At 43.8% G+C, this 60,948-nt stretch overlaps 1 protein-coding gene, 1 long non-coding RNA gene and 1 pseudogene across 2 annotated transcripts; 1 reads left to right on the forward strand and 2 right to left on the reverse strand.

Annotated features, from left to right (window-relative positions):
- RD3 (retinal degeneration 3) lies at window positions 4,865–8,186 on the forward strand. Its single transcript, XM_021063864.1, has 2 exons — window positions 4,865–5,237; window positions 7,020–8,186. The coding sequence occupies exons 1-2, from the start codon at window positions 4,942–4,944 to the stop codon at window positions 7,309–7,311; spliced, it is 588 nt and encodes a 195-aa protein (XP_020919523.1). The 5' UTR covers window positions 4,865–4,941; the 3' UTR covers window positions 7,312–8,186.
- On the reverse strand, window positions 21,480–21,910 carry LOC102167553 (annotated as a pseudogene).
- LOC100739139 lies at window positions 30,058–60,175 on the reverse strand. Its single transcript, XR_002336048.1, has 7 exons — window positions 60,059–60,175; window positions 58,181–58,266; window positions 57,910–58,052; window positions 50,977–51,044; window positions 45,938–46,040; window positions 34,927–34,998; window positions 30,058–30,525 (listed from the first exon to the last, which is right to left on the reverse strand). It is a non-coding gene; the product is annotated as an uncharacterized LOC100739139 (long non-coding RNA).

Consider the following 60,948-nt stretch of genomic DNA (forward strand, 5'->3'; position numbering starts at 1 on the left):
AATATATACAATTAAGTCCATGGGATTTCAAAAGAACTGCTGTACTGAAACGCAGTTACTGGAAGTTCTCTTGTGGTGCAGCGGGTTAAGGATCCGGCATTGTCACTGCAGCAGTTCGGGTCCCTGTTGTGGTACATGTTCGATCACTGGCCTGGGAACTTCCACTTGCTTCAGGCTCGGTCAAAAAAAAAAAAATGTAGTTATCAAAATATTTTTTTAAACTAGAAATACAGTAATATATGTGCCTTTGTATCCACAAGCCAAATAATAAAACCTAGTGGCAAGGCTAATAATACCATGATTTCATAATAGTGATGAGCATAAATCAAGAGTAACCACTTTTGGAGTTCCCACTGTGGCTCAGTGGAAATGAATCTATTATCCATGAGGTTCGATCCCTGGTTCCCCTCAGTGGGTTAAGGATCCAGCGTTGCCGTGAGCTGTGGCATAGGTGGCAGATACAGCTCGGATCTGGCGTGGCTGTGGCTGTGGCATAGGCCGGCTGCTGCAGCTCCAATTGGACCCCTAGCCTGGGAACCTCCGTTGGCTACAGGTGCAGCCCATTTAGCTACGGCTGTCCACTGAGCACAGGCTTTAGGCCAGACCCTGTGCCTGGCATTGGGGTCTGGGTAGGATGATTTCCAGGACCTGGGCCCCCGCCCTGTCTGGGAGCGAGGTGGACACACAAGCAGTCGTGGTTTGCTGTGACTGGGTGGAGGCGGGGGAAGATGGAGCAACCGGGGAAGCCTGGTCAGGGAGGATCCAGGAATCTCCTAAAGGAAGCAGAGCATGAGCTGAAAGCTGAGCTAGGACGCATTCAGGAGTTGCAGAGACTGACAGTGTAATTAGGATGTGCAAAAGCCTGAAGCGAGAGAGAGCAGGGTGCATTATGGGAAGGGGGTGGGGAGGCTCTTGGGGCAGGATTGGGGGAGGGAGTTTGTTGAGAGACGAAGCTGAAGACGTAAACAGGAGCCACACGATGAAGGGCTTTGATGCCACTTACGGGGTCTGAGTCTAATCTTGAGGATAAGCGGGAACCATTGAAAGCCTTTCCATGTCCGGGGCTTAAATATAGGATGATGCGAAGCTCCTCATGGGCCCCAGGCCCCGTTACTAGCAACGCCTCGCGCCGCATCGCAGCAGACGTCATCAACCCGATCCACAGTACAATTATTTTTTAGTAAAACAGTTGAAAGTTGGAGTTCCTTTGTGGTACAGCGGGTTAAGAATCCCCACTGCAGCAGCTTGGGTCCCTGCTGTGGCAACGGCTGGATCTCTGGCCTAGGAACCTCCACACGCCATGGCTGCAGCCAAAAAAAAAAAAAAAAAAAGTTGAAAGGAGTTTTTTAACTCTGATTTGGAATTATTATTAAGTTATTCATTTTAGTTTTGCAGATTTCTATTTATATTTTGAAACTAATAACACTTTGGGGAGGAGGGGACAGACAGGCCCTTATGCAGCTCACAGACCCCATGCACTGTGTTATGGTATCTCATGAAAACAAAATAGTGACATGATCAGTTTTATGATTGAGAAAGATCACACTTCAGAAAATAGAGTGGAGGGAGGTCCCATCGTGGTGCATTAGAAACGAATCCGACTAGTAAACATGAGGTTGCTGGTTCGATCCCTGGCCTCACTCAGTGGGTTAAGGACCCAGCATTCCCATGAGCTGTGGTGTAGGTCAACTCAGATTCCGTGTTGCTGTGGCTGAGATGTAGGCTGACGTCAACCCTTAGCCTGGGAACTTCCATATGCCTAGGGTAAGACCCTAAAAACCAAAAAAAAAAAAAAAAAAAAAAAAAAAAAAAAAGAAAGAAAAGAAAGAAAAGAAAAAAAATAGAGTTCAAAATAGAGTGCAAATTGCTGTTTAGTGGCTGTAGGGTTTCAGCTTTGCAAGATGAAAAAGTTCTAGAGTTCTGTTGCACAACAATAAACGTATAATTAACACTATTGTATTGTATGCTTAAAATGGTAAATCTTGTTTTATTTTTTACCACAATAAGAAGAAATTAAAATAGAGATTGGATGGGGAGGCCCAGCCCTAGGTTTCCAGTTAAGAGGCAGCAGCTGTAACACATCCGACAGATGGTTAAGGCTTGAACTAATGGAGGGAGAAAGATGGAACAGATTTGGGAAAACAAATAGGTATCAAATACAGGATGTGACAGGTGAGGCAAAGAGATGAGACATGGCTGATGCCTCACTTTAAGCAACCAAGCTGTGTCCCCACCCGGAAGCAGCAGCAGCCAGTGGAGAGGGGGATAGAGGTTGGGTTGAAGGTGCAAGGGGACCTGACAAGGGGAGGCATCCAGCAGGTGTCTGGGGCTGGGAGGACAACTGGGTTGTGGATGTTCATTTGGGAGCTATCAACACCCCGGTAGTAATTCCAGAAACATGTGAAAGGATGAGGGTTATGAAAATGAAGAGACAGCCTCTGACAAAGCCCAGCGAACAGTGACAATTCAAGGAAGGCCAGGAGAAAGGAACTCGCAGGAGTCCTGAGAAGGTGTCTCCAAGAGCCGACCGGGATCAAGGCAGACCGAGGCGTGTGATCTAATGGGAACAAGGCAGATGGCATCTCCACTGGAAGGAGGGGGTCAGAGGTGAAGATGGTTGGCATATGTGCTAACCAGGTGGTGGGGGTGTGGCAGGAAGTTGAGCTTGTTCAGAGAGTGAGTCTGGAAGGATATTTTAAGAGATCATTCGGAGTTCCCGTGGTGGCTCAGTGGTTAATGAATCCGACTAGGAACCATGAAGTTGTGGGTTCGATCCCTAGCCTTGCTCAGTGGGTTAAGGATCCTGTGATATCGTGAGCTATGGTGTAGGTCGCAGATGCAGCTCAGACCTGGAAATTGCTGTGGCTCTGGCATAGGCCAGCGGCAATAGCTCCGATTCGACCCCGAACCTGGGAACCTCTATATGCCAAGGGTACGGCCCTAGAAAAGACAACAACAACAACAACAACAACAAAAATCGTTCAAGAGCATCACCTCCCTCTGCCTCATGCCTCACTGACCTCTTCCTCGTTCAACCATCTTCCAGGCTGGCAGAGCTCAAGGGTTGGGTGCCCAGCGTTCAGGCGCAGGTGGTAACGGAGGCGGGATGAAGGGGTGGAGGGAAGTCGACCAGAAGAGTCTTCCTGGGGATGAGGCTCAGGCCCATTTGGCAGCACCACAGGGTGAGAGGTGGGAGCCATTCTGGCAGGGGGATCCCACGTGTCCCCTGGCTCTACAACTCTCATCCTCAGGTAAGAATTTCAGAATAGTTATGTTACTCCTCTAAAGAGCACCCTAGGGATAGAACAGAGACTCAATAGTGTTTCCAGTGCACACTCAGACCTCACCCTGTTGACCCCATAGCTATGTCCTAGGGGCTGCCCAAGGTCCCCATCAGGTCTTCACGGTCTCTTGGTGGGAGAGCTAAGTGACCGAGAGAGTATGGAGCCATGGAGGCCAGAAGAGAGACTGTCTTTTCCATGGCTCTGACAGTCAATCAGTCATTCAGCAAACCTGCACTGAGCAGGGTCCTGTGGGAATGTGATGATGAGTTAGGATCCCTGCTGTCACACCTGATCCTTTTACACAGGTCTCACCTTGAACCTTGGCAGGGTCCTCCACCTGGGATGCCACGTGTCTGAAACCTGCTTTCACCGTTCAGCCTTCTTGCACCCACAAAGTCTTCTAGGACCTGTCATCATCTAGAGTCACTCCTTCCTCTCCCCCACTTGTTTTTACTCATAAAGACTTGTATCTGCTGGAGAGTGAGGGCCAGACATGCTTTCACCTTTGTGTTCTTCCACAGATGTAGACACTATGCTTGATTAGTGCTTCTGATGGATGAGTGATGGATAAATGAGTGAATGAGTGATGGGTAAGTTGTATTATTCATAGGGCAGTATCATCCCTGTGCAATCCTAAGCTTCCTTCAGCAACAAGTTGGGGATATCTAGAAACTTTGGGTATTTTCCCGCTGGGCTGACACAGGATGGAGGCATCTGTTCTGAATGTGTGTGTTTCCACTTCAATTAGAGGGAAGATTATGCTCAGCCATAATCGTTTTAAGATTATTTTAACAGTATTGTTAAAAGGTAAACAGGCATATTAAAAACTTTTTTCGTCTTCACTGAAAAGAAGACTGTCTTTTTAAAATACTAATTCCAAGGACAACATAAAAATCTGCTCTGTGATTATTCTGGCTTATGAAGGTATGTTTCTTCTTATTCTGCAGTATTCCCATGACTGTCCTTTGAAGCACATTTTTGGAATTTTATAATAAAATCACTTTTATTTTTTTAAAAAAACTTTTTACATTTATTTGAGCAAAAAAATCTGTTCAAATTGGGCAGCATCCAGTCTAGCAGATAACAAGGAGCTCGGAGGAGCTGTACAGAATGAAAGCCTTTTGTGGCCAGAAGGGAGCGGGCACAAGAACATGACACTAGGCAAAAAAAAAAAATCGGGTTGCTTATTGCAAAGTTACTTTCTTTTAGGGAATGACAGGGATCTGCCAGGCAGGTTACCTAACTGGTGCTGATCAGGTGATTCCTGATTGATTTGTTCAAAATAACATTCCTGGGAGAGCCAAAAGTGTAATGAAGTCTTGGTTTGGGGATTCGGGACTTAGCACAAGTGACTCCATTTTGGGCTCTGCTGTCTTGTTTCTGTTTTTGTTTGGAGTTAGCCAGGATTCAGGAGGCGGCTTCTCTGGCTCAATCATCTGGATGCTTTGGGGACTGTTATAACCACGTGAATATCTTCCTCTCTGTGGTGTTTGAAGCTGCCTAAGTTTATTCACAACTGCTTCTCACGACAGCCCTACCCTGTCTTTCGGATTTAGAAATGTTTGCTCAGAGAGGTTAAGCGACTTCCTCGAGGCCACCCAACTGTGAGGAGGGAGAAAGTCATCTTGCTCGGGTCTCAGGCAGGGCCTGGGGCGCCATGTCCCTCACCCCGTGGCTCCGGTGGCACGCGGCCCCACCTCGGCTGTCATCGCGGAGTCCTGCCGAGATGGTGCTGGAGACGCTCATGGTGGAGCTGGCAGGGCAGATGCGAGAGGCCGAGAGGCAGCAGTGGGAGCGCAGCAAGGCGGTCCGGAAGATCTGCACCGGGGTGGACTACAGCTGGCTGGCCAGCGCGCCCCGGCCCGCCTACGACCTCAGCCCTGGGGAGAGGCTGCAACTGGAGGACGTCTGCGCCAAGATCCACCCATCCTACTGTGGGCCCGCCATCCTCAGGTAACTCCTGGCGCTGGGGCTGGCACTGCCCGATCCAGGGACGGGGGCTCCATGCCAGGGGCCTGGGGCTACAAGCACTGGAGGCCAGGGCCTGCAGGAACCAGCTCTCTGTTAGAAGGAGCAAGGCAGGAGGAAGAATCTGGCAGAGGCCGTGGAATGCCAGGTGGGTGGGCGGGCGGGGCTCGGGGGCAGGAGGGGGCGGGGCAGCCCTGGAGGCAGGTGAGTTTGGGTGGGCGAGAAGCGCAGGCCTCTTCGCCTGCCCAGACTGCTATCTTCCCAGATTGTAACATGGCTGGTTCCCTCTACTTCACCAGTTCATCTCCCATGTTACCTTCTGGGAGAGGTTTTTCCACATTCTCTCTCTAAACTGGGTTTCTCAATGATCCTGTTTCATACTAGCTTGCCTCAGAAGTGTGTGTGTGTGTGTGTGTGTGTGTGTGTGTGTACACGTGAGAAGGGTCCAGAGCCCCGGGCCACAACCATGTTCCTGAACTAAGCTGTGACCCACGTGGTCCAGTCTCGCTTGGATTCCTGTTGAAGTCAAGCAAGCCGAGCCCAATGGCTAAAAGGCATTGCAAAAGTAACTCGTTCTTTATCTGCATTTCTCAGACACTAGTAAAGGAATACGGATCCACAGTAAAACCTCTTCAAGTCCTCCGCAGTCTCCCCAAATCTCCCCCCAGCAGATGCAGCAATTGTATACCTTTTTCTTTGAAATTCCCCTTAAAAATGTCTCCCTTTTCAGTCCTATTCATGCTCCCTTGGGTTTTGTGGTCTCATACCACTCTCCTTCTTCCTCCAGGCTGAGAAGCTCCCCCCCCCCATTTTGCTTATTCTGCACCATGGAAGGCCCCCAAATCTTAGGATTCCAGAGGCATCCTGGGGACAGGGGAGGGGGTGGGGCGAGTCATGGGAGGGGCTGATGAGAGCATCCAATCTGGCGAACCAAACCTCATACATGAGAGGGGGCTGAAGCCGCTCCTGAGATCAGCAGCCAGTCCCATTTCCTGTCTCACTGCTGAAAAGGTTTGAGAAATCCTGACTGCGTGCGGGCGGGGGAGCCCAGGCATTACTCAACTGGCTAGCTGGCGTTCGTTCTGGAGCTTTAAGCCGGAGGCAGTGTTAGGCAGAGGAAACCGCTTGCGAAAACACGGCAAGGATCCGGGAGAACCGGGGGCGCCGGAGGACCACGCGTGATTCTTCCCGGCGGCGGCGCAGACAGGGCAGGGAGCAGGGAGCCTGGAGTGCGTGGCCAAACAGCTCGCCCTCACCCAGGAGGTGGCGGGAGCTATGGAAGGAATGTTCGGGGCAGTGGCATCATCGGGTGTACATTTCAGAGCAATCACGCAGGCCAGGGAGGGCAGGGGGGTGGGAGAGCGTCAGTCAGAAAAGAAGGCCTTGGAGAGGTGGGCTCCCCTCACCCCTGCTCCCTGGATGGATAACGCGAGGTGAGTGGCAGGATCGTTCCCTATGCCAGCGCATTAAACCGCCCAAAAAGGCAGCTATGACCCCAGTGTACAGACGAGCAAGCTGAGTCTCATGGAGGCCAGAAGTGGCAGAGCTGGGATTTGAATCCCGGAGGAGCTGGAGCACTAGGGAGGTGGTGGGCGGGGCGGGGGCCCTGATTCCCCTCAGAAGAGGGGAAGGGGAGGAAATGCGAATTGCCACGGGGCTGTCCCAGGACGCCCCTGGGGTTGGACATGGCCCGTGCCAAGGCCAGGCGACCGGCCGCCGCACCCCCTCACTCTTCACCCCCCCCCGGCCCCCGCGCTCCGCACCCAGGTTCCGGCAGCTGATGGCGGAGCGGGAGCCGGAGGTGCAGGAGGGGTCGCGGCTCTTCCGCTCGGTGCTGCAGGAAGTCCTGGAGAGGATGAAGCAGGAGGAGGCGGCGCACAAGCTGACGCGCCAGTGGAGCCTGCGGCCCCGCGGCGGCCTGGCCCCCTTCAAGGGCCGCGCGCGCATCGCCCCGTTCGCCAGTGACATCCGCACCATCTCCGAGGACGTGGAGCGCGACGCGCCGCCGCCGTCCCGGACCTGGAGCATGCCCGAGTTCCGGGCGCGAAAAGAGGACTGACCCGGCCTTCAGCTGCCCTGGAGCAGAGGCGGCTACGGAGGGGCATGATAGGACCGCCCGGGTCCTGGAACCTCCCTACCCGCCTGCCCCAGACACGCGGGCCAAGGAGACCCCACGGCCCACCCCATATACGCCTGTAGGACGGAGCAACCCTTCCTGCCCACCCTCTCCCACTGGCCACTCGGCCTAAAGTAAGGGCTCACTGCTCCCCCGAACAAGTCCTTCCCCGACCCGCAGAGATGAGGGTCTTGGCAGACAAACCAGTCCCCTCTCCATCTTCTACTTCTGTCTGGAACGGGAAGAGTTGCCCTGCCTTTTGCCAAGTCATGAGTTCTCACCCCAACTTGGGGATGTCCTATTCACCTCCTCTCCCTGGGTAATGACAAGGGACCTGTTGGCTGGCGTCCATTCTCTGCTGGTGACTGGGGGGGCTCACCGCTGCAGGTGTGTCACAGCCTTGTAGATGGGCAGAGCTGGAAGGGGCCCTCCCTATAGGCTTTCCTGTCCTTCCACTCCTAACACGGTTCGATCCTGATGATGGGCATGTGCTTCACCCAGTGTGTGGGTCAGCGACGGCAAATCTGAAAGACGGAAGATCTCCCCACACACTCTGGGCTGAAGTCTGGCCTGGAGGGATGGGTGGGCAAAGCGTCTGCCCCCAACTATCAGAGCATGCTCAGAAAATGCAAGTTGGTCTTAATATTAGTCTAAACAAAATGCCAGGAGTAAATGAGGGGAAATCTATGTGTTTCCTGATCAAACATAGTGGTAAAAAAATTTTTTTGGCCACACACATGGCATGTGGACGTTTGGTGCCAGGGATCAAAACCGAGCCACAGCAGTGACCCAAGCCACAGCAGTGACGATGCTGGATCCTAACCCATTGCACCACCAGGGAACTCCAAAAATTTTCTTTGAATGATCTGGCTTTGAATTATTTTTTATTTTTTATGTTTTTTTTTTGTCTTTTTGCCATTTCTTGGGCTGCTCCCGTGGCGTATGGAGGTTCCCAGGCTAGGGGTCAAATCGGAGCTATAGCCGCTAGCCTACGCCAGAGCCACAGCAACGCAGGATCCAAACTGTGTCTGCAACCTACACCACAGCTCAGGGCAAAGCCGGATCCTTAACCCACTGAGCGAGGCCAGGGATTGAACCCGCAGCCTCAAGGTTCCTAGTCGAATTTGTTAACCACTGAGCCACGATGGGAACTCCAGGCTTTGGATTATTTTCACTCAGATCTGGACATAGAATCATAGGATGTGGAAGACCTCTCATCCAACAGCATCAGGAACAGAGTTAATTGGCTCATTAACATAAGTGGTGAAAGTTGAGAATCACCTAAGTAAAAATACACACCGTAAACATCATACATTTTCTAAGATATAAAAAGATCATGCAACTGCCAAACTTTTAAAGCAGGTCCAAGTAGTGTTCACTTTTTTTGTTACACGTTTGGGTTGTCTGATGGGAGTTCTGCACTTAAGTTTTATTCCCTTGTGTGTGCTTTAATCGTAACAATAAGAACAGGTATAAACAAGTTTTGGAATGAACACAAGGACGCTTGGTCAGCAGACAACTCAGTTTTGGGAGCAAATGTGGTGGGAGAGCTAGATAAAGTTTCCTAGCTGTGAGCTTTCTGGGTGCCCTGGATGTGATCAGCATATTTTCCCAAGGGAAGGAAGTGTCAGGCTCAACCTGCGGGGAGGGGGCTTCCGAAGAGGCCAGTTAAGAAAACACCTGCTGTTTTTCCTCACTCCCACCACCCTGCATGTACCTATTCTCCCCAAAGAAAAGGAAGACATGAGGCTTTCGTCATTCCTTCTATCTATTTACTTACTACTACTATCATTATTATAATTGCTTTTTAGAGTCGCACCTGCGGCATATGGACGTTCCCAGTCTAGAGGTCAAATTGGAGCTGTAGAGGCTGGTCTACAGCACAGCCACAGCAACACAGGATCTGAACCGTGTCTGTGACCCACATCACAGCTCATGGCAACACTAGCTCCCTGACCCACTGAGCAAGGCCACGGATCGAACCCACATCCTCCTGGGTACTAGCTGGGTTCGTTTCCGCTGAGCCACGATGGGAGCTCCTCATCGTGTTCTTTTACATTGAAGTAGCTTGCCTCCCACGAAACCTTTCCTGCCCACCTCATCCAGGACAGACAGACCCCACCAGCACGAGACCCCTGTCTTCCCACTGCAGGAATCCCAGCTGCTGGTATTCAAACTGGGGGAAGTTGCTCCTCTGGACTCAAGCTGTTAAAAGAGAGGAATGAAGTCTGCCTCAATTTCTAGCTTTAAAACTCCAACAACAACAAATGAAAGAACAAAACAGTCTGAGAGCCTGCTTGTGAGTGTGATAGAGGCTGGTGGCAGTTAGAGGCAGGGGTTGAGCGCCCTCCAGACTGAACAGTCTTTTCACACCGGCCACTAGGGGGAGCCAGTGGGTGAATATATTTTATTTTTATTTCACTTTGTGGTTTATTTTTTTCACCTGTTGAGCCTTATGAACAATTTCAGACACACAGAAAAGTATAGGGAAAACTGTAAGGCGCCTCCATATGCCTATTACCAAGGTTTAATCGTTACTAACATGTTGCCATATTTGCTCTTCTATTTTTTGGTGAAGTATTTTTCAAATAAATCTAAGACATCATGACATTTGACCCCTGAATACTTCAGAATGCACTGCAAAAGAATAAGGAAAATGTCCTGTGTAACTACAATTCTATCACTCCCAACAAAATTAACAGTAATTCCTTAGTATCATGTAATACCCAAGCCATTCAAATTTCCCTGCCTATTCCCAACAAATGATCTTTGCAGCTTATTCCTCTGAATAAGGATCTAATCAAATCCTGCATGTTGAAAAGGAAGTTGTAGTTGGTTTTGATCACGTGATGTTTATCTAATTCCACAATCAAGTGTGGGTTAAGAAGAAAATGCTTATGAAACATAAGTGTTAGAAAGCCGTAAATTAATGACTGCACATAAATGATAACAATTATGCAAATTATCCTAAGCATCCTCTTTACTCAGACCTCGTTATTTTCATTTGATTAAAGTTCTTCCATAGCAACCAAGATTCTCTAATACCCTGAAAAGTAACATCAAAAATCGATAGTGAGGGAGTTCCCTTCATAGCTCAGTGGTTAACGAACCGACTAGGATCCATGAGAATGCGGGTCTGATCCCTGGCCTCCCTCAGTGGGTTAAGGATCCAGCATCGCCGTGAGCTGTGGTGTAGGTTGCAGACTCAGCTTGGACCCTGCATTGCTGTGGCTGTGGCATAGGCCAGCAACTGCAGCTCCAACTTTTTTTTTTTTTTTTTTAAGGGCTGGCATATGGAGGCTCCCAGGCTAGGAGCTGAATCAGAGCTGTAGCCGCCAGCCTATGTCAAAGGCATGGCAACCCCATGATCTGAGCTGCATCTGAAACCTACACCACAGCTCATGGCAATGCTGGATCCTTAACCCACTGACCTGGGGCAGGGATCAAATGTGCGTCCTCATGGATACTAGTCAGGTTCGTTTCTGCTGAGCCACGACAGGAACTCCTACAGCTCTGATTTCACCTGTAGCCTGGGAACTTCCATATGCCGTGGGTGTGGCCCTAAAAAAAAAAAAAAAAGGCAAAAAATATCAATAGTGACGCTTTATCTAATTTGGCTTTTCATTTGGTGAAAATACTCTCCACATATATGTGTCTTAGTTTTTGAGACATGCGTGCAAACAGTAACTGAAAACCTTCTCCTCCTTTCCTGCCATTTAGAAACAAAAGACTAAAATTTATCAAAATAACACAAGGGAAATCTCAAGAATTCTAATAGTAGGTAATGAGAAAAATTTGTCTATTTTTGATGACATTCAACACGTAGTGAAATTTCAGTCTATCTTAATATTCATGTAGCTCCCCAACGAAAACACAATATGTTATTTGAAAATTCATTCAACAATAAATCATTATTAGACAGTTATTTTAAATCAATTTAACACCTTGTGTCGTTTGCTTAACAGGGAAATTGGCGTCTGTTTTTTTTTTTTTTTGTCTTTTTGTCTTTTTTTGTTGTTGTTGTTGTTGCTATTCTTGGGCCGTCCGCGGATATGAGTTCCAGGCTAGGGTCAATCGAGCTGTAGCACCGCCTACGCCAGAGCCACAGCAACGGGGATCCGAGCCGCGTCTGCGACCTACACCACAGCTCACGGCAACGCCGGATCGTTAACCACTGAGCAAGGCAGGACCGAACCCGCAACCTCATGGTTCCTAGTCGGAGTCGTTAACCACTGCACCACGACGGGAACTCCCCGGCGTCTGTTTCTTTATGAATATTATTACATACTGGATTAAGTTAGAATTATCATATTTGGTAAGATGCTAATCTAAAAATAAAAAACATGGACTAAAAACCAAGACTTTATCATAATCAAAGCAAAAATAGAAAAATGATTTTTTAAAGTTTCTAAAAATGTCCAAGAGTTTTAGCATTACAGAGAAAGGCATTCACAAGCTAACAGAAGTTGGAGTGTTTCCTAGCACTTTTGACTGTATCGCATTCCAGTTACAATTCCCTTGCTGGAACAAATGCAACATTCCCAAGGCCCTGCAGTCAAACTTGGAAGTTCTCCAGCCGGGTCTCTCCTCCAGCCGGCATTTGGTGTGGGGAGAATTCCACTGCAGGAACAAGCCAGCCCTCTGCTGAGGCTAACAGCTTACTTAGGTCGACTTCTGGCCCCAGCTTGAGGCTGTCTGTGGGCCTCTGCGAGGCTCTCTCTAAGGCTTCAGGGCAGAGCAGATTGAGGTTCGCCTCTCAGTAGAGAAGAAATCAAAGCAGTAGCAAAGAGCTGCTCCAAAGTGCGGCTCCAGAGCCGAGAGAAATGTATCTTTTATCCACGTCAGCCAGTCCGGCAATAGTGCTATGGCAGAGATGGCTTTGTCATCAAGGGAATTCCTTCATTAACGTTGGAATGGTCCTTCAGGGTTTATCCACACGATCTCATTTGACGGGGACCTTGAAGGGGAGTGCACTATGTTTTGTGTCAGGTTACAAGCAAGTGGAAGCAGCGTTCCTTCCACACGCTGTGCAGCTTTTCAGTGTTACAGGTCCTACGTGCCCTCAGAAAGCTCGAAAAATCCTCACCACCGTCCGTAGCACCCGTGATGGAAATGTACGTGGATTTCTGTCCACGCCTCCTCCCGCCAGTCCACGGGCTCCAGCAGTTTGCGAAATCCTTAAGTGCAGAAACCAGGTCTTTCCTCTCTGGGGCTCCACCTTCTGGGTACAGAGTAGGTGCTTTACAAATGGATGGAGTGCATGGATGCCAACTTGAAGCTTATGCGGGACAGGAGCCGGGTGAAACTGTGAATGAGAACTGAGGCATTTATGATGCATCACTATCATTCAATGGATTGTTCTTTGAGGTCAGGGTCCACCTATGACTTGAGTTTGTATCTTCCAAGACATACTAGGCAGACAGTAAGTGGTCAGTATGCTTCATAGGAATTCATTCATTCATTCATTCGTCAACTGTTTACTGCACACCTCCATGTGTAGTTATCATAAAGGTGATGGGACAAGAGTGGGGTGACCTGTGTGTATTCCAAAGGGATTAAGACTGAGCTTTGACTCTTCGCTGAATGACTCTAGAAGGCTTCCTGGGGAGGTGGGATTTCCCAAGGGCACTCCTGGTCAAAATGATCCGAGTGAGTGGTCTTGAAATGAATCCAGAATGACTAAAGATGGCCTTCTGGATCCACGGGCTTCCACATCCAAGGATTCAAACCACTGGGGATTCCAGAAAGTTCCCAAAAGCAAAACTTGAATTTGCCACACACTGACAACTATTTATACAGCATTTACATTGTGTTTAGAACTACTTACATAGCACTTACACTGAAATAATCTGGAGATGATTTAAGTGTGTGGATTGTATGCAAATACTATGCCATTTTGTATAAGAGACTTGAGCATCCACAGATTTCAGCATCTGTGGGGGGTCCTGGAACCAACCCCAGGGGATACTGAGGGACGACTTGATCTCTCATTCTGCCAGTGCCCTTCCTTGCTCGATGTGGGCCTTAAGAGAGACACGTCTACTTAACATTTTGACCTTCCTAGAAAGATTCTTTGCGGAGAGAGAGGTGGACCGACTCTAGAAATACTGTCCTTTCCCTGTGCGCAGGCCCAGATCAACTCTGATCAAGTCAACCAGAGGAAGGCTTACATTCGTTCTTTCTGGGAGTCAGAAGGTGACACGGAAACCAATGACCAGAACATTCCCCTAAGAGAAGCCCCTCAGAGAGGGGGCTGACGTGAGCCCAGTGTAGCACCCCAAGCTCCATTTACCAATCACAGAGAAGGGCCTTGGGCAGGGCCTGGCTAGCTGGCCACCAAATCTGCTTCTTCCCCCTCGGATGACCACTAGATGGCAGTCCAGCTTCCCCTGCCTTGGGAATGGCCACGTGGGTGAGTTTGGCTACTGGAATGTGAGCAGATGGGGAAAGCTCTGCTTCCAGTGTAGACCACAGTAACCTCCCCAGAGCGATTCTCTATCCTCTTTCCCCATCTACTGACTGGACAGAGAGGACTCTGAGGCCCCCGAAGAGAGCAGAGCCACAAGATGAAAGAAGCTGGGGTCCCTGAATGACCACGTGAAAGGCTACATTGGACTTTATGTGAATTACAAATACGTGTCCATTTGTTAAACCTCTGAGACTTGGGGGTTATCTTTGTGGTGTTAGTGTTACCGGATCTGTCACCAACACACACCCTGATGGTGCCTGCTTCAGATGCATGCCACCCTTGGACCCGTTACCAAGTTACCAGTTACCACTGCTTGGACCAGTTAACACTGTTGTGGATCACGAGCCCACCCAAGGGCCTGGGTCACAGATTACAGCCCTCCAAGGACCACATGAAATGAAGATGCTGTTGATTTGGGGAAAACACTAAGATGTGCCTGCAAAAAAAAACCCCATCTTCCCAAGTTTACTCTAGCTTTGAAAGACAGCAACCTAAAATCTCAAAACTCTCAGATTTATCCTTTGAAAACTTCAATAGCTTAATATTAAAACAGTTTTCCCATTACTGACCCCTGTAATATCATTTCAGTTCTTTCAAAGAACTTAATATTACCTTCAATACCAGTAATACTCTCAAGTAATTCAGAGAGTCCCCCCTCCCACTTTATTCTTTTTTTCTTTTTCTTTTTTCTGTCTAGGGCTGCATCCTGGAGGTTCCCAGGCTAGAGGTCGAATGGGAGCTGTAGCTGCCAGCCTAGGCCACAGCCACAGCAATGCCAGATCCGAGCCTCATCTGAGACCTACACCACAGCTCACGGCAATGCCAGATCCTTAACCCACTGAGCAAGGGCAGGGATCGAACCTGCAACCTCATGGTTCCTGGTTGGATTCGTTAATCACTGAGTCATGAAAGGAACTCCCCACTTTATTCTTGATTCGAGGGCCACATATAAGGCTCTAGCTGAAGATCTCACAGCTGAGAAAGCTAGAAAGTTCCTTCAATTAGCTAAACTTGTGTTGCCATTTCAATCTTCTGCACTACAGTATACACAGGAAAAAAATCAAACAATAACCACCACTCTGTCTGAAGCATGAAGACAGCTCCCTTTTATCTGCTTTCCGAGGAACTTTTCACTGTGGTTGTTTTTCTCTCTGCCACTCCTCTCTCACTCTCACTTTTCCTTTTTTGGCCACACCCGAGGCATATGGAGTTCAGGCCAGGGATCAGATGGGAGCTGCAGTTGCGACCTATGCCACAGCTATGGAAAAACCAGATTCTTTAACCCACTGTGCTGGGCTGGGGATCAAACCTGTGTCTTTGTGCTGCAGAGATGCCACTGATCCCTTTTCACCACAACAGGGACTCCAACTTCATCTTCTTTTAAAAGGTTTCCTGTCTTTTACCCATAACTTTTGTTCTGCCTCTTGGTGGCGGGGGTGGGGGGCGGGGAAGGGATTTAACAGCACAAATAAAATTGTTTGGACTTTGGGGCTGCTAGAAATTCTGGATAATGGTTCTCCCAAATGATTCTGCCACTTATGTCTTTGCAAATCACTCAGCTCTCTGAGGCTCCCGTTTCTCATTTAAGCATGGTTACCTTGCTGACCTCCCAGGATTGTGAAGAGGTTAAAATAAGAGCACGTGTTTTGCAAACTATAAAAGAACTTTCGGACTTAAGTCTGAGAGTTGTTCCTGAATCTTGCCTTCAATTATCACAGATAACGGACAGTCGATGAAGAGTGGCTATCACCTGCTTCCTCTGGGATAACCAGACCAGCTCTTTAATCGTGCTCCTGAGCCCCGTTTCCCTTTCAGACCCGTGGTTTTCAAGCTTAGCTGCGCATTAGCTCATTGAGAAAGCTTTTAAATGTTCTGCACTCCAGACCAGCAAGTCAGAAACTCAGCTTGGGACCAGACATCCATCTCTCTAAAGCTCTCTAGGTGATTCTATTAGGCAGCCAAAGACTGAGAGCACTGTTTTATGTTACTCTTTCTGGGGAACACAGAAGATTCTCTGTTGTCACATCTGAATCTGTCTGAATCTACCACATGCCTGAATGATTTCATCTCAGTAGGAGATGGATACACTTTGGAGCAATCGCCATGATTTTGGGTTATCTTGTGTCAGAGACAGATGGTTGCAAGGTTGCTTATCACATAGATGTTTATCCTCTTTGCTTAGCAGCATCAGGAGATGCTTGGAGATAAGATGAGATGCATTTTGTAAAGAGTGCTGCAAATATCATTTTATAGCAACTGGAAAGATGGAGGGGGTGATGGAATCAGAGCTGCTTCTTATAAACCTGAAAGAATACAACTGTGTAGGATGACAATTATCTGGTGTCTGTTGTAGAAAGAATTCACGAGGCTGCATCAGAGGGACAGTCTGGGAATCCAATAGGCGGGAGTGGCTGGCTTGGGAGGGGTGATGCTGACACTTTCTGCCCTTCTTGTGACTAGTGTCAAGACCACGAGGCAGCTGGCAAAGGTGAGAGGGAGGCTGGAGGTGCTGTCATTGGTGTCCCTCTGAGCCACTGGGCAGTCTTCAGACACAAGCCAGTCCTGGGGACTAAGCTCCTCCGGGTCTGCAGAAGGCACCATGAGCGCCCCCTCATGGTCACAGGAGGCTCAGCCAGCGAGTCCATCTGGCTGTTGCGGATTCCCTCGGGTGAGCCGTGCACTGGTCCTCGCTCCTCAGCCCAAGGCAGCCAGGGCCCCCTGGGCAAGTCTGCCCTTGGGACAGGTGGCCTGGCAGCAGCCGCTGAGGCATCACATCCTCTCCCAGCCACACCAGTGGGGCAACTACTGTGTCATCTACAAGCTGCGTGACCTTGGCCAGCTATTTAACCTTGTGGTGTCTCCGCTTCTCACGTGAGGATAGTACTTCCATGACACCCCCGAGGTGGGAGTGAATTGAGAGGATGGCACCTGAAGCAGCTACAACCAGAAGGGCGGTTATGCCCTGTGTGCCTCCCCACACACTCGGATGCTCCCTGCTGCAGCAGGCGGCACATGTATGCTCTTGCCCTGAGCCTGCTCACTTGCCCTCTGGGTCTCCAGTGGCCTGTCCCCCCACGACATGGGCATGGGCTCTGTTCCCCAGGCTCTGTTTTGGGCACCTACCCTTAAAAGCATGTCACATTTCTTTCCATTCATTTTCTCATTCGACCTCCACACTAACCTGGGCAGCAGACCAGGCAGTGGCACCATTTCCAGTGTGCCCAGGAGCTCAGGGACGTAGCCAACTTCAAACAGCAAATCACTGCCAAGAGCAGCAGGAAAACCACTTACCATCTGGGGACAATTATGCCATGTGCCAGGCAGGTGCTGAGTGCAGTGCCCACAGTCCCTCAGTGACCCTCACAAATGACACGGCCAGGCAGGCACTTTGACCACCACTTTATGGGTAAGGAGGCAGGGGTTTAGAGCATTGGTGACTCTTCCAAGGACATACCAGAACTTGAACCCCTTTCTCCTCTGCTGCAGAGGTCACCTCACCTCTCTGGCAGTGACTTGAATCTAGTTCTCTGGATTCCAGGAAAACGGATTCTTTTCCAGCACAATCCTATCCACCAGGAACAACACAGCAAACACAGAACTGCTGGAAGCACAGCCATGGCCATTTCAGCCACGTGTTCTCTTTGCCTGGAGACCTTTCTGCTCAAGATAACTTACTGTAGGGAGTTCCCATCGTGGCTCAACAGCAACGAATCTGACTAGCATCCATGAGGATGCTGGTTTGATCCCTGGCCTCGCTCAGTGGGTTAAGGATATGGTGTTTCCATGAGCTGTGGTGTAGGCTGCAGATGAGGCTCAGATCTGCTGTTGCTATGGCTGTGGTGTAGGCCGGTGGCTACAGCTCCGATTCAACCCCTAGCCTGGGAACCTCCATATGCCATGAGTGCAGCCCTAAAAAGACCAAAAAAAAAAAAAAAAAAAAAGAAGAAGAAGAAGAAAACTTATTGTCTGATGCTGAATAACCCAGAATGTGGACCTCTCATGACTCTGTCCTTCTATGGTCACAGCCAGTTAATGCCCAGAAAGACAGGAACCCAGGCTTGTTCTCACTGCAGTGCTTCGAGGGAGGAGAAACGGAGATTCACTCTTTCCTTGACCCTTCCTGTTCAATCATCCTCAGCCCTGGAAATCTGCATGTTTAACTGTCGGTCAAGTGGTTCTAATGATCAGCCAGGATTTTCAGACTTCAGGTCCTGACCTACTGAGTGGTTCATGGAATCAATGTGTTGGATGGGGACTGGGAATTTTTAGAAGGAAAACAATCACATAGAAAGTATCGGTGTGCGCTACACGTAAGAGTAAGTATTACTTTACGAAACGTTTGCTTTGGTTGTGTATCTGTGTACGTGTGTATGCATACGGGTCCCAAGGTAAAGTGTATTTCTGTGACCATTTGGAAAACCCCAACTATTTGGTGTTTATAATCTGTTTGCCATTAGGGCTGATTATATTAACACTTCTCCTAGGACACTTTCTACTCTTAACATTTATTTTTTATTTTTTTGGTCTTTTTAGGGCCGCACCCACAGCATATGGAAGTTCCCATGCTAATCAGAGCTACAGCTGCTGGCCTACGCCAGAGCCATCGCAACGCCAGATCCTTAACCCACTGAACGAGGCCAGGGATCGAGCCTGCAACCTCATGGTTCCTAGTCAGATTGTTTCCGCTGCGCCACGACGGCAACTCCCAATATACTCTTAAAATTTATTAAAGAGACCAAAGAGCTGTTGTTTATATGGATTATATCTATCAATATTACTGTATTATACAATAAATTGAAAAATATAATATTGACTAACTACGATTTAAGATAACCAACCAGAAGTTCCCTTGTGGCACGGTGGGTTAAGGATCCGGCTTTGTCACTACAGCAGCTCTGATCACTGCCCTTGCAAGGGTTCCATCCCTGGCCCAGGAACTTCCTACATGCCCAGGGTGTGGCCAAAAAAAAGAGATACTAACAACTACAAACCCATTACACATTAGCATGAGTAACTTGCTTTTAATTACTCCTTTTTTAAATAGGGAGAAGAGCAGCATGGTTTCACATTTTCGCACATATTTTAAAAATGTGGAATGGTGGACACACCCTAAGGGACCCCAGTGAGTCAAATGACTGAGGGAGAAACTGTTACTTGCTTCTTTTTTTTTTTTTTTTAAGCTATTTCTTGGGCCACTCCTGTGGCATATGGAGGTTCCCGGGCTAGGGGTTGAATCGGAGCTGTAGCCACCGGCCTACGCCAGAGCCACAGCAACTCAGGATCCAAGGCGCGTCTGCAACCTACACCACAGCTCACGGCAACGCAGATCCTTAACCCACTGAGCAAGGGCAGGGACCGAACCCGCAACCTCATGGTTCCTAGTCGGATTTGTTAACCACTGCGCCACGACGGGAACTCCACTTGCTTCTTTTCTATTGAGGTATAGTTTGTTTTTTTTAATAGTGCTAAACCACTTTTTTTTTCTTAAAAAGGGGGGAGTTATTCTTTTTACCTTTATGGGAAATTAATAGCTGAGAACAACATCTAATTAATACTAGCTATAGTGGGCAATTTTTAGCTAAGTTCTCCTTAGCTTTGAAATTTTAATTGAATTTTGGTTGAAACTTAAGAAATGTTAACCATAAATGTGTAATGACTGCTCTACTGAAAAATCCGTCACGTTTCCAATGTTTCTCTTGCCTCGATGAAAATTACTGAAGGTTGGTGCTTTTTTTTTGTTTTTGTTTTTTTTGGGTCTTTTTGCTTTTTCTAGGGCCGCTCCCGCAGCATATGGAGGTTCCCAGGCTAGGGGTCTAATTGGAGCTACAGCTGCTCGCCTACACCACAGCCACAGCAACGTGGGATCCGAGCGGTGTCTGCGACCTACACCACAGCTCACGGCAACGCTGCATCCTTAACCCACTGAGCAAGGCCAGGGATCGAACCCGCAACCTCATGGTTCCTAGCCGGATTCGTTAACCACTGAGCCACGACGGGAACTCCAAAAAAATTACTGAAGGTTTTATCATCAAAGCTCAAAGACATTTCTGCCATCATATATGGATAAGTAGATTTGAAAACTCTTTATCATCACCTGATAAGTTACACAAGATTCCAGGTCAAGCTGACAGACAAAACATAAACTAGATTTAAAGTGCTGTGTTAAATAACAAAAACACACTTTGCATACTGGGGTAATTAAAATGTGGAGATTTGACACTAAAAAGAATGAAAAACACACATACGATTATCATTGTATAATGTTCTGTTTAGCTCTTTGAACTCTAAGCATGTAGTCTTAGTCTTATTCAGAGGATGAGTTAGCTTCTCAAATTTATGCTTAAGAAAAGTTCCCGTCGTGGCGCAGTGGTTAACGAATCCGACTAGGAACCATGAGGTTGCGGGTTCGGTCCCTGCCCTTGCTCAGTGGGTTAAGGATCGCGGCGTGAGCTGTGGTGTAGGTTGCAGATGCGGCTCGGATCCCGCGTTGCTGTGGCTCTGGGTAGGCCGGGGCTACAGCTCCAATTCGACCCCTAGCCTGGGAATCTCCATATGCCAGGGGAAACGGCCCTAGAAAAAGACAAAAAAAAAAAAAAAGACATTTGTCCATACTGAACAAGAGTGGTATCAGAGGCTACAACAGTAGGTATTCTGAATTCTTTTATGTTAAATAGGAACATTTTCTCAATACTACTTTTAAGTCACATCTCATTTATTTTCCTCCTAAGGAACTGCATAGGCTTTTAAAAAATAGTTTAAAGACTTGTAATAAGCTACAGTTTGCTAAGAGTAGAGGTACTCTGGTTAATGCTCAAAATGGTGTGGCCAGAGGAAAAGCAAGTATTATTAAATATGAATGCAGTCCTTATCAACACAATTGAACCTTTTTTTTTTCCCAGAAAAAAAGCTAGTCCAAAAAAAGGTCTCATTCTATAAAGATTTATCATTTCCAAATCACAGTGAAAGGAACTTGAGTAATTTACTAATTTTGTTTTCTACTATGTGCCTTAAAGATACCTCACTACATGTACTCCAATGTTCACTGCAGCACTATTTACAATAGCCAAAACATGGAAACAACCTAAATGTCCATCGACAGAGGAGTGGATCAAGAAGATGTGGTATATATACACAATGGAATATTATTCAGCCATTAAAAAGAACGAAATACCAGCATTTTTAGCAACATGGATGGACCTAGAAACTATCATGCAAAGTGAAGTCAGCCATACAATGAGACACCAACATCAAATGCTTTCACTGACATGTGGAATCTAAAAAAAGGACAGACTGAACTTCTTTGCAGAACAGATGCTGACTCACAGACATTAAAAAACTTATGGTCTCCGGAGGAGACAGTTTGGGAGGTGGGGGGATGTGCTTGGGCTGTGGGATGGGAATCCTGTGAAATCAGATTGTTAGGATCATTATACAACTACAGATGTGATAAATTCATTTGAGTAATAAAAAAAATTCTAAATAAATAAATAAATTTAATAAAGTGGGGAAAAAAGATACCTCACTAAAAACGGGTATCTGACACAAGAGAATGACGTATCATAGAGACAGTACTGAGGCTGTTACAGACATATTCAAACACTGAGTATTCAACGCTTACATCCAATTGATATAGAACATCGGTCCAATAACAAAAATAGAGAACAGTAGCTGGAAATTTATCTCATTCAATGCTCAGAGATAAAAGGGTTAACCACTCTTTCCATTATTTTCTGCAGATAAGTCCTTTCTTTCATATTTAAATCTGCTGGCAACTGAATTCTGACATTTTTCCAAGCTCCTGTATGAAGAGGATGCTGAAGGCATCACAACAAGGCAAACTGTGACATAAGGGCTCTTCCGTTCACCAATAGCGCGCTTCCAAAACATACCCAACCGTCCAGTTTTATTTCTGTCCAGGAGGCTGGGTGCCAAGGATCGGATATAAGCACAGGTGCATATAAGCAGCAAGATGACAGTCAACAGACTCTGAAAGGTGAAAACGGCAGACAGAGTGAGGCCGGCGAAGGCCCAGCCGCATGACCCTTCCGGGCGCGGGGCAGAAGAGCCGGGCATGCCCGGCTTGCCTTCCTCGCTCCTTCCTCGGTCCGGTTGGGTCTGTCGGGGTACCGTGCGTCCAGTGCGCTACGATAGGCTGTTTTGAGGTAGAGTTATGTGCAATATTATATAAGTTCCAGGTGTAGAACATGGTGTTTCACAATTCTTTTTTTTGTTTGTTTGTTTGCTTTTTAGGGCCGCACCTGTGGCACATGGAAGTTGCAGGCTAGGGGTTGAATCAGAGCTACACAGCTGGCCTACTACACCAGAGCCACAGCAACGGATCTGGATCTGGACCCACGTCCGAGACCTACACTACAGGTCACGGCAATGCCGGATCTTTAACCCACTGAGCGAGGCCAGGGATGGAACCCGAAACCTCATGGCTCCTAGTCGGATTTGTTTCCGCTGCACCACGATGGGAACTCCAGTGATTCACAATTTTTAAAGGTTACATACTCCATTCAGTTTTACTTGCTTCTTGCCCAAAATATCTAGCAAAGATGACAGCATAGTCACTCTGTGATTACATCATGTTACACAAGACTCCTTCATAGCAGCGTGGAGTAAGATTTTCCTGCTGGCTTTGGAGAAGTGAGTTGTAATGATGTGACAGCCAAGGACTAATGCTGTCATGTGGCAAGGACTTAGTGGGTGACCTCTGGTTGCTGAGAACAGTCCCCTGCAAACAGTGAGCCAGAAATGAGGGACGTTGGTGCTACGAATTCTGCCAACTGAATTGTGCCAACAACCAATGCACTTAGACAAGGCCCCCCGAGCCTCAGATGAGACTGCATCTCTGGGTAACATCTAGATTTTAGCCCTGTAATAATCTGAGCAAAGACCCTGAGAGGCCCACCGGAACCCAGACTAGTATGGGTTCAATCCCTGGCCTGGCTCAGTGGGTTAAGGATCCAGCAGTGCCATAAGCTGCAGTGTAGGCCAGGGATGGAACCCGAAACCTCATGGTTCCTAGTCGGATTCGTTAACCACTGCGCCACGACGGGAACTCCACTTGCTTCTTTTCTATTGAGGTATAGTTTGTTTTTTTTTAATAGTGCTAAACCACTTGCTTTTTCTTAAAAAGGGGGGGGAGTTATTCTTTTTACCTTTATGGGAAATTAATAGCTGAGAACAACATCTAATTAATACTAGCTATAGTGGGCAATTTTTAGCTAAGTTCTCCTTAGCTTTGAAATTTTAATTGAATTTTGGTTGAAACTTAAGAAATGTTAACCATAAATGTGTAATGACTGCTCTACTGAAAAATCCGTCACGTTTCCAATGTTTCTCTTGCCTCGATGAAAATTACTGAAGGTTGGTGCTTTTGTTTTTGTTTTTGTTTTTTTTGGTCTTTTTGCTTTTTCTAGGGCCGCTCCCGCAGCATATGGAGGTTCCCAGGCTAGGGGTCTAATTGGAGCTACAGCCGCTCGCCTACACCACAGCCACAGCAACGTGGGATCCGAGCCGTGTCTGCGACCTACACCACAGCTCACGGCAACGCTGCATCCTTAACCCACTGAGCAAGGCCAGGGATCGAACCCGCAACCTCATGGTTCCTAGCTGGATTCGTTAACCACTGAGCCACGACGGGAACTCCAAAAAAATTACTGAAGGTTTTATCATCAAAGCTCAAAGACATTTCTGCCATCATATATGGATAAGTAGATTTGAAAACTCTTTATCACCACCTGATAAGTTGCACAAGATTCCAGGTCAAGCTGACAGACAAAACATAAACTAGATTTAAAGTGCTGTGTTAAATAACAAAAACACACTTTGCATACTGGGGTAATTAAAATGTGGAGATTTGACACTAAAAAGAATGAAAAACACACATACGATTATCATTGTATAATTGTTCTGTTTAGCTCTTTTGAACTCTAAGCATGTAGTCTTAGTCTTATTCAGAGGATGAGTTAGCTTCTCAAATTTATGCTCAAGAAAAGTTCCCGTCGTGGCTCAGTGGTTAACAAATCCGACTAGGAACCATGAGGTTGCGGGTTCGCTCCCTGCCCTTGCTCAGTGGGTTAAGGATCTGGCGTGAGCTGTGGTGTAGGTTGCAGATGCGGCTCGGATCCCGCATTGCTGTGGCTCTGGTGTAGGCCGGCGGCTACAGCTCCAATTCAACCCCTAGCCTGGGAATCTCCATATGCCGGGGGAAACGGCCCTAGAAAAAGACAAAAAAAAAAAAAAAAGACATTTGTCCATACTGAACAAGAGTGGTATCAGAGGCTACAACAGTTAGGTATTCTGAATTCTTTTATGTTAAATAGGAACATTTTCTCAATACTACTTTTAAGTCACATCTCATTTATTTTCCTCCTAAGGAACTGCATAGGCTTTTAAAAAATAGTTTAAAGACTTGTAATAAGCTACAGTTTGCTAAGAGTAGAGGTACTCTGGTTAATGCTCAAAATGGTGTGGCCAGAGGAAAAGCAAGTATTATTAAATATGAATGCAGTCCTTATCAACACAATTGAACCTTTTTTTTTTCCCAGAAAAAAAGCTAGTCCAAAAAAAGGTCTCATTCTATAAAGATTTATCATTTCCAAATCACAGTGAAAGGAACTTGAGTAATTTACTAATTTTGTTTTCTACTATGTGCCTTAAAGATACCTCACTACATGTACTCCAATGTTCACTGCAGCACTATTTACAATAGCCAAAACATGGAAACAACCTAAATGTCCATCGACAGAGGAGTGGATCAAGAAGATGTGGTATATATACACAATGGAATATTATTCAGCCATTAAAAAGAACGAAATACCAGCATTTTTAGCAACATGGATGGACCTAGAAACTATCATGCAAAGTGAAGTCAGCCATACAATGAGACACCAACATCAAATGCTTTCACTGACATGTGGAATCTAAAAAAAGGACAGACTGAACTTCTTTGCAGAACAGATGCTGACTCACAGTCATTAAAAAACTTATGGTCTCCGGAGGAGACAGTTTGGGAGGTGGGGGATGTGCTTGGGCTGTGGGATGGGAATCCTGTGAAATCAGATTGTTAGGATCATTATACAACTACAGATGTGATAAATTCATTTGAGTAATAAAAAAAATTCTAAATAAATAAATAAATTTAATAAAGTGGGGAAAAAAGATACCTCACTAAAAACGGGTATCTGACACAAGAGAATGACGTATCATAGAGACAGTACTGAGGCTGTTACAGACATATTCAAACACTGAGTATTCAACGCTTACATCCCAATTGATATAGAACATCGGTCCAATAACAAAAATAGAGAACAGTAGCTGGAAATTTATCTCATTCAATGCTCAGAGATAAAAGGGTTAACCACTCTTTCCATTATTTTCTGCAGATAAGTCCTTTCTTTCATATTTAAATCTGCTGGCAACTGAGTTCTGACATTTTTCCAAGCTCCTGTATGAAGTGGATGCTGAAGGCATCACAACACGGCAAACTGTGACATAAGGGCTCTTCCGTTCACCAATAGCGCGCTTCCAAAACATACCCAACCGTCCAGTTTTATTTCTGTCCAGGAGGCTGGGTGCCAAGGATCGGATATAAGCACAGGTGCATATAAGCAGCATATAAGCATATAAGCATATAAGCAGCAAGATGACAGTCAACAGACAGACAAGCAGACAGAGTGAGGCCGGCGAAGGCCCAGCCGCATGACCCTTCCGGGCGCGGGGCGGAAGAGCCGGGCACGCCCGGCTTGCCTTCCTCGCTCCTTCCCTCCATCCGGTTGGGTCTGTCGGGGTACCGTGCGTCCAGTGCGCTACGATAGGCTGTTTTGAGGTAGAGTTATGTGCAATATTATATAAGTTCCAGGTGTAGAACATGGTGTTTCACAATTCTTTTTTTTGTTTGTTTGTTTGCTTTTTAGGGCCGCACCTGTGGCACATGGAAGTTCGCAGGCTAGGGGTTGAATCAGAGCTACAGCAGCTGGCCTACTACACCAGAGCCACAGCAACGGATCTGGATCTGGACCCACGTCCGAGACCTACACTACAGGTCACGGCAATGCCGGATCTTTAACCCACTGAGCGAGGCCAGGGATGGAACCCGAAACCTCATGGCTCCTAGTCGGATTTGTTTCCGCTGCACCACGATGGGAACTCCAGTGATTCACAATTTTTAAAGGTTACATACTCCATTCAGTTTTACTTGCTTCTTGCCCAAAATATCTAGCAAAGATGACAGCATAGTCACTCTGTGATTACATCATGTTACACAAGACAAGACTCCTTCATAGCAGCGTGGAGTAAGATTTTCCTGCTGGCTTTGGAGAAGTGAGTTGTAATGATGTGACAGCCAAGGACAATGCTGTCATGTGGCAAGGACTAGTGGGTGACCTCTGGTTGCTGAGAACAGTCCCCTGCAAACAGTGAGCCAGAAATGAGGGACTTTGGTGCTATGAATTCTGCCAACTGAATTGTGCCAACAACCAATGCACTTAGACAAGGCCCCCCGAGCCTCAGATGAGACTGCATCTCTGGGTAACATCTAGATTTTAGCCCTGTAATAATCTGAGCAAAGACCCTGAGAGGCCCACCGGAACCCAGACTAGTATGGGTTCAATCCCTGGCCTGGCTCAGTGGGTTAAGGATCCAGCAGTGCCATAAGCTGCAGTGTAGGCCAGGGATGGAACCCGAAACCTCATGGTTACTAGTCGGATTTGTTTCTGCTTCGCCACAGTGGAAAGCCCCCTATCCAGCACTTTAAATGGCTTTTACCCAGGCATGACTTTGTAACATCATGCATTGGTTATCTGAAAACTATTGGTCTACCGGGTTAAGCAGACCTTCAAATTTTAACTCAATTCTACAATATTAAAAAATTCACATTCAATAATATCACTATTAATCTCATCAGAAAAGTCATTAAGTTTGGGCAAACTGTTAAACTTATGATGCAAGAAAAAGGAGGAGGAGTTCTGGTTATGGCTCAGTGGTAACAAACCCAACTAGCATCCATGAAGACTCGGGTTCGATCCCTGGCCTTGCTCCAGTGGGTTAAGGATCAGGTGCTGCCGTGAGCTGTGGTGTAGGCTGCAGACAAGGCTCGGATCTGGTGTTGCTATGGCTGTGTATAGGCTGGCAGCTGTAGCTTGGACTTGACCCCCAGTCTGGGAACGCCCATATGCTGCAAGTACAGCCCTAAAAAGACAAAAAGAAAAGAAAAAGAAAGAATAAAAAGAAGGAAAATGAGTAGTAGATACAAGTTTTCCAAAATTCTGATTATTTCCTTGAGAGCTCAAATTTTGTCATTGGCGACAAAAAAGTCAGATTATCCCCCTGAAGTGACAAGCTCAGGTCATTCACTCTGGAGAAAATACCTGGCAAACGCTCCAGTCTGGACAACCATATTTGTCAGTCCCGCCTTCCAGTAAAAGTGGTGTGCTATGAAAAAAGCAGCGATTTCAACCTGAAACTCAGACGATCACACGGTACTTCCCCTTGAGAAACCATCCTACTTCGCACGCAGGAGTGCTGGGTGTGCATTTCCCATTTTGTCACACGGAACTTTAAAAAAGACGTACACAAAAGGATTGAGACTTAATGAAATTAATGCTCTTTACTGCCTCATCAAGAGCATTCTTCTTTTTCTCCCCCCCCCTTTTTTTTTTGCTTTTTAGGGCCACACTCGTGGCTTATGGAGGTACCCTCAGGAACCAGAGGTGTCTAATCGAAGCTAAAGCTGCTGGCCTATGCAGAGCCACAGCAATGCCAGATCCAAGCTGCATCTGCGACTGACATCACAGCTCACGGCAACGCCGGATCCTTAACCCACTGAGTGAGGCCAGGGATTGAACCCGCAACCTCACGGTTCCTAGTCGGATTTGTTTCCACTGTGCCACAACAGAAACTCCAAGAGCATTCTTCCTGAAACCAGCTTGCTTTCTTTTTTTCCCCTTCCTTCGCTCTTTCTTTCACTAAGAGTGCATGGCAGTGAGGAACACAATGACTCTGATTAGCCCAGTTTTGTGCCCCTGCCCTGATTCACGCTAAGGTATTAGCAGAAAATTGCTGGTAAGGAGAAACCTACCATCACTTGTAGCATCGGTGCAAATGTTAACAGAGTGAAACAGTAAAATAACCTCTTAGGATCTTTATGAAAATAAGTTTCATCTTTCAGATCCCTTGAAAGCATCTCAGCTCTCAGAAGTCTAGAGACCACACTCTGAGCTCAGCTTTTCTGCACCAGCACCAGTGCCCAGCCCCAGAGGAAATGCTCCAAACCAGCCGACGCAGCGTGCTTCTCAGATCAACATCTGCTGTGGCTCGCGCAGCAAACACGCCTAGCTCTCGCAGTCAGTACTCCTTCTAAAACATAGGTTTGCTGTTTCCTTGCTTCTCAGTCTTTTAAAGGATAGATTATTAAATTATGGTGTCAGAACACCTGGGTAAACATTTGGAAAAGATACTTTCAAATTATCTTCCAGTAATACATCAAAATAAGTCCAAATGGGTTCCTGGTCTAAATATCAAACATCAAACCATAAAACAAGACGAGAGATAATATGTATTTGAGCACAGAAACATCGAGCATAAGAAACATTCATCTACTTAAACCTACAAAAGCAGAATCCAGTGGGAAGACCTAGCTTCCAAAGGCCATAATCAAAGTCCATTAAGAAGAAGGAGAGGAAGGGGGAGGGGCAAAGAGCTGCTTTTCTGATCCCAAGTCCCTGAGAGCTAAGAGGACTGAGCTGAGGGGTGAGCCCCAACCCGAGCGTGTGGCTTCCTTCGATGCCACAGACCTTGGTCTGCACTCTGCTTTGGGGCCTTGGCTGGGTGCAGGCCGTTTTCCCCAGTGGCTCTGCTACTACATGACAGATCAAAGCCAGTGGCTCTCAGCTGAAGTATGAAAGGCCAAAATTTTCAAACGCACAGTGGTTCAGAGCTGTATCATGTATGACATGTCAGACTGCAGGAGAAGTGAATACTGTTATATTCTAAACTGCTAACAGTGACTAGTTTTATTCGACAATGGAATGGTTTTTGTTTTCCATGCATTTTTAAGTTTGTTAACCCATCACACATTTATTGAGGCCCTAAAAGGGCAAAGCATTGTCCTAGGTGAACAGCCTGTATGCCTAGTACAGCGCCTGAGATGCTACCGATTGATGGTTCATTCGACATATCTCAGTAGCTATAATAACCATAAATGTAGTAAACCTTTAAAAATTGTGCATCAGTACATTGTAATCTGTTATTTATATAATACTATACGTCAAATGTACTTCAATTTTTTAAAAAGATACAGAATCACAAATCAAAGCTGTAACAGCTACCAAAAAAAAGTAGTAGGCATAAATAATGAGTGCCTACTAGTTGGCAGGTATTCTTGGAGGTTTTTAAAATAAAACAGGAAAGGGGCCTGGGAAGCAGCAGGGCAGGGAGCTGAGCTCTTTCGGTAGGGTTCTAGGGCGGACTGTACTATCCAGAGGTGGTCACAACCCTGCCACCCATCCTGTCTGCCCTCTTACAAGGCGATCTTGTCACACCCCATCAAGAAATAGGGTCTGATTCCCCTCCCCTTGAAGTGGGCCGATGAGAGTCAATTGATCAATAATAGAATAAGGCAAAGGTGAGATCCTAGAGCTTCCAAAAGTAGGTCATCACAAGCTCTGTGGCTTTTGCCTGGAATGCTCGCCCTGGGGACACTCTGTCAGAACTCAGCCACTGTGCTGTGAAAAGTCTCAGTCGGAGGGCACAGGTTGGTTGACAGCCCCAGATGAGCCCCCAGCTGAGAGTCCGTCTCAAGCGCCAGCCCTGCGAGGAAGCATTTGGTGGTCCAGGCCCACTGTGCCTTCAGATGCCTACAGCCCCAGCTGCCCTCTGACCACACAAAAGACCTCCGCTAAGAACTGTCAGACCGAATCCGGTAAACACACAGAACTGCTGTTTAAAAATCACTAAAACCTGGGGAGTTCCCATTGTGGTACAGCGGAAACGAATCCGACTAGTCACCATGAGGTTTCGGGTTTGATCCCTGGCCCCGCTCAGCTGATTAAGGATCCACCATTGCCATGAGCTGTGGTGTAGGTCGCAGACATGGTTGGGATCCCATGTTGCTGTGGCTGTGGCGTAGGCCGACGGCTATAGCTCCGATTCAACCCCTAGCCTGGGAATCTCCATATGCCATGGGTGCAGCCCTAAAAAGTAAAAAAAAAAAAAAAAAAAAAATCACCAAAACTTGGGAAGAAAAACTAAGACATGCATGAATAAGCCTTTACCTTTTCATGCATTTGTAAGTTTTTGCTTTGTGTGGGACTTCAGTATAGGTATTTTAGATGCAATTATTAGGCATAATATTCAAGAGAGCAGGTTCAATCTCCTCCTTCCCCATCAAATATTTGAATACAGGATAAACATCCTAAAATGCCACAAGGGGCTTGTAGGTCAGAGTCGAGAACTGCATGTGGACCTTCACAACAAAATGGGATTTCCCAGCTCTTTATTGTGTGGCTACAGAGGAGGCGGAGACTGGCTTCAGGAGTCTAGACATGGCCGAAGGACATGCCATCCCCGAGCTGTTCCAGGTCTCTGCAAGTTTCACAGAGCCGGGCTCGGCGCCCTGAGACCACCTTGCACCCAAAGGTTGAGTGCGGGAAATCACAAAGTCCAACCTGGTTGCAGCCCCTCTGCAGACAAAAATGAAAATTGAATAGAATAAATCTGTTACATGCTGTATATATAGCTGTATAGTCTTCTTGATACTTAGAGTAGAAAACAGAAACTTGGGACATCAACTGTGTTAAGAGGAGAGCACATTAAACCTTGAAAAGTAAGTAAAACAAACGCTAGAGGTTTACTTCAAACTGGCAAATTAAAATTTAAATAATACTATTAATCATCAAATTTTATCATCTCATTAAAATGGTTTCATTTCAGGAACTCCATTTCCTGTGCCCTAAAATGTGGGAGAAATTAAAGTATAACGATGAAAATCTATAAATTAAGAGTTAGGTTGCTCTGTGAGTAAAAAACCAAATAAGGATTTATAAAGAATGAGAAGAAATGAATGGCCATGGAAATAACTGACAGTAAATCTGAATTTGCCAATTTTGGATACTCCTTTTGAATGTTATAATGTTCAGCAACTTCCAACCTTTAATCATTTCAAACCAATCAATTAATAATATCAGTTTTGCATAACTTTCATGAGGGGGGAAGCTTATCAGTGAGTTTCTAATGCCACAAAAAATAAAATCCAATGCCACCCCAGGTGGAATTTTAGAGTTATATATGTTTTTAATTATTTTATTTGTTTAACCATATATTGCCTATTTTTACATTTAAAATTTAAAAAAATTTTTGAGGTACAGTTGACAGAATTATCTTTGATTGCACAACTGACCATGTATTTTAGAGAGGTATGACAGTTTATAATACAATACTTGTTATTGCAAGTATTACTGTATTATTGTAACTGTCATAGAGGTATGACAGTTTACAAAACTTTGGGCATAGCACATGATAATTCCTATTGTCTCTTTAACCTTTTTACTCTTTTTTTATAATTTTAATTTTACTTACTCTTACTATATTATAGCCCCCCCCCAGAACCAATAAAAGATGACAATGCAGCATTTATTCTTCAGCAGAGCTGACACTACCCAGGAGTACCTGTTGCTGTCTTGCCGTTAACCCTGCTGTCTGGATTGCCAGACCCCCGGCATCAGCTGGGCAGGCGGAGGGCACCATTTGCCCCTATGCTCTGTCAGCCTGGTTCAGTGCAGCGAGGAAAGGGGAAGAGCCCTGGCCTCCGCAGGCTGCCCATACAAAGCTGGGGACAGGCAGAGGCTTCGACTCTGAGTCCAGTTCAGAGTGTTCACTAATACAATTACTAAGAAGACTGCTCAAAACTTGGAAGTAAAGTGAATCAAATGGTGACTATGTGACCTTTAAATGTCACAGCAGAGCTCTGTTTAAGAAGGCTCCTAGCAGCCTTCGAACTCTTCAGGAACTGTAACTTCGACACAGTATTCCCATGGACTAGAGCTCACTCGTCTGCATAACATATAACTGGACAGGGAGAAGCTAATTTGAGAAAATGCATGAAGTGCAATGATTTTCTTTTCTTTCCAGTAGAAAGAATAACCCTCCCTATAGGATTTTAAACCTGTTTATAATTTAACAATCTTATCTCAGCATTCGTTTTTGCCACCCCACTTCCATTCACTATGAAAAAAAATCCAAGTTTTTAATATTATCTTTTGAACTATCTTTGTCATCCTGCTGGTTCCTTCACTAATGATTGAGTAAAACTGTGGCATATACCCCCAATCTATGACAATTATGCTTTGAACAGGATAAGAATTCTAGGCATTTTTGCCTTCATCTCAACTGGCCAAAATTGTGCCAAATGGTAATTTTTAGCTGCAAAGGAGGCTAGGGATTTGAAGATTCTTTTAGTCTAAAGAAGCAAGGTTTTTTAAAAGAGCAAAGTCTGCAGTCATGGTCACTGCCTGAACGTACGCGTGGCGATAATGGGAGAGGAAGCGGGTGAGAAGAAGAAGAGGGCGAGTGATCGCCAGCCTACGCCCGGGGTGTAAATTCACTGAGATGAGGAAGACTGGAGGGGAGGCAAGTCTGCACTTCATCAATCCGAAGGACGGAGAGGTTAAAAGCTTTATATTTTACTTTTTGAGATGACATCCAATGATTCGCCCATGACATTCTGTGAGATTGTTATGTGCTGGAGATTTTAAAGGGAGAAAAGTCGCTTGTCTTGTCCAAATCTCGTAATAGTGGGTCGACTGGGTAGTGACTTTCAGCCTGTCCCTTCCTCTAACGGAGTGCTCCCCCAAATGAAAACCTCCATGACCGAATGCTTGCATTACATGTTAGATTGTGGCCTCTGAGAAAACTGTTCAGAAAAAATGACTCCATGCTCCTTTATTTTACTGCAGAATAGATGTATTTGCAATGGCATAAATATTTAGACCTTTTCAATTGAAGTATTACTGAGCATAAATGAAAAGTACGGAACTGCTAAAATACCTTTTTATATGCAATGTTTACTTTGAGATATTTAACTTTATAAACACTATCAGAAATAACCAATTCCCTTTTTTCTAATTTCCTAGTATATATTTAAACCCTTTATCTGTCAAACTTTAATTATTTAACTTGACAAGGTTTACTTATGTATGATCCAGATTCTTCCCCTTCTACAATTTACCTAGTTGACTATGTGGGATATAAAGGCAGGTTGGTGTTATCACACTAGTGCCTACCCAGGACCTAGCAGAGTCCTCCACTGAGCATGAAAACATGCATTACGCAAAACCTGCCTGAAATCCACCATTCTTAATCATACCTGTTTTAAAGGAATTACCCACCTTATAAAACTTTTCATATCTAAGATTTGTACTGCTTAAATTAGAGGACTTTGTATACAGTATTAAAAACCATTTGGGATGCTTCCTTAATAGGATTTCTCATTAAGACAATGAATTTCTGTAAAACCATACTTTCTAGACTTGCCATATCCAGTTGCCAGGTCATGCAGATCCTGCCTTTCCAGTATCTCTTCTGTTTGTTCTCTCCTTTTCAATCCCATTGTCATTGTCTACGGCCTGATCTATAACTGGCTGCGACAGCTTCCTGAGGGTTTCTTCCTTCCAAATCACTCTTCCTAGGTTAGAGAATGTCATTCATGCCTCTGTTATAAGATGCTCAAATGCTCCCAAGGGCCTACAGAATACAATCCATACTAGCTCCAAAATACTTCTCTGGACCACTTTCTTTTTTTTTATTTTTTTTTATTTTTTTTTAATTTTTTGTCTTTTTATCTTTTGTTGTTGTTGTTCTTGTTGTTGCTATTTCTTGGGCCACTCCTGTGGCATGTGGAGGTTCCCAGGCTAGGGGTCTAATCGGAGCTGTAGCCTCCGGCCTACGCCAGAGCCACAGCAACGCGGGATCCGAGCCGCATCTGCAACCTACACCACAGCTCACGGCAACGCCGGATCGTTAACCCACTGAGCAAGGCCAGGGACCGAACCCGCAACCTCATGGTTCCTAGTCGGATTCGTTAACCACTGCGCCACGACGGGAACTCCTGAACTATCCTTCTTACATGCCCTTGTTAATGCTTTTCCCTCAGTCTGGGATACTCTTTGTGCTCATTTCTCTGCCTAATCAAACGTACTCATCCCTCAAGGTTCCACTCAAATGCCATCATCTCCTTTAGGGAACTGCACTGTCTACTAATCTGAAATAGATTAATCATTGCTCTGGGTACCCATAGAATGTGTACCCTTAAGGCAGTATTTCTTTTCTAGAAGTCTCTGCCTAGTATAGACAAATATAAAAAGAAACACAGGCACAAATACAGATGTGAAGTATTTAAGTTTGGACACCACGTGTAGCAAGTTAAAATGATGTCTAAATGTATTTGTAAGCACCTGATTTGGAAGAACAGATAATACCCTACCTATTCCACACAAGATAGAAGACAGCGTGAAAACCAGCTGTGTCATTTTGATATTTTTAGTCATAGGACATTTTTTATTTTCAACAGACTCTTTTTCTTAGGACAACAATTCTGTATTTTAATTATACATGTTAATATGTATTTTTAAAAATAAAATTTGGGAGGTCCCTGGTGGCTCAGTGTATTAAGGATTCAGCATTGTCACTGCTGGGGCTCTGGTCACCACTGTGGCATGAGCTGAATCCCTAGCCTGGGAACTTCTCCATGCTGTGGACGTAGCCAAAAAAAATTGAAAGTAGGCAGCTGTTGACGGAATGTCAAATTTCTCAGGGTTTAGAGGTAAAAAGAATCCAACTGGCATTTTTTGGTGTTTTAAAGTATTTGGGTCTGCTCTACTAGTCTGATAGAGAGAGTTAAGAGATTAACAATATAAATCTAAATTTTAAAGTATATTTACACTATATACAGCCAACAGGCAAAATTATACACATAATATTTTTCCTTAACACATTGGACTCTATGACTGGGGCCCTGACAAACAAGTGAAAATGCAAATCTGTTGCTAAAAGTAACATAAACTCCTTAAACATGAAGTACACCATACCTTGGAAAGGTGATATCATGTGATTGTTTCCTCCTGTTTTTCTTCTTTTTTCTTGCTGTTTCATCTTCTGTCCTAAAAAAAAAAGCCCCGGAAACATATTAATGATTGCTTCAATAAAATAGACACATAGACGTTATTACAGACTTTATTTATTTATTTATGTAATTACTTTGAGGGGTTTTTTGGTTTGTTTTGTTTTTAATGGCCAGACCCACAGCATATGGAAGTTCCCAGGCCAGGGATCCCATCATCCAAGTTGGATCTGCCACCTACACCACAGCTGCAGCAACACCAGATCCTTAACCTACTGCACTGGCAATCAAACCAGTGGGTTACGGGTTGCCACAGAGACGAGCCGTATCAGTAACCCACTAAGCCACAGTGGTAACTAAATTTCTTTTTGAGTAGTGCTTGTATTCACATGGTTCAAAATTTTAAAGGTTAAGAAGTCTCTTCCTCTTCTGTCACCACCACCTCATTTTTCCCAAATGCAGCAACAAATCTTACAAATTTCTTTCCAAAAATATGTATTTATAGGCTAACAAGTGTGTATGTTCTTCCTTCCACCACTATTTCTATAAATGGTAACATATTTTACACACTGTTCCTTGTGTGTATTAGTTGAAGGCCTATCTGTTGTGGCCACACTCATCCTAAATCACAGGAGCCAAGTTCCCAAGCACCCATGGTATTCCAAGGACTTAGAGATTACCTCCTAGAGGTCAAGGACAAGGGTCAGACATTGCTTTCGGCAAGGTTAAATTCTTTACTCTGCACCTATACTACAGTTGTTCATTGCCTGATGTCTGGGTTCTTTCCACTTTGTTGGCTATTATAATCAACACTGCCATGAACGCCCTTGCCCAGGTATCCTGGAGTAAAGGTGTATGAGCTTCTCCAGAGACTGTATCTAGGAATGAGACTGTAGATCTTTGGGCTCTAGCATGTAAGTATTTGATATAATTTATCGATGGCTATTTCATGGCTTTTGAGTTTTGCCATCTGCAGAAAGGCCTTCCTCTCCACCTATGATTAAAATTTTTTAAAACTTCCAATGGATTCTTGCAATTCTTTTATGGTTTCATTCCTTTGCACTTAAACCTTGATCCACCTGGAATCGATTTCTTAGGTTTGCCGAGGGAGGAACATGCAAGACCAAATCAGTAAAGCAAGAACATTTATTAAGGCATCCAAAACGGATGAGCTGAGCTCAAGATGTGCTGACTGTGAGGAGATGCTAGGCTTATAAAGGATCTGTGGTGGGAGTTTATGGTGGGAACCCGTGGCAGGAACAATGAAGAAGGAGGAGGGGAAGGTCAGGGGAGGGGGAGGGGGTCAAAGCCCATGGGAGACAGCAGTTGACTTTGTGGGTGGTTAATCTAGGCAGGCAGGTGTTTTTTCAGGCTATTGTTTCTGGCTGCCCAACTCGAGCGTCCAACTTCTGGGAGAGGCTGGAAATCTTGCCCAGGCCCGCAGCAGGTCTCCAAGATGAACAGCCACCTTCGGGAAGGTGGGGTGTCTGTCACTATCCTCCCGGGAACCTCTCACCATCCTAATGTAAATTTGAACTATGGATCAAGGTTTAATTTTTTTTCCAGATAGCTAGTTATATCAATACTATTTCTTGAATAAGCCAACTTTCCCCTATGGATTTGAGGTGGCTCTTTTTATCACATATCAAATCTACATAAATTTTTCCTTCCTGTGCTATTTCATTGATCTGACCATCCAGCCATGTGCTAGACGTGTTTTTTTTTCTCAGTCCCATAGAAGTATAATTGACAAAACTGTAAATAAAGTATACAACGTGATTTCCTAAACGTAAATGTTGTGAAAAGATTCCCACCGTCCATCCCTTCTCATGTTTACCCTTTTTTTGTGTGTGTGGGTACACTTGATTCTACCCTCTTAGCAAATTTCAGTTATACAGTATCATCAACTATAGCTACCATGTAATTAGATACTTAGACCTTATTCATATGATAACAGAAAGTTTATATCCTCTCACCAAACTTTTCCTGTTCCTCTCACCCCCTACCCCCCGAGAACTACTTTTCTACTCTGTTTTTTATGAGTTCGATTTTGTTTTTTTAGATTCCCACATAAAGGTGATTTCATAAGTATATTCTTTCTCTGGCTTATTTCACTGAGCATAATGCTGTTTGTGGAGTTTTTTATTGTTCCTTTCTGTCTCTCTTGATCTTCTCCCTAGAGATTTGATGATTTTATGTAGTGGCTTGCTCTGCTTCCCTTCTCTTTATCTTTTATGTATATACTATATATTTCTGCTTTGTGGTTACCATGAGGCTTATATAAAACATCTTCTAGCTAAAACAGCCTGTCTTAATAACAACTTAACTTCACATGCATACAAAGGCTCTACCTTTTTACATCCTTCTCCCACATCTTAATGTTTCAATGTCACAAAATTATATCCTTTTAAAATGTGAATCCATTGATAAACTATTGAGGTGATAGTCATTAAGGATTGTCTTTTAGTTTTTATATTAGAGTTTAGTGATTTACCTACATAATTACAATATAAAAGTATTCTGAATTTAACTATATGTTTACCTTTACCAGTGAGTGCTCACATGTTTTTATGTTACAATTAGGGTCCTTATGTTTCAGCTGGAAGCACTAACTGCCTTTAGTATTTCCAGTAGGCCAACACCAAGATCTAGAGGTGAAGAACTTCCTTAGCTTTTGTTTGCCTGGAAACTCTTAATCCCTTCTTCAGTTGAGGCACAACTTTGCCAGATAGAGAATTCTTGTTGGCAGGTTTTTTTTTTTTTTTTTTTTTTTCCTTTCAGCACTTTAAACATATCCCATTCCCTTCTTTCCTGCAAAGTTTCTGCTGAAAAATATAGTTTTATGGATGTTCCCTTGTTTTCTTCTTGCTGCTTTTAAGATTCTCTCCTCATCTTCAACTCTTGAGAATTTAATTACACTGTATCTCGGTATGGGTCTCTTTGGAGCTATCTTATTTGATACTTTTTGGGATTCCCGGATCTGGATGTCTGTTTCTCTCCCTGGGGCAGGGAAATTTTCAGCCATTATGTGAATTAACTTTCTGCCCTTTCTTCTCTCTCCTCTCCTTCTGAGGCCTCTATAATGCATATATTGGTCCACTTGCTGGTGTCACATCAGCTCACAGTTTGAGAACATTTCCATCAGCACAGGAAGTTCCTTTGTGCCCACGTTTAGTCAGTCCACACTGCGACTCTCCTGCCCCAGGCAACCACTGTCTCTCTGGATTTGCCTTTTCTGAAAATTCCATGTAAGTAGAATCAAATATTAGGGAGTCTTTTGTATCTGATTTCTTTACTTAATACATTTTTTTATGTTCATCCATGTGTAGCAGGTATCAATGGTCTATTTTAAACTGTTGACTAGATTTCTGCTGTAAGGATACACCATGTTGTGTTTATCCATTCATCAGCTGATGGAAACTGGATTGCTTCTAGTTTTTATAAATAGCATTGCTACCAACATTCACATATGCCTTTGTGGAGACACACACACACACACACATTTTTCTTGGATGGATATATGGAATAGAATTGATGCACCCAATGGTAAGTTTATGTTTAATTTTTTTAAGAAACTGCCAAACTGTTTTCTAAAGTGGCTGTATAATTTTACATTGCCACCAGCAAAATATGAGGGTTCTGGTTTCTTCCTATTCTCACCCACATTTATCCTCGTCATCTTTTTTATGATAGTCATTCTAGTGGCTGTGTAGTGACATCTCATTGTTGTTTTAATTTGAATTTGCCCAAAAGCTAATGTTATGGAGCATTTTTAATGTACATGTTAGCCACTATATGTTTTATTTTGTTAAATGCCTATTCAAATATTTTAGTCATTAAAAAATGGATTATTTTCTCATTATCAAATTGTAAACATTCTTTATATATTCAGAAATAAGATCTCTATCAGATACATGCTTTATAGATATTTTCTCCCAGTTTGAAGCCAATGTGTTTTCATTCCTTTAATGGTGACTTTTAAAGAGCAGTTGTTTTTAATTTTGATGAAGTTCGATTTATTAATTTTTCTTTTATATATCGTTTTTCTTGTCATATCCAAGACATATCTATCCAATTCAAAGTCACAAAAGTTTTCTTCTTGTCATCTTCTAGAAGCTTTATATTTTAGGTCTTACATTTAAACTTATAGTTCATTTTCAGTTAAATTTTGCAATATGGCATAAGGTAAAAATTTAAGGTGGTATTTTTGGGTTTTGTTTCATTGTTGTTGTTGTTTTTCACATGCATCTTGTCATAGCACCATTTCTTGAAAACACTCTCATTTCCCCCATTGAATTACCTTGTCACCCTTGTCAAAAGTCAACTGACCATAAACGTAGGGTTTATTCTTGGACTCTCAATTCTGTTTCATTGATCTATGTCTGTCCTTATGCCAGTACCACACTGTTTTGCTTAATGTTGCTTCACAAGTTTTAACATCAAATAGTCTTCAATCTTTGTTCCTTTTCAAGGTCCTTTAAACTATTTTAGGTATTTTGAAATTCCATACAAATGTTAGGATCAGTTTGTTAATTTATAAAAAAATCTTGCTGGGATTTTAGTAGGGAATGCATTGAATCTATGAATCAAATTGGAAAGAATGGCCATCTTAATAATATTGAATCTTCTAATCTATGAACATGGACTGTCTCAATTTATTTAGATCTTCTATTTCTTTCAGAAATGTACACGTCTTGCACTTTTTATTATATTTATCCCTATATATTTTATTCTTTCTGCTGCTATTGGGAATGGAATTGTTTTTTAAATTTTATCGTCACACAGTTCCTTGTTGACATACAGAAATGTAATTGGTTTTTTATATTGATCTCAATAAACTTGTTTATAAATAAGTAGTTTATTTACTTAATTATTTATGTAGGATTATCTATGTTCAGGAATGTGTATGCAAATAGAGGTTTCCTTCTTTCTTTCTAATCTGCGAGACTTGCTTTTCTTGCCTTACTGGAACTATCTAGAACCACAAGCACATGTTGAAGTGTGAGACGTCCTTGCTTTTTTCCCAGTCTCAGAGGGGAAAGCATCTTTGCTTTGTTTCCAGTCTTAGGGAGAAACATTGTCTTCCCTCAACAAGTATGATGAAGCATGTAGATACCTTCACCAGTTTGAGGCAGTTCCCTTCTAGCCCTAGTTTGTTGAGAGTTCTTTTTTTTTTTTTTTTATCATTAATAGGTGTTGGAGTTCATCAAATTCTTTTTTCTGTGACTACTGGAAGGATAATCTGGTTTTTGCTACTTATTCGATTAATATAGTATATTAGTAGCTTTGAGGGTACTAAACCTACATTCCTGGAAGATGGTGTATAATCCTTTTCAACATTGCTGAATTCAGTTTCCCAGTATTTCATTAACAAATTTCATGTACACATTCATCAGGAATAATTGCTCTGCAGTTGTCCTGTGATGTCTTTGACTGATTTTGATATCTGGCTAATACTGGTCTCATAAGTGCACTGGGAATTATTTCTCCTTTATTTTCTGAAAACATTTTTGTCGGACTGATAATCTTTCTTCCTTAAATATTAGATAGAATTAGCCAGTGAAGCCATTTGGGCCTGGGCTCTTTTATATTTTTAATTACCAATTCATCTTCTTTATTTGTTATGTTTCTAGTCAGAATTTCAATTTTTTTTTTTTGAGGCAATTTTGTTATTTGCATCTTTCTAGAAATTTGGCCATTTAAGTTGCCTAATTTGTTGGCACAAAGTCATTCGTAATAGTCTCATAATATTTTAAATTTCTCTATAGTCAGTAATCCTATCCTATCTTTCATTCCTAATTTTGCTATTTTTTTCTCCCTTCCTTTTTTTTTTCCTTAAGTGGGATCTCATTTCCTAGACCAGGGATTGAACCTGGGCCAGAGCAGTGACAGTGCCTAATCCTAACCACTAGACCACCAGAGAACTCCCCCTCCTTTCTTTCTTGATCAGAACAGCTAAAGGTTTATGAATTTTGTTGATTAAAACACAGTTTTGTTGTTTCAAAGAACCGACTTTGGGCTTTACTGATTTTCTACTGTTTTTCTGGTTTGTATTTCATTAATATTTGGCTTTGATCTTTATCATTTTCTTCTTTCTGCTTGCTTCGGGTTATTTGCTCTTTTTGTTTTAGTTTCTTTGGATGAAAGCTTAGATTATTGATTTGATACCTTTTTCTTTTCTAATTACATTTAACGTTATTAGTTTCTCTCTTAGCATTGCTTTAGCTGCAGTCCATAATTTTCGACAGATTCCTTTAAGCTTAAAATATTTTCTAATAAATGAGCCACTTTGCTGTATACCTGAAACTAACACAACATCGTAAATCAACTATAATAATTTTTTTTTCTAATTTTCCTTGTAATTTCATCTTTGACCCATGGGTTTTTACAGTGTTTTAAAATTTCCAAATATTTGGAAATTATCTAAATTTAATTGTATTATGATCAGAGAAACATAGTGAGTGGTTTCAATTCATTTATATTTATGGAGACTTTTGTAAGTTTGAAAATAATGTGTATTCTGCTGCTGTGGGTGAAGTGTTCTATAGATATACTTTTGAAAAATTAAAGTATAATTGATTTACAATGTTGCGCCAATTTCTGCTGTACAGCAAATAGTGACCCAGGCATACACAGATGTACATTCTTTTTTTTTTTTTTTTTGTCTGTCTTTCTAGGGCTGCACCTGTGGCATATGGAGGTTCCCAGGCTAGGGGTCAAATCACACCTGTAGCCACTGGCATAAGCCACAGCCACAGTGACGCAGGATCCAAGCCATGTCTGCAACCTACACCACAGCTCACGACAATGCCAGATCCTTAACCCATTGAATGAGGCCAGGGACTGAACCCACGTCCTCGTGGATGCTAGTTGGGTTCGTTAACTGCTGGGCCACGGCGGGAACTCCCAGATATACATTCTTTTTCTCACACTATCTTCCATCATGTTCTAGCCTAAGAGACTGGACATAGTTTCCTGTGCTGTACAGCATGACTTTATTGCATATCCATTCTTTTTTTTTTTTTTTTTGCTTATTTCTATATTTATTTTAAAAATGAATTCCACTCACAGCAAACTGATCTGAAGGACAGAAGCTAAACAAGAAATGAGGAATCTCATTCAATAACCACCTCCCCTTTGGGTGTGGTACCTAAGAGGCAATGTGGGTATCTCCAGGCCTCTCAGTCTTTGGCTGTATGAGAATCACTTGGTAAAAATACTTAGGCCTGGATCCCAACCTCCTTCAATGAGCCTTCGCCTCCTGTCTCATCAGCTTCCAGGTGATCCTAACTCACACCAGAGTTTGAGAATCGCTGCCCTAGGAGGTGGCTAAAAATAGGTTAGGCTTAAGTAGTCCCAGGCGCACATCAGGTACCCCGTGGGAGCCGGCCCAGTCCGCCGGCAGCAGGAAGGAGCCTTCAAAAGGTCCTTAAGAGGAAGCAGCGTCTTCAGAGTCTTAGAGGGAAAGCTTGTTGTTCCAAAAGTCACTGACGGTGGTCAGGAGAGCTGAATTTTAAAACTCTGGCCGAAAGACTGTGTAACCTTGAACCAGTGCTCTATCTTCGGCATTTATCTGCACTCCGGAGTTAAAAATTACACACTGCTAGTACAGACGCTGCAGGAAGAGGAGGTTAGTCTCCCAAAGTAGTATGGAACATAAGCGGCTTTCGACCCGAGAGCCCTGGCTTTTCAACCTGGAAGGAGCAGGCCCTCTGGGGGACCTGGAGGCGAGCTGTGGGGCTCGGAGAAGCGCATCGGTCCTAGGGTTGCCTCTCCCCGGCTCCCGCACTTCCTGCGGGGTATCAGGGCGGGCCGCGGGGGCCACAGCCGGGGGCCGGCACTGGGCAGCCCCGCGGTCCAGGCTGACCTGGGAGTCAGGCTGCTAGCGAGCCAGCAACACACGTGGCCTACGCAGGGGAGCCTCGGCTTCGCAGGACCTACCTGGGCCGAGGTGCTGAAAGCGGCGAGGGCGGAGAGCATGGCTGGGGTGTGCGGGGAGCAGACCGGCCGGCAAAGGCCCTGGCAGCAGGAAAGTGACTCCAACGACCTCCACCCTGCACAGGCCCTCCCGGCTCCCTCCGCCAGGTCTTGCATATCCATTCTAAATGTAATGATGAGATACACTTTCATGTCAGGTTGGTTGAGAGCGTTGTTCAAGTCTTCTACATCCTTACTGAATTTGTTTTTTTCCATCAATATTAAAAGAAGGATAATGGAATATCCATCAATTTAAACTTTTCTCCTTTCAATTCTGTAAGTTGTTGTTTCATATATTTGGGGGCTCTGTTTTTAGGTGTATTAGTTTCTTGGGCCATTAGAACAAATTCTCAAAAACTAACTGGCATAAAACAACAGAATTTTAGGAATTCCCAGTGTGGCTCAGCAGTAATGAACCCTACTAGTATCCATGAGGAAGCAGTTTCAATCCCTGGCCTCACTCAGTGGGTTAAGGATTTGACGTTACCCTGAACTGTGGTGCAGGTTGCAGATGCGGCTCGGATCCTGTGTGGCTGTGGCTGTGGTGTAGACCAGCAGCTGCAGCTCCTATTTGACCCCAAGCCTGGGAACTTTCACATGTGGCAGGTATGGCCCTAAAAAGAAAAAACAAACAAACAAAAAGACCCCCAAAAACCAAAAAACAGGATTTTATTCTCTCAGAGTTCTGGAAGCTAGAAGTCCAAAATCTTGGTGTTGGCAGAGCCACGCTCCCTGTGACGGTCCTAGTTAGTAAAGAATCCTCTCTTGCCTCCCCAAGCTTCTTGTGCCCCACGTGTTCCTTGGCCTGTGGCACAGCACAGCTTCTCTCACTGCCTTGGTAGTCACATGGTCTTCTTCCCTTTTCATTTCTGTGTGCCCTCTCCTCTCCCTATAATACCACCAGCCACTGGATTCAGGTCCCTCCCCCGACCCCATTCCAGCATGATCTTAACTAATTTCGAGTGCCAAGTAAGGTCGCACTCTGAGGCTCTGGCGGGACCTGAATCGGGGGAGGGTACCATTCACTCACTTCAGTGTGGGTACATTCGTAAGTGCTGTAGCTTCCTGATATATTGACCCTTTTATCATAATGAAATGTCCCCCTTTATCTCCAGTGATAGTTCTAAAAATCTAGTTTGTCTGTATTTTATAAGCTTCATAAAATCAATTAAGAGACATTCTAGGGAGTCCCCTTTGTGGCTCAGCAGTTAACAAACCTGACTAGTATCTATGAGGTCATGGGTTCAATCCCTGGCCTCACTCAGTGAGTTAAGGATCCAGCGTTGCCATGAGCTGTGGTGTGGGTCGCAGACACTGCTTGGATCCCTCATTGCTGTGGCTGTAGTGTAGCCTAGCGGCTGTAGCTCCAATTCGACCCCTAGCCTGGGAATTTCCATATGCCACAAGTGTGGCCCTAAAAAGCAAAAAAAATGAGGCATTCTAGAAGAGATTGTTATACATATTATGAGACTCCCCTATTCCCTGAAAACCTTAAAAAAAAACAACTGAATAGAACATCTGCCTACCCATTTTTTAAACTTCTCTCAAGGGGAGTAGTCTATGAGTTTTCTTCTGAACTTTTTGAGTCGGTCTTGACAATTCAGAGGTAGTACAGTACAGCACAGTGCTTCCAGCAGGAGTTCCATTTACACTTTGGACGGCTCAGTTCTCTATTGCTCAGCCCATCCCTCATACTACAAGACACTTAACATTTTGAGTCCTTATTCACTAAATGCCAGTAACTTTCCCCAGTCTTTATGAAAACTATTTCCATACCCCTCGTCTCCAAATGTTCCTTGGGGAATCATTTGAAAACAAAAGACAGAGTAATTTATTTTTCTTTCTTTCCTTTCCTTTCTATCGCCACACCTGTGGCATATGGAAGTTCCTGGGCGAGGGGTTGAATTGGAGCTGCAGCTACAGGTCTACAACCACAGCCACAGCAATGTGGGATCTGAGCTGCATCTGTGACCTATACCGCAGGTGGCAGCCACACCAGATCCTTAACCCACTGAGCAATGCCAGGGATGGAACCCACATCCTCACAGAGACAACTTAACTGCTGAGCCACAACAGGAACTCCAAGACATAGTAGTTTAGAAAGTGGGCTACAGACCCAAACTTCTTGAGTTTGAATACAAGTTCTGACACTACTGAACAAAACTTAGTTAAATCACTTGACTTCTCTGTATCTCTGTTTCCTTATCTTAAAGTCGGAATAATAATGGTACCTACTTATTATTGTGATGATTAGATTAGGTGATACATGTAAAGTTCTTTAAAAAATGGTGCAGAGTGTTTGATAAACATTAGCAAATATTATTCCACCAGCCTGTCATTTCGACAAGTTTTTATGTGACAGGATATTTTTGAAATATTGCTTTTTTTCCTCCTACTAGTTCATCTTTTCCTTATCCCTCCTCTCATATTCCTTCTAAGCAGCAAAGTAGTTGTGAGCTCTTTACTTTAGGGAAAGGATAAACCAGGGTCGTAAAAAGAAAAAAAGGAGTCTTTCTGAACTTGATCTCTAAAAATGTGAGCCATTAGGGAAATAGAGAAGGTTCCATACATAGATAAAATATTTGGGAGAAATACAACTCGACAGAGCCACACTCAGTCTCACCTCCCGAGCACCCCACCCCAAGCTACCATGAGACCAAAAAGAAATTTTTCCAGACTAAGGAAGAAGACGTTGCAGGGAAGTAAGAAGAGTATAGATATTGAGAAATCCCCAAAGACAGGCCCCGTAGCCTAATTCACAGAGCAGCAGGGAAGCAGTAAAGACCCACAGAAACAGGAGTAACCTAAGTGGGGACAAAAAAGGCTGTACCTGAGCCTTGGGGTAGCAACACGACATTAGAGGAGAAAGGACTGGGAGGGGAGATTACGCTGCCCAGGCTTTAAACAGCCTTGCACTGAGTGCCTCTGCTTGGCAGTGAGGAGCAGAATTATGCACGTGCCCTACATGGGACATGGATGTAACAGAAAGCGGGCCACTGTACCTGAAAGGACTAGGCAGACAGGAAGGATGATGTCTCAGTGGCAAATGGTGCGGATCAAAGACGGAGGACCAGACAGAATGATGGACATCTTGGAAGATGCCTCCTGTGTGAACAGATAACATTGGGCACCAGATGAGTATCTTCCCCTCACCCACGCCTGGGAAACTCACAGACCGCCTCCCACCTCCTCATCCCTCTACCTGCCCCCACCTCTGACATTAGACTCAAGACAGAACCTCCCAACTGGAGTTCATCCTCTCCAATAAGCTGGAGCTTCAGCAGAACATTAGATGAATTTCAGAAAAATAAAGTCAGATTGCTTGTGCACCTGTTGTGGACAGATTCATACTCACACCTTAGCATACAACTGTTCCCATTACCCACTTCAAATATTTACAGCTACACCTACCCTCATTTTACCTTTGTCTATATTCATTTTTTCAGTAGGTTTGTCAAGGTTTGACCATTTTATTGGTTTTTTTTTTCTTTTTAGGGCTGCACTTGCAGCATATACAGGTTCCCAGGCTAGAGGTCCAATCAGAGCTGTAGCGCCGGCCTACACCACAGCCACAGCCACAGCAGATCTGAGCTGCATCTGTGACCTGCACCACAGCTTGAGGCAACACCAGTTCCCCAAAACACTGAGCGAGGCCAGGGATCAAACCCACATCCTCATGGATATTAGTCAGGTTTATTTCCACTGAGCCACAATGGGAACTTGGGGATTTTTTTTTTTTTTAATTCAACTCTTGGGTTAATCTACAGCCTCATTTCCCTTTCTCTTAAAAGTCACTGAAGTTTTTATCTTTACTATTTCCTTTCTTCCATATTCCTTTCAGTTGTATTTTAGTTGTTCTTTTTCTAACTTCTTGATTTGAAAGTTCATTTCATGTCTTTCATTTTTTAAAATAAAAATACACTAATGAATTAGCTTCTGACTTGGGATACTGTTTCCTGGAATTTGAAAGTTATATAGAAATAAAATACATGACAGAACAGTGTAAAAGTCAGTGTAAAAGATTTTAAAACACCTTTTGTAATTGATAGAAAAGACAAAATATCAGAAAGACTGTACGTGATCTGAACAACTACATTCAATGTGTTAGACAAGGAAATATTATATTAAAGTACAGTAACAAACAACCCTAGAATCTCAGCAGTTTGAACACACAGAGTATTTAACACATACAGCACCGTGAGTACCATGATTCAGCAATTTCATTCTTAGATATGTAATCTAGAGAAATTTATACATGAGCACCAGGAAAAATGCATATATTCATACTAGTATTGTATTTTGTTTTGTTTCGTTTTGCTTTTGCTTTTTAGGGCGTCACTTGCAGCATATGGAAGTTCCAGGCTACGGGTCGAATCAGAGCTACAGCTGCCGGCCTACGCCACAGCCACAGCAACATAGGATCCGACCTGTGTCTGCAACCTATGTCACAGCTCACGGCAATACAGGATTCCCGACCCACTGAGCGAGGCCAGGGATCAAACCCACATCCTCATGGGTACTAGTTGGATTCGTTTCCGCTGCAGCACAACAGGAACTCCCATAGTATTGTTTGTAATAGAAAAAAAAAAAATCAGAGACACCCTAAATGTCCATTCATGGGACAATGGGTGAATAAATTATGCTTTATTCAAACAACGAAATATCATACAACCCTATAAATTAATGAACTATAGCTATATGAAAAGATAAATAAATCGTAGAAACGAAACACATTGTGGGAAAAGTGGACACAGAAAACTACATATGATACAATTTTTTTTTTTTTTTTCTGGTCTTTTTAGGGCTGCGCCTGTGGCATATGGAGGTTCCCAGGTTAGGGGCTGAATCAGAGTTGCAGCCACCAGCCTACACCACAGCCACAGCAACATGGGATATGAGCCGTGTCTTCAATCACATCATAGCACATGGCAGTGCCAGATCCTTAATCCACTGAGTGAGGCCAGAGATCGAACTTGTGTCCTCATGGATGCTAGTCAGGTTCGTTAACTGCTGAACCATGACGGGAACTCCTGATACTAATTTTATAAAGCTCAAAACTAAGCAAACGAAACATAATAATGTTTTTTTTATTTTACAGTTTATTTATTGAAGTATAGTCAATTTATAATGTTGTGTTCATTTCCAGTGTACAGCAAAGCAACTCAGTTATCTCTCTCTATATATGTACATATATATTTTTCCCATATGGTTTATTACAGGATATTGAATATAGTTTCCTGTGCTATACAGTAGGACCTTGTTGTCAAACTTACTCTTCTACCTAAAAAATTCAGGACTTATCCCAAAATGCTGTTGTCATAACACACAAGGAATTTATCATCTGGCTGAGGTAGATATGAATATAACACACCTAGTGAGTTTTAGGCCTGGGGTATTAGTAATCCCAGTTGCTCTGCAGATGCTAATTTAGTTAAGTTTGCAAAGCACTACCTTAAACGTAGGACCGAGTTTAATAGCTTGGTTTTATGTGAGGAAACTAACAACATTAAATTGGAAGCAGAAGTAGCAAGAGCCATAGAAAATAACACACAAACATCTTAGACAAGACATTATAATGGTCAAGGGATAGAAACTGTTTATGTTACCAAAGGGGGGAACTCCCATGGAGTAGAATTTATCTTAAGCCCCTGCTGGTGGCTAGTAAGGAGTCGTGTGTGCTTCATACACTTATGCACCGTTCCAAGTTCACTGCATTTAGATTCTCTTCTCTATCGTCTACGCAACTGATGAGAACAGGAGAAAGATTTAAAATCCACAGTCAAAGGCGTTGTTAAAATGGGGGCTATGCTCATACATAAACATTCCTCCTGTCAAAGTACTTGCAAATGAGCTGGGAAAGTGCTTGCTAACTCCCCCGAAATAAAAAATTGTCGATTACTAGAAAACTGCTGGGTAGAAGGTGGATGGACAGCTTAATTCGTAACCACTCTAAGTATGGCACTAGGCTAGGGTTGGAAGGGAGGGGGAGAAAGCCATGGGTGAGGGTGGGGCCTCTGGTGGCGCATCTTTACGGACTGCGGAGCTTCTTAAACTCCCTAGAGGAAGGGGTTGTAGCCAGAGGGGACCAAGGAGTCTCCGATTAAAATGTTTGTGATGTGGGTGGACTGACTGCCGAAGAGACGAAGACAGAGGAACATGGATCAGGCTTTCACAAACATCTGAGCCCTACTGTGTGCCTGCTGTCAGGGATCCAACAGCAAAATATGTGCCCCCAGAGAAATATTTTACAAATTGAGAAAGCAGACGCCAAACAAAATCATTATAAGTAAACCACCCAGCATATTAAGAAGTGCTAAATGGTCTAGAGAAAACTGCGGGAGCCCCACAGGGTCTGGGGTTCCAATTCCAAATAAGATAATCAAGGAGAACCTCGTATTGAGGCAAAGACCAGAAAGTAGTGGGGAACGAGCCTTGGGGCCATCTGGGGCCGACACACAGGTGGCAGGGGGCCAGCTGGTGTCCCACTACCAGAATTTCCAGCAGAACAAGGCCCAAAGGGAACCTAGGAGGGCGAAATGGCTACAAGTCAACAAGCTTTACATGCAAAACTTAGCGGGTTGCTGCCAGGAGGGAACCTCTAGCCACCAAGGATTTAGTCCACCAATTTCAGCTTAAGCCTCTCTCACACCACACTCCTCTGGTGCCACAATAATGTTTAGAGATATATTTGTAATAAAACTACTATCAAAATGTATGGGAAGAGGTGGCAAAATTCAAGATAATATTACTTCTGAAAGGGAATCAGGTAAATGGAAGAAGGTGAATAATACTGGTGTGTATAATATTGGTAATGTTCCAGTTCTTAAGTTAAACAATAGGTTCATTATTATTAGATTAGTATGTTGTCTAAACTTTACGTGTATTACAAATATTCTTTCGTACGCATGAACTATTATATGAAAGACATTAAATTTAAAGAAGCAAGTTGGTGATCTACTTCAGCAATATGACTACATATGTGCATGTTACAAATTGATTTCATTTATTTCCATGTGTATGTATAAGGACAGATAACAAATGTTTAAGAATAACCCCAGGAAAGTGGAATAAAAAGAAAAGAGTTTGATCATTCACTTTTATCTATTTCTATATTATTGGCATTTATTCAAACCAATTATGTTAACATAAAAAATAAAGAGAATCAGGAGTTCCCTAGCGGTTCAGGGGATTACGGACCTGGCATTATCACTGCAGTGGCTCAGGTTGCTGCTATGGCACAGGTTTGATCCCTGGCCCAGGGAACTTGCATATGCCATGGGTGTAGCCAAAAAAATACATAAAAATAAAGAGCATCAAAAGAATTGCAAATGTAAGATTTTACCTATCTGTATAGTTTTCTGAATAAAGTCTTCCTCCCTTATTCACAGGGGATGATTCAACCCTCCCCAGTGGATACCCCAAACCAGGGATAGCACCAGACCCTATATATACAGTGTCTTTTCCTATACATACATACCTGGGATAAAGTATAATTTCTAAATCAGCCACAGTAAGAGAATATCCAAATTGCCAGCATCACTACTCTTTGGCTTTGGAGCCATTTTAAGTAAAATAAGGGTACCTGACCACAAGAACTACAGTCCTGTGACAGCTGATGATCCAATAACGGAGATGGCTACTAGGTGACCCGGGGTGGGTAGCATATATAGCGTGGATATGCTGGACAAAGATGATTCCCATCCAGAGTGGGACGGAGTAGGATGGCGTGAGGTTTTATCACACTACTCAGAATGGACAAAAGTGAAAACTTACGACTGGTCTATCTTTGGAATTCTTCCATTTAGTAGGTTCGGACCACAGTGTGCTTCAGGTAACTGACACCTGAGAAGGTGAAACTTCGATTACAGTATTTGAAAAGAAAAAGGATACTATTCGATTAGCTCCATGTTAACGGCATGTTCACCACTCGTTCCTTCCAGCTCTGCAAAGTCCCGTGTAGGCTGTTTTCCTTTATTAGCAAGAAAGCGCGGAATACTCGGATAGCTAAATTTTCTTCCTGTATTAAATTATCCCCAGTTACCTTTCTTTCTTTTCTCCGTTTACTCCTTTTCTTTCCTCTCTTTCTCTTAATTCTTCCCTTGGCAGCACCTAGAAGTTTATAAAAGAATTAGAAGTTTTAGATCTATCATTAAAAGTCATTTTTATTGATTAAAGAATTTGAGGATTCATAAGAATTAATATTGATATAATTTATCGACGTATAGTGGATTTACAATATTGTATTAGTTTCAGGTGTACAGCATAGCGATTCAGTATTTTTACAGATTATAATCCATTAAAAGTTATTACAAAATAGTGGCTATAATTTCCTGTGCTATGCAATATATCCTTGTTTCTTTTTTTTTTTTTTTTTTTTTTTTGTCTTTTTGCCTTTTCTAGGGCCGCTCCCGCGGCATATGGAGGTTCCCAGGCTAGGGGTCGAATCAGAGCTGTAGCCACCAGCCTAAGCCAGAGCCACAGCAATGTGGGATCCGAGCCACATCTGCGACCTACACCACAGCTCATGGCAACGCCAGATCCTTAACCCACTGAGCAAGGCCAGGGATCGAACCCCCAACCTCAATGGTTCCTAGTTGGATTCGTTAACCACTGCGCCACGACGGGAACTCCATATCCTTGTTTCTTATCTGTTTTAAACACAGCAGTTTATGTTTCTTAATCCTATATCTCCAACGTGTCCCTCCCCCTTCCTGTTCCCCACTGGTAACCACTAGTTTTCTGCATCTGTGAGTCTGTTTCTATTTTGCAGCAAACATTCATTTGTATTATTTTTTTAGATTCCACTTATAGCTGATATTATGCAGTAATTTTTTCCTCTATCTGACTCATTTCACTAAGCATAATATTTTCTAGGTCCACTCAAATTGCTACAAAGGGCAAAATTTCATTTTTAGGGCTGAGTAGTATTTCATTGAATAGATATATCACATCCTTTTTGTCCATTCGTCTGTTGAGGGACACTTAGGTAGCTTCTGTGTTTTGGCTATTATAAAAAGCGCTGCTGTGAACACTGAGATGCACATATCTTTTCAGATTAGTGTTTTCATTTTTTCTGGATATATACCCAAAGTGGAATTGCTGGATCATATGATAGATCTTTTTAGTGCTTTTTTGTTTGTTTTTTTGTTTTGTTTTATTACTCAAATGAATTTATCACATCTGTAGCTGTATAATGATCATAACAATCCAATTTTACAGGATTTCCATCCCACACCCAAGCACATCCCCCCACCCCCCAAACTGTCTCCTCCAGAGACCATAAGTTTCTCACTGTCTGTGAGTCAGCATCTGTTCTGCAAAGTTCAGTCTGTCCTTTTTTTCAGGAACCGCCACACTGCTTTCTAGAGTGGTTGCACCAATTTACATTCCCCCCAACAGTGTAGGGGGATTCTCTTTTCTCTACATCCTCACCAACATTTGTAATTTATAGACCTTTTGATGATAGCCATTAAGACTGACAGGAGGTCATAGCACATCGTTTTTCTGATTTCTCTAATAATTAGTAATGCTGAGCATCTTTCATGTGCCTGTTGGCCATCTGTGTCTCATTTGGAGAAATGTCTGTTTAGGATCTTCGGCCCATTTTTGAGAGGGTGGTCTTGGTGTGACCATCCCTGTGCAGAGTACTGTGCCCAGTGAGTTCGGTGGGAAAGGTGGATTTGATGTGGACGCAAGTTACGTCTCTCCTCTGGGTATGCTGGTATACCAAGCTATTGCCTGACGAAGAGGGTTAGGCTGCAGACTGAGGGGCTAAATCTTATGCCAGGTGCAGGCAGGACTTCACCTCTGCTCAGTACTTGTCACTGTCCTACTGCAGACTGATCCCAAGATGCTGGAGCAGGAACCCTGTTGGCCAGGCCCAAGCTGGATTTGTTCCCTTTAAGGATGCGTTTTCCCCTCTCCTTGTACCAGGACTCTTGCCCCAGAGAGGGTGGAACTGAAGCAAATGAGACTCTTGCAAGTTCTTGGCTTGAGGTGGCTGCCGACAGAGGGCGGTGCACTGCCTCTTCATGCATCTGTGGCTCTGTTCAGACATAGCTTTGGGTGCAAATCCCCTTTGTCCCTCACAGCCTATCACTGTCCCCAGCCTCCCCACCTCTGCCCTGTTGTGAAACCACTCTGCAGGGCAGGCAGCACCCATGTGGGCTCTCAACATGCGTAAGGCTGAGCTGTGATGAAGTTGCCAGCCTCAGAAATCTGCACTGTGACCTGGAATCAGCTGGGCCAGAGGGTTTGCTTAACTCGGGCTAAGGCATGTGACAAGGTGGTTGTGGGAAACTTACAGACTCAAGAGCAGATGTCTCTCCCCCACTTCACAGGCAAACCAGCACCCATGCACGCCTCATGAGCAGAGGTCGAGCTTCCCACCATCCTTCTGTTAGTTCAGCAGTCCTTCAACCAGCCAAAGGGCCTGCCTCCCCAGCATAGGACCCCAGGACTGGGATGCCAAATCTGCAGCTTGAACTGCTCACTCCTCAGGGCAGGTGTGTTCCCATGTAATCTCCCTCTGCCTGCGAGAGGCAGGTCTCCACTGGATCATACTTCTTCCCTTCCTACCCAATTACATATGTATCTTTCTTATAACCAGTTGCACAGAGTCCTCCTGCCAGTTTCCAGTTAGTTATCAGTGAAAATTGTTCCACATTTTGATGTGTTTGTGGGGGAAGATCAGCTGCACATTCGCTTACCATCTTGATCCAAACTCAAGATTGATATTTTAATTAACTTTATTATGCTGGTTGGAAAAAACCTTGCAGATATAAATAACAAGTAAAATTATTTAATTTTAATTGTATCCCAGTGTTATAAATACGTGGCACTTAGGAGCCCATATGAAGGAAAATATTCCTGTGAGTCCACTAGAAGTCTACTTCTGTTTAATCTAGAAAGCACAAAGTATTGTGTTCTCAGCAGGAACTACATGAATGCAACTATTGCTTTAGTGGGAAATATAAAAAATGAATTTTTAAGGAGAAAATGAGAAAGGAGACTATGAATCTGCTACCATATTAACCACTCTATAATGTGAAGGACAATCATATTCCTGATTTGGAAGTAAAAGTTCTCAAATATGATTTTTTTTTTTTTTGGCATTATCCAAGTTTGGGGTTTTAAAGTTTCTTGAATCTGTAGTTGATGTGTTTTTATCTGTTTTGGAAAACATCTGGCCATTATTCTCTTCAAATATTTCTTTTTCCTCACTCTGCTCTCTTTCTTCCACCTATGTCAGACCTCCTCACTCGGCCTCATGTGTTTCTGATGCCCTCTTCTGTATCTTCTGTTCTTTTTTCTTTCTCTTGACTTGACTTCCAGGTTGCTATTCTGTCTTTGTTGTGTTTAATCTGCTGGCAAATCTATCTAAATTGTTAATTTTTATTTATTTATTTATTTATCTATTTGCTTTTGGGGCTACAGCCAAGGCATATGGAAGTTCCCAGGCTAGGGGTCTAATGGGAACCACAGCAACACGGGATCTGAGCCACGTGTATGACTTACATCACAGCTCAGGGCAACGGTGGATCCCCGACCCACTGAGCGAGGCCAGGGATGGAACCCATGTCCCCCCATGGATACCAGTCAGATTCGTTTCTGCTGCACCACAACTAGAACTCCCTAAATTGTTAATTTTAGTTAATGCACTTGTTATTCCAAAATTTCCATTTGGTTATTTTTATGGCTTACAAATGTCTACTTTCTTGAACATATTAATAATAATTATGTGAAATTCATGTCAGCGAACTCAAATATCTGGATTACCCATAGCACTAATCTTGTTCTTAAGTCATGTTGGAATGTCTAGTCATTTTTCTGGAGTTTCCTGGTGGCTCAGTGGGTTAAGGATATGGCGTTGTCACTGCTGTGGCTTCAGGTCGCTGTGGTGGTATAGGTTCAATCCCTGCCCAGGAACTTCTGTATGCCGCAGGTGCAGGCAAAAGAAAGAAAGAAAGAAAGGTGTTTCATGTTACAAAATTCTAGAAGCTCTAGATGATGCTATCTTCCTCCTTCTTCCACTAAGCAAAGAGAATGATAGATGATCTAAGCCCAGTCAGGGGCTGTGCTGACGTGATTTTATTACAGTCCTGGTAAGGCTCAGTTTACCTCTGATGCATCCCTGCCCTCCTGGGTTTTCAACAGAGGGCCTGTTGTATTCTCCAGGCTCCACTGAGTCCCAAACTCTAATTTTTGTATATTTCACCCCTCCATAGTTCTCTCCTCTTTAGAATCTCAATGCCTCTAGTTCTCATTGCCTTAGCAGCTCTCCACCCCTTTAACTAGATACTTCTCTGCATTTTATCTAGTTTATGGTGGAAGCACTGGTTTGCTGTTACCACTCATTTCAATAGAAGCAGAAGCAATAGAGGAAATTTATTTACTGGCATAAACCCACAACTACAAACAGAATAGGAATTAAATGTCCCATCTTTTTCTTATGTTACTAGGAGAGGTTCTCCAATAAAATAAAGGGGAAAACAAAGGAAGAGAAACTCGCAGGACCCAGAAAACAGGTGACCAAACTGAAAAGAGAGGAAAGGAGCCCCCAGAGTGAAGAGGTAAGAAAATTCTAACGTTACAGCTGCTCCCATGCCTTGAGCGCAGCATTTCCAGATGGAGCACGTTAAAGGCGTCCAGGAGAGGAGCTTCCACATGAAATTAACACAACAGACTTACTACTACATGTCACAAACACAAAATGAAACACATTTTTAAAAAGATAATAATTAAGTGACAGAAAACCCAAAAAAGTCGTGCTAGAAAGGAAACCGCAGAATATGGTGCAGTTGTGAAGAGAATCTGAAAAGTCACAATAATGAAATAATTGAAGAGTGAAACAGTCCGTTAGGACAATGAAGTCCTTTTAGAAGGATGAGAAGAAGGAAGTGAATGATGAGGGGGTGGTGAAAAAAAAAGTAGCTAATTTTTATTTTCCATAGAACCTAAAACTGAAAAGTGAATTGGGTCTTTAGAAGTTATTTAGAGATTTGGAGACAGAGATCAAAACATACTGCTAAAAGAATATGAAGTTACCGCCTCTGGAAACTGGAATTAGGGGAAATTGTTTTCAAACGAGTGTGGACAGCAGAATAATGACTTTTTGAGATACGCAAAGACTCTGAAAATTTACCTTCCAGACATATATTTTGGAAAAGTTATATGACAATATACACTAATTGTTAAGGGAGAAAACAAAGAGAGGGAAGAAAGCATGGATTGAATAAACAATGTTTCCAACCTAGAAGACCAGTGAGAAGAAATTCTAGGATGATGGCTAAATCTAGGATGATGGCTATCGTCAGGCTTTGAGGGTACAAAGTAGCCCATTTACAACAGGCAGGCAAGAACATCTCAGGGGAAAAAAATGATCTCCATGGAACAGTATGATGGAAAGGATAGAAAATCTTCTTATCACGGTGAAGTCACATTACCTTTCTGTCAATAAAAAAAAAAATTATAGAACTAAAAAGTCTAAGGAAAATAAAAACTGTACAAAGTCATGGTGCACATATGAAGCAATACTAAGACATGGCATGCTAGGAGGCAAAAGATGGACTATAAGAGTGCCTGCTGATGTCGCTATGCTCTAGAAATGGTGATCAGGTCATGAGATTCACGAAAGGGAAATGCAATCCTAGCACATGACGTGGTGCTGCAATAACAATATTTGCATGGTAATATGGTGATAATAACTTAAATGCTGACCATTAGCTTTGAACATTTAAAGGGAATCTATGGCGAAAAAAATACAAGAGTTTTGGTTATAGATCAGATTAAAAATGTTAACTACCAAAAATGGTTTTTTAAAAAGAGATGACGGGGAGAAAGGACGGAGGAAAGGTAGGGGCACCTATACTAAAGAGAGAAAATAATGGACCTACTTTTTGTTGATGAAACAAAAAAATAAAAAAAAAACCTACTTTTTGTTGATTAAACAACAAGTAGAATTACAGGTATAAATTTATTATTACAAATTAACTATAAAAACTTATGATAATTCAACTAATCACCACTGAGTAGAGAAAGGCAGGTAAGAAAAAAGAGTAATTTGTGAGCTAATGAATGTGGAGAACATTTATTTTATTTTGATTGTCCAGCATCTGATTTTCCCTCCTATGTCTGGTGACATACCTCCTACCATCAATGAGGAAAAGGCTGATACTCGCTTTTCCAGTTTCCTATGCAGTCAGGACATAGACTTGTGATCTAGGCTCTGTCAATACTGCCTAGGAGCTAGTGACACCAAGATGCAGAGATGGCGAAGCATCCATTCTACCGTAACAATATTTAGCGCCCAGAGCAATGCAGGTCGAGGCATCCAGGTTCAGAAGCAGCAGTGGTGGCAGTGTGCCCTGACAGGGGTGTGACTTTGCCTGCAGTTCTAGTGGCCAAGTTTCACTTTGTTCCCACCCACGTTCAGAGATTAGTTCTCTAGGCTTCTTAGCAATTCTGTGAGTTACTCAATATCTTTCAATAAATTATTTTTCCATTTAAATCAGCCAGAGCCAGTTTTCTTTGCTTACAACCAAGAACCCTGCTTCGTTCACTGATAAATCAAGAAATGGATGTGCAAGGCATATTACTTGAGAAAGAATCAGAAACAGTGGTTAGCACTTGCAATTCCTTCAGCTTGCAATTAACTGTCCGGAATTCCACTTTCTCGGCATTCTAGAAAATGTCTACCCAGCCTCCAATTCTCAATTCGGATAAGATTTCCTCTCTATAGGCTCTCCTTGTCTCAACACGTGCATCTCAAGCTTCAGCACTCATCTGCATTGTAATGGACTATTTATTTCATTGTCCATATCCTGAAAGTTCCTTCGCTGAAAGGACTACGCGTGTTCACCATTACGCCTGGCACATCGTGGGTATTCTCACTCTTACGATGCAGTTTTAATAAATTTTTTTTCTACATCATTTAACTTATAAATGAAAAAGCTTAACAGGGTGATAAACATACCTTCTAGACTTGAATCCGTTGGCTTCCTGAAGATGATACAGAAGAAGGAAACACACAGTCATCTGAAGAATGAGATGTTGACCTATGTCGGGATCGGTGGTGTTCTTGGTTTTGCTTTTCTCTTTTCTTTTGTTTGTGTTTACCTTAGATTGATACAAAGCGCAACACGATTATTCTCTCAAATATTAGCCACAAGTGAGAGAGAAACAAAATGGTTTATGAAACGTACATTAAGTTACTCAAAAGTTCTTAAAGCAAGTAAGATTCTTACCTCCACTTTTGCCGGTCCTGGCATCCTCAGAACTTCTGTGTGCAGACTTCTTGTCCATGTCTATAAAACCTGCCTGCCTGCCATGTCTGTAAAACCAAAAGGTTGACAGGCAAAGATCAGCCGGTCAGAAGCTCCAGCAAACTGAGGACTCTCACGAAGTTAAGTCGCAGCAGCTAGTCCTCTGGGTCCTTTCTACAGCTATTAAAGAACCAATGACCTCCACACGTATAAGACTCTGGGGGTCAAAATATAATTTTTTCCTTGTCTTGGTTGAACTAAATAAAAATGCTTTTTCTCTTGAGGAGGACAGGTGAACCTATTATGTTCATGGTGCTGCGTTTTTAAAATCATGGATGTTGAATTATGTCAGGTGCTGGGTTTTTGTTTTTGTTTAATATCTATTGTGTGAGCAGTCCTTGCTCTGAATTTAGATTCACACAATTTTAATAAACTTGCCTAACCTTAACATTTTACAGATGAAAAAACAAATCTAGCACTTAACTCTTCTGCCCAAAGTTATGCCTATAGAATGAATGCTTTCTGGGCAAGTGAGTTAGTGTTTATCTGCTATTTTCTTGGTCTTTTTATGAGTAAATATCGTATTTCTCCTAAGGTCAGGAACTAAACCTCAGGGTTCTTTGAAACTGCAATTATCTTTATTGTCTTACATAAACTAGCTGCTCAAATGTTTGCTGGAAACAGTGATTGTGATGACAGCCATACTGAGGCAGGAGAAAATAGCTGATTAATGAATACACACTGGGTTAAGAGTGCTTGTTTTTTTTTTTTGGTTTTTAGGGCCGCATTTTCAGCATATGTAAGTTCCCAGGCTAGGGGTCTGAACTGGAGCTACAGTTGCTGGCCTACGCCACAGCCACACCAGATCCGAGCCATGTCTGTGACCTACACCACAGCTCACAGCAATGCTGGATCCTTAATCCACTGAGCGAGGCCAGGGATCAAACCCATAATCTCATGGTTCCTGGTCAGATTCGTTTCTGCTGCGCCACTAAAGAAACTCCCAAGAGTACATTTTTAGGAAGGCATAAGTACACATCGGGGATGCAAAATATTACTAAGCTCAGAGCTTAGACGCCTGGTAAAATGGAACAGATAAAACCTGAAAAAGTTCTTAGAGGTCAACTCTCCATACACAGGCCCCTTCTAGAGCGCATTCAGAAAAAAGGCCTCAGGAGAAGCAACTAAAAGGGGGATGTCCAGGATTTGAGAAAATGGACCGGCTTTGGAGTGAGCAACATAAGGATTCAAATTGCAGCTCCATCGCATGCAAACCACGTTACCTCAAGCAAATTCTTTAACTTTTCTGGGCCTCAGTTTTCTCATTTGACTCTCCTTCAGGATTGCTGCCATGAGTAAATAGGAGTGTAAAACACTTAGGTCGGTGTCTTAAGACATTCTTTTGTTCGTTGCTGCGATTTTTTAATGAGAAGGGGCTTTAGACGGGAAGAGAGGTGCTGCCCTGAGAGAGCTGGTCCTTGCCACAGTTTCGTTAGAAGAGGGAAGATTCTGAAGCAGGAAAGGGCAGGTGCGGGCAGCAGCGGAGGTTGGGCGCCTTCCCGCGGACTGTGAGCGCGGGGCCGTCATCCTGGCAGCACGAGGAAGGGTGAGAACGAGCGTCGGGCCAAACACACCCTCCCACGTACAGACAGGAGGTCAGCGGCCGTTTAAGATTAACGATGCGCTCAAGAGAGAAGACGCATCTTCTGGGGAAAGCTCAAGCGCTGGCAGGGGTGGCGGACACACCAGGAGTGACCCGGAGGCGGGAAAGGGACTTAAAAGGAGGGATGGGGAGGGTTGCCGAAGAAATGCCAGCGCGGTCCCTTTCTAGCCGCAGCTCCGACTGGGACCGTCACTTACTGGAAACTGCAGGGGAAACGACCTCTGGGGCGGGCGCGGCGGCCCACGCCGCGGAGCCTGGCGCCCTGCCGCGCGGTGTCGCTCCAGGTAGGACCCGCGCGGACCTCGTGCGCCCCGCCCCGCCCCGGCCCACCGGAAACGCCCCGCCCACGACACAGAGGGGCGGGGCCGACGCGGCTCTTCCGGCCGCGCGGTGCCCTGCGGTGACGGCGCGCGGCCGGGCTGCTGTTCCGCTCGCGGCTTGATCCTCGCGGAGGGATGCCACACACCTTAGGAACCTCTAGCCAAGGTCATGTTCCGGGATAGATTGTCCCCAAATGGCAACGTTTTGCACGATTTTGTTTTGGAGTCAGTCTCAAATTCTGTAATAGGTTGTCACCAAATGGCCAAGTTTTCGGTACTTTAATTTGCCGAGATTTGATGCTAGTCCCCTTTGGAGACTTATCACTGGCCGAGGGGGTTATTTCTCCAGGGAGTCAAGTCTTCCCTTGTTATTCATGCGAAGGCTTGCAATTTTTTTGGTGTTTTGCACATTTCCTTTTAGGTTTTTCCTTAGTTTTGCTGCTACTTTAGTTTGGTCTTCCGAGTGGACTATCATTGTACTCTATGATGATTTGTTTTCTTGCTATTTTGACCTATCACGTCGCTTCGCTAAACCATTGTATTCTTAATAAATTCTCTTGGATTTAGTAGGTAAGCATTTATCCGTAAATAGTTTTGGCTTTTTCCAGAAATCCAATACAGCGCTGTAGCATCAAGGGTACTTAATTCTTTGCAGAAATTATTTGGATTGCATCTTTTGTAAAGTTTATGATGTTTTCTGAAGGTTTGTGGTAGATACATTCTTCAAAAAATTAAAGGCACTTTGTTCTTTTCCTAGTTTGCCAAGT

This window comes from Sus scrofa, chromosome 9, assembly GCF_000003025.6.
Source record: "Sus scrofa isolate TJ Tabasco breed Duroc chromosome 9, Sscrofa11.1, whole genome shotgun sequence".
NCBI lineage: Eukaryota > Metazoa > Chordata > Mammalia > Artiodactyla > Suidae > Sus > Sus scrofa.

What these genes read in the sequence shown, in the direction of transcription:
- RD3 (XM_021063864.1), top strand. Translation starts at nt 4,942, where the DNA reads ATGTCCCTCACCCCGTGGCTCCGGTGGCACGCGGCCCCACCTCGGCTG. An exon ending in TGTGGGCCCGCCATCCTCAG is followed by an intron (nt 5,238 to 7,019) that starts GTAACTCCTGGC and finishes CTCCGCACCCAG; the next exon opens with GTTCCGGCAGCTGATGGCGG.